Source organism: Squalius cephalus, assembly GCF_949319135.1.
Source record: "Squalius cephalus genome assembly, chromosome: 15".
Classification (NCBI taxonomy): Eukaryota; Metazoa; Chordata; class Actinopteri; order Cypriniformes; family Leuciscidae; genus Squalius; species Squalius cephalus.
In genome coordinates, this window is record NC_137136.1 from 3,106,764 (window position 1) to 3,178,852 (window position 72,089).

The 72,089-nt window shown below is 36.9% G+C and overlaps 4 protein-coding genes across 4 annotated transcripts; 3 read left to right on the forward strand and 1 right to left on the reverse strand.

The window, feature by feature from the left end:
• Positions 1–2,279: 2,279 nt before the first annotated feature.
• On the forward strand, positions 2,280–18,835 carry dhdds (dehydrodolichyl diphosphate synthase). The gene is made up of 9 exons (XM_079895323.1): positions 2,280–2,332; positions 3,007–3,080; positions 5,314–5,430; positions 8,356–8,498; positions 8,577–8,693; positions 11,152–11,253; positions 14,388–14,502; positions 16,160–16,267; positions 18,260–18,835. The coding sequence occupies exons 2-9, from the start codon at positions 3,018–3,020 to the stop codon at positions 18,500–18,502; spliced, it is 1,008 nt and encodes a 335-aa protein (XP_079751449.1). The 5' UTR covers positions 2,280–2,332; positions 3,007–3,017; the 3' UTR covers positions 18,503–18,835.
• A 406-nt stretch (positions 18,836–19,241) lies between these two features.
• Positions 19,242–22,405, forward strand: hmgn2 (high mobility group nucleosomal binding domain 2). Its single transcript, XM_079893678.1, has 6 exons — positions 19,242–19,574; positions 20,697–20,732; positions 21,028–21,057; positions 21,141–21,194; positions 21,340–21,402; positions 21,598–22,405. Exons 1-6 carry the CDS (start codon positions 19,560–19,562, stop codon positions 21,631–21,633), a joined length of 234 nt encoding a protein of 77 aa, XP_079749804.1. The 5' UTR covers positions 19,242–19,559; the 3' UTR covers positions 21,634–22,405.
• An 8,752-nt stretch (positions 22,406–31,157) lies between these two features.
• On the forward strand, positions 31,158–36,763 carry LOC307172370 (putative transmembrane protein ZNF593OS). The gene is made up of 3 exons (XM_079894687.1): positions 31,158–31,378; positions 32,009–32,130; positions 34,018–36,763. The coding sequence occupies exons 2-3, from the start codon at positions 32,080–32,082 to the stop codon at positions 34,162–34,164; spliced, it is 198 nt and encodes a 65-aa protein (XP_079750813.1). The 5' UTR covers positions 31,158–31,378; positions 32,009–32,079; the 3' UTR covers positions 34,165–36,763.
• Positions 36,764–55,301: 18,538 nt separating this feature from the next.
• LOC307172355 (leukocyte elastase inhibitor-like) lies at positions 55,302–71,377 on the reverse strand. The gene is made up of 8 exons (XM_079894668.1): positions 71,225–71,377; positions 70,800–70,976; positions 57,922–57,993; positions 57,602–57,742; positions 57,398–57,515; positions 57,034–57,176; positions 56,767–56,934; positions 55,302–56,654 (listed from the first exon to the last, which is right to left on the reverse strand). Exons 2-8 carry the CDS (start codon positions 70,965–70,967, stop codon positions 56,250–56,252), a joined length of 1,215 nt encoding a protein of 404 aa, XP_079750794.1. The 5' UTR covers positions 70,968–70,976; positions 71,225–71,377; the 3' UTR covers positions 55,302–56,249.
• Positions 71,378–72,089: the final 712 nt, after the last annotated feature.

Below are 72,089 nucleotides of genomic sequence, written 5' to 3' on the forward strand. Positions count from 1 at the left end.
TAGAATATGACAAATACGGATAAATTAAACTGTAATATAGGGTACGGAGACATTTTGGAGTAACAAGATGGCTAATCCTCCTTATTATACCAACTGACTTGTTAATTTTGCCACAAACATAGTCTATGTGTCCTCTCCAACTCAAACCTTCATCAATAATAACTCCTAAAAATGTTGTTGTTGTTAACTGAAGCATCTCAGTACCTTTTATTTAAAGTCCACATGAAATCAAAATGGAAGCTTTTAGTATAATTATATGTTACCCCCTACATTATGCTGAAGCTGTTTGTTCACACATTTACTATTTTCAACATGATAAATGGCACATAATGCACTATGGGGATAGGGAACGATTCAGACGATCAAACGATTAAATGCTTTCCATTGGGGCGAATGAAGTCTGGTTTCACGTTAACCGCCGCAGCTCCGGTCCAGAGACGCGATACACAGAGCGAATCAAATGATCAAGTCGATGCACACCAGAAAACACATTGGATCCATTTGAATTCTGCACAGAAAGCTTGTATTTTAAAGAGATATGGAGGAGATTAGGAGGAAATTGCGGCTTTAACGAGCTCAACGGTTCTGCTGTTCGACATGTCCCGCCCTGTCTTGTGTCCTCCTGTTTCAGTGGAAATTGTCAACACATTGAATAACGATGCGCGTTTCAAGGCACTTTCTAAGTGATGTTGGGTGACGTCACTTCTTGTTGACGTTCGAAGTATTGTCAAACAAAACGGAGGCTAGCTCGACCCTCCCTCCTCCTCATCCGCACACTAACCCCCCAAACCCCACCCCCAATTCCTTCTTGTCGGTTATTGGCTGGAACACTGTTTGTTATGTTTCGTGGTCCAGGCTGGGCCAGTTTGTTTTTGTTGCTGTTTGTGGAGCCTGGGCTGTCTACAGAGACCGTATTTTTTTACAGTGTGTTCAGGGGACAGGCAGCTAGCGGATAGTGAGGAGATGTTTGCTGGATGTGACAAAAAATGTTTTGGCCTAAAAAACGCGTGACATCGCTTAGAGCACCTTTAAGTCTAGCGGTGTACGAAAAAACTCACTAATCCTATTTAGTACACTATATGGGTTGCGTATGGAATACCATTTCCACCTCATAAAAAAAAAAAAAAAACTTTTGTAAATGATTATTATGACATAAAAAGTCTTAATTATGGCATACTAAGTCATGTTTATCAGATGAAAATTTGAATTGATGACACACTAAGCCAAAATTATGACATAAAGAGTCGAAATTATGGCATAAAGAGTCATAATCTTATAGTATTTATGGCTTACTTTACTTTATCTCACAATTTCAACTTTTTATTACATTATTATATAAGTCAAAACTTTTACTTAGTATGTCATGATTATGACTTAGTCTTTCATAGTTTCCGACTTATTAATATCATAATTTAAACTTTTTTTCATCTCATAACCATGACTTAGTATAATTATGATTTACCAAAGCATGTTTTTTTTTTTCTCTTATGTGGCAGAAATTCCGTAATTCCATAATTTCCAAAACTTTTCCAGGCAATTATTTGCAAATGCATGAAATGTAAATGACTTAAATAAGCGTATAAGGTTTATGCTTCAGATGAAAAGAACTAGACTGTTTATTCTATAAAATTTTAAAAGTTTTCATAATTAAGACTACAATACAGGTGTATGAGCAAAATAGACAATGGTCTAAATTTAGATAATTACTTTGTAAAATATTTTATTTCTGAAAACCAATAATTGTACATTATATCTAAAATTATTTATGATAATGTCATGATTATAGTGACTTTCTTTTGCCAAAACATATTTTAGATTTAATTTAATTTATTTTATTTTAATTGTCCCTACTAATAGTACGGAATTATTTTAAAATAAATAAATAAATAAATAAATAAATAAATGTAACGTATTTTCATACACAAATGTATAAAATGTATGTTCTCATTTCTTATTGCTAAGCCCCCCACTTATCTCTTACTCCACACTTATCTGGATACTCTTGCTTCCTCCAAAGCTATAACAACTATTTCATTGTGCAAAATATGACATAAATATTTATATAGTAGCCTTTGTGTTTTGTTTTCTATACTCCTGGCCCTTTTTTGCAATAAAAAAGTATTTGAAAATAATAAAACAACAAAGAAAGTCGAACGTATATTATTTGTATAAATTGCAACGTTTTAAGCGACGAAACAATAGTTTAATAATGTGCTGGGACGTTTTGCATTGGTCGAATAATAAGAATTTTATTTTGGCGATTGCTTTGCTGTCGCGTTTCTGTGGCGTCACTTCCTGTCAGGGGAAGAGGACGTCATCTCACAGACAGGCGGTGAGTTGGAGCTTTACGATTTCTTTAAAAACAGCGAATTAACGCTTTAAATCAAGATGATTTCGCATTCTGTGAATGAAAGCCTGCTTTTAATGAAAGTGATGACAGTGACATGCTAATTTTACTGTCGTAGTATTTACGATAGTTAGCGTTAGTTCCTTTTACGCAGGAACCAGTTATAATAAGTCATAATAATAATATTGATAAATTTCATTCTGTTGATTTGAATGAGTCGCTATTTACTGATATAGTTAAAGGTGTGAGTGTTTTCAGATTGGCAATGTTTACTTTGAGAAAACGTGTATTGTGTGCAATATATTGTCTTATTCTGACAAATATGACAGACGTTTATATTTTAATACATTATTAACCCTATGAGGACCATTTCAGAAATAGAGAGATTTGTTTATGTCTGTTTTTCAAAATCTATAAGTGTTTGCATTGGCTGTCTAGCACACTGCTTCTACAGACATCAACATCATTTACATTTAATCATATAAATGGTTGAAGATTAAGCTAGATTGGTACAATTGCAGTGCATAAATAAGTTTGATTATAATAAGTGCCTGTTTATGGCTCATGCACAAGATGTGTTTTTAACTGTTTCTTTTGGTCTTGTTCGGTCGTCCACTATTGTACATATTGTGACAGTAACTCTCCTCTTTTTTACACAGAAACAACTGCAATGTCGTGGATTCGAGAGCGGGAATTATCCTTTATAGAAAGGCTCACTGCCAACATCCTGAGGGTGTGTATCAGAGAAGGGGAGTTCGTGGAAAAGTCAAGAGAAAATCTGTAACAAATATATAAATAAGATAAAAATAAATAAATAAAAATGTGATTAAAAAAATTAGTTATTTATCTGTTAAATATATTACCTTAGATTAAAATAGATAAATAAAAATTAGGTTAAAATTAATTAAACAAATAATACATTAAATAGTACATTGTATGTATATATATATATATATATATATATATATGTATGTATGTATGTATGTATATATATATGTATATGATATATATATATATGTATATATACAGGTGCTGGTCATATAATTAGAATATCATCAAAAAGTTGATTTATTTCAGTTATTCCATTCAAAAAGTGAAACTTGTATATTATATAGACTCATTACATGCAAAGTGAGATATCTCAAGCCTTTATTTGTTATAATTTTGATGATTATGGCTTACAGCTTGTGAAACCCACGAAATCAAAATCTCAGAAAATTAGAATATTTCATGAAATCACACAGTAATTACACAGTGATACCATGGTCATTGAACCAGGTTTTGGTTATTTTGGCAGTGTGGGCCGGTGCAAATCCTGCTGGAAAATGAAGTCAGCATCTCCATAAAGCTTGTTTGCTGAAGGAAGCATGAAGTGCTCTGGAAATGTCCTGGTAGACGCCTGCATTGGACAGCACAGTGGACCAACACCAGCCGATGACATGGCTCCCCAAACCAACACAGACTGTGGAAACTTCACACTGGACTTCAAGCATCTTGGATTGTGTGCCTCTCCATTCTTCCTCCAGACTCTGGGACCTTGGTTTCCAAATGAGATGCAAAATTTGCCCTCATCAGAAAAGAGGACTTTGGTCCACTGTGCTTTATTAAATCCAGAGTCAACACAGCCGTCTACCAGGACATTTCCAGAGCACTTCATGCTTCCTTCAGCAGACAAGCTTTATGGAGATGCTTCCTTCATTTTCCAGCAGGATTTGCACCGGCCCACACTGCCAAAATAACCAAAACCTGGTTCAATGACCATGGTATCACTGTGTAATTACTGTCTGATTTCATGTAATATTCTAATTTTCTGAGATTTTGATTTCGTGGGTTTCATAAACTGTAAGCCATAATCATAAAAATTATAACAAATAAAGGCTTGAAATATCTCACTTTGCATGTAATGAGTCTATATAATATACAAGTTTCACTTTTTTAACGGAATTACTGAAATAAATCAACTTTTTGATGATATTCTAATTATATAACCAGCACCTGTATATGTATATATATATATGTATATGTATATGTATATGTATATGTATGTATGTGTGTATGTAGTGAGTAGAAAAATATATATTAATGTAACTTAAGAGAAACTATTTTAGATTTATAATATACATTTTTCAGTGTATATATTTGGTGTTTATTAAAGATAGATGTCTTTTAAATATCAAGGTGGGGGTCCCTCACATGAGGATGATCATATTTGCTGGTCAGTGGCATCTAAGGGTGTGTTCACACTTGGCATGTTTGGTTGGATTAAAACACACCCTGGTGCGATTGCTCTGTTAGTGCGGTTCATTTGAATAAGTGTGAGCGCTGCCGTCTGAACCCTGGTGCCACCAAACAAGCGGACCGAGACGCTGAAAAGATGAGTCTTGCTCCGTTTCCAAGCGACCCTGGTGCGGTTCGAATGAAATATGAACGCAACACGGACCAAAGACATGTAAAAGATCCAAAAACAGGACATGATGTCAGAAGATGCGGCCCTAAAAAGGACAGAATCCTCAATCAAGCCTGTTTTTTCTCGTCATAGTCGTGATGTTGCCCATCACAGTTCAGTACAGGCGTCAGATCCACGTCTCCTCTTCATTTGTGTGTGTGACGGAGGGATTCCTGACGATGTTTTGACTCCTTTACAGATTTTATAAGCTCTTCACGAGTTCTTAGTTGGCCAAAATACCATCATATGTAGCTATGCACAGTTCCATCGCAAAATATACATAATAAAAGCCAACCAATCACGTTGTGAACATATCCCTATCTTTAGGTTCGGTGTTAAAATGCCATTTTGAACGTAAACTGGACCAGGAATGAATGTTTTTATTTCTTGGTCCGAACCAATCGAACCGGACTACAAGTGTGAACACACCCTGAAATATCGAAATCCCCTGTTTCATCTGGTGGCCTGTACAGTGAATTGCACTGAAATAATCATCTAAAACCCTCTTTTTCTTTCTCAGGCAGGGCCCATGCCCAAACATGTGGCCTTTATCATGGACGGTAATAGGCGTTACGCCCAGAAGACGCATGTGGAGCGGCAGGAGGGCCACTCACAGGGCTTTGAGAAACTGGCGGAGGTAAGTGTGCAGATAGTCTCAGATACTGACTAACTCATATACAAACTAGATGGATTTATTAGGCAATATTTGGCCATTTTGACTCCCTGAGCGATTAACAGACATCTTACCTCCCCCTTCTGTCTGTTACACAATCTACGTTATTATTTTTTAATTCAGCAATTTTGCACTGGCCATGAAATTGTACTTTATACATCTGTATTACACTCTGTCAGTATCGGCCATTAAAAAATACACACAATACAAAAATAAACTTAAATTATCTTTAAAATATATTTAAAATGATATAACCTACATACGTGTTTCACATTCTTTTTGTGGCAAGAAAACATCCCTAAACTTCTGAAAGTGAACAGCAGTGTTAGCATAATAAGTGTTATTTTAACATCAGTGTAAACCACGGGGTTCAGGTCTACATTAGGGTTATTTAACAACAGAAACTAAATAATCAAATGTAAAAATAAACACTGCTTAGTTTTCACTGCATGAATTAAATATACACTGATTCTTATTAAAGCTATAAAAGTTATTCAGCCGAGAGCAGTGAGTGATATTATCTTTGTCTTCTGTTCATGACCCCAGTTATTGCAAGCCGTTGCGATATGCATATCACGATATTTCTATAATTTCGATATATTGTGCAGCCCTAACGTTAAGCGGTTTCTAATAAACACTTCAAATCAAACCCAAACAAACACACACCTCCCTTCATTGCTCCGCCCCCCAAATGCACAAACACACAATGCAAGCGTGGATGACTCTTCATCATAGCTGAAGAGAAGCAAACTAAGGCTTTGTGAAAAACAACATGATGATGACAAATGAACCACAAGTATAAAAAGAATAAGGAACATAGAACAAGAACAAAAAATGAACATGCAGCACAAGAGAGTATATACAAGCCAGAGTTGGTTGTTAGTCTCCAGCAGCTCCAGACAAACAATGACACTCAAGACTGTGTAAATCGGACGGTTCATTGCAATACGATATGATATTGATTCTCTCAGCCAGCGATACGATATTTGCCGATACCTCAAAAAATTATATTCTATTCAATTCAATTCAATTATATTCTATTCAGGGCTACATCGATTGATTGATATACCTTGTCACCTGACCTAAATACTGCGCTCTGATTCGCTAAAACTGACTTATCGGGTTGTGTTCACAAACAACAAGGGTGCTGCTTGTCGGTTTCTGCTGTAAAACATTAACTCACGATGTGTTGACAGAGGACAAATACTGGCTTTTGTGACAAAACGTGTTTGGGGTTCAGTCAATCTTGTCAGGCGTCTATTTCAGATGAGGAGATTAAAGGAGAACTCCGGTCAATTTTAACATTGAGCTCATTTTTTTGTACATTTGGAGTGCTGTCAATACAGAGAACAACGACAAAAATCGGTGTTGCCTACACCGAGTTATCCTCTTTTTAAAATTTGCACCCTGTTGACTTGAATGGGGCAAGTTTTAAACCTGCTTTTAGCCTCTTAACATCCTTGATGTGTCATTACAAGTGCACAGAAAATGTGAGTGATTCCTTCAGAGTGAACACGGGTGAATCTGACTGCAGTAGATGTGAAAGAAATGTATAAAAATGATGTTATTTAAGCCAGCGCAAATACCTGTGTTTACATCCTGTTTTCGGTTGAAGTCCAAAGTAGTCGATTGCCGAGTTCACGTACATAGGTTTAGTTACCTATTATCACGCGCAAATAATAGGTAACTGCTGTATGCAACACCGATTTTTGTCGTTGTTCTCTGTATTGACAGCACTCCAAATGTACAAAAAAATGAGAGAAAAAGGAGTTCTCCTTTAACGTTACAAAGACACACCGGCAGACAGTAAGTAAGGTGGGTAAATGAAAATGTGCGCTTTGGCGGAAATGCTTAGATGGACGTTACGCAAGGATGTAGAGAGTGTCAAAATAAAGGTACCGTATTATATCGATATTTTATGTGTGGCATCGATGCATCGTATCGTTAGACATTTGATCAACAGCAGATCTTGCTTCAATGCAAGGCAAGGCAAGTTTATTTATATAGCACATTTCATACACAATGGCAATTCAAAGTGCTTTACATAGAAGAAATAAAAATAATAAAAAGAAATAAGAATAATTAAAACAGTTTAGAAAAATAAAATAAAATACAGTACAGTACAAACAGTCGGACTTCAGCGAAAGGTTACTCATGTATGAAGCAGAAACAACGTCCTCGTCGCTCTCTCCAGTGCTGGAAAGCTTTTCTAATATTAACCCGGGTCCTGAAGCTCTTGCCTGATCATAACCCTTCTATTTCCAGATATTCCTCTGATCCTTTCTCTTTTGTAAAGTCTCTCAGCCATCTCTCTTTCTACTGTCTTTCTTCAGATTTCTCTCTCTCTCTCTCCTCCCCCATCATGAGTGGACACACCCCCTACCGCTGATCGGCTACTAGTGTGTTGTGCTGCTCGGTCCGATTCACTTTCAACAACATTTCTTAGAAATCGCTTGCTGCACCTTTACAATCAATCTATAGACCAGGGTTCACCAATCTCGGTCCTGGAGGGCCGCTGTCCTGCAGAGTTTAGCTCCAACCAGCTCCAACACACCTGTTTGAAAGTTTCTAGTATGCCTAATGAGACCTTGATTAGCTGGTTCAGGTGTGTTTAATTGGGGTTGGAGCTAAACTCTGCAGGACAGCGGCCCTCCAGGACCGAGATTGGTGAACCCTGCTATAGACCATCAATTCACTAACCATCATGCATATTGCACACACAACTGTCAACAAGCTCCCATCAGATGCACCATATCTGAATCTCATATACGTCATGTAAAAATAAAACGAACTGTGCTTGGATCCCTTTATATGACGCTCTCAGTTTGAAATTTCTTGTGTTGTTTTTTTTTTTTTTTCTCTTAATGTGCATTGTTTCCACTCTCATAGACGCTCCGCTGGTGCCTGAACCTGGGTATTCATGAGGTGACCGTATATGCATTCAGCATTGAGAACTTCAAGCGTGCCAAACAAGAGGTGGATGGCTTGATGGAGCTGGCCAGACAGAAGTTCAGCCGCTTGCTGAATGAGCAGTAAGTTACTCCCGCACAAGATCTATTCCTCTATCGGCTGGCTGAATAGAATCGGTACAGTGCGTATGTGATTTATAGGGAGAATCTTGAGAAGCATGGTGTGTGTATTCGTGTGCTGGGAGACCTGACTCTTCTACCTGAAGATCTGCAGCAGGTTATTGCCAAAGCCGTGGTGTCAACTAGAGCACACAACAAGTAAGCACTGCATACTATTTTCTTTTTATAACTTTTGACCTTGTATTTTACAGATCTCCCATCGCTCGTCTCCAATTAGTGCAAAATTCCACAAAGGGAAACGTAAATTTGATCACGTTACTCCAATTTTAAAATCTCTGCATTGCCTGCCTTTAAAATTCTTCCTTATGTTTTTAAATCCTTAAATAATCTGGCACCGAGCTATTTGTCTGAGCTACTCTATCTACACAATCCCACACGAAATCTGAGGTCTGGTGATAAGAGACTTCTCTCTGTCCCCAGATCGCGATTAAAGCATAGAGGAGATCGAGCCTTTGCTGTTGCCGGCCCTAGGCGGTGAAACAGCCTTTCGGCGTATATCAGATCGGCACAGTCTGCTTTTAAATTATCTCTTAAAACCCATTTCTTTTGCTTGGCTTCCAATTCACTGTGAGCTTCTGTCATAAATGTGTGTTTTGCCCTGTGTTTCTTCATTTTTTATGTTGTTCAGCACTTTGGTCAGCTGTGCTTGCTGTTTTTAAATGTGCTATATAAATAAAACAAACTTGAAACTTGAGATCTTCGTCAAAATAAATACAAATTTTAGCTGTCGCCCGGCTGTACTCAATAAACAAGTATTAGGGGTTGCACAGACTAGTCGACTTTAATGCTCTACCATGACGCTTTAAAGGGATAGTTCACTTTGAAATTAAATTTTGGTATGTTTTAGCTTACCTGAAGGGCATCCAAGATGTAGGTGTCTTTTTTTCCGCAGTAGTTTCAATTTTGATATTTTTAGGTCAAACCGTTCTTGTCTGACAGTCATATAATGCAGGTCTATGGTCACTATCTCAAAGAGCATGCACAGAGAAGTCCAAATTAAACAATTCCCCATCGTCCAAATTAAACAATTCCCCATCGTAAGTACACATTGATGGCCTAAGACACGAAACGAGCGGTTTGTGTGAGAAAACGAACAGTATTTATATCGTTTTTACCTCTTATAACACAACCACGTCCAAGTGATCTGAGGGCGCGGGCGCTTCCTGCTGTGTGACGTGTGCGCAGACTGGTGCATAGATATATATACACTAGATGTCGCATTAAAGACATTCGTTCCAATGAACTGCCGTAGCCAAGGCGACATCTAGTGTATATATCTATGCACCAGTCTGCGCACACGACACACAGAAGGAAGCGCCCGCGCCCTCAGATCACTTGGACGTGTGCTGTGTATAAGAGGTAAAAACGATATAAATACTGTTCGTTTTCTCACACAAACCGCTCGTTTCGTGTCTTAGGCCATCAATGTGTACTTACGATGGGGAATTGTTTAATTTGGACGATGGGGAATTGTTTAATTTGGACTTCTCTGTGCATGCTCTTTGAGACAGTGACCACAGACCTGCATTATATGACTGTCAGACAAGAACGGTTTGACCTAAAAATATCAAAATTGAAACTACTGTGGAAAAAAAGACACCTACATCTTGGATGCTCTTGAGGTAAGCTAAAACATACCAAAATTTAATTTCAAAGTGAACTATCCCTTTAAGTTTGACGTTGACTAGTTGCTGATCATGGTCTAGAGGGCAAAACGTGATAATAAATCTTTGAAATCCACTTTAACGCTCCATTTCCAACAGTTAAAATGTCAAATAAAAGCATAATCTCAGAGCGCTCCACAAGATATGTTTGGTTATACCATCTGGATGCTCAAAATTGATCAGGTGAATTCACGTTTTAAACAGCTTATTGTACACGTAAGTTAATCGCTGTTCTAAACTAATGCGCTGCTGCATTGTAACACACACACACACACACACACATACAGTAGCTCGCACATCACGTGCAGATCATGCATACAGAAACATTCAGTAGCGCAGAAATGTACTCAGCTGTTCTGTGATTTATTAATAAAGTAGCTTAGAAACTGAAAAGTTTTAGCATTTACTTCTTAGTAACTAAAACCCACAGCTTCACTATTAGTAGAGAGACGCTGGCAGGTAGAATTCATTCACACACAATCGCTCTCTCACTAATGCATTCATATAAATGTGATCTTTTACTGTGCTACTTTATCTGGATCTGATTTATAACGAGCAGAAATTTAACGACCCAAAGACTAAAGAACTGATAAAAATAAGCTGTTATGTATGAGCAATAGCCTTGAGTCATGTGTCAAGCTGTGCACAAGGCAAACCACGTTCGAGTCTCAGCTTGAGGTTCAGGCTTATTTAATCATGAATGACGTCATCAGCGACTAGTCGACGCCACCTCGACTTTAATCACATAAATATCACTTTAAACACTTAAAAGTCGTTCAACCCCTAACAAGTATAGATAAACTCTGTTGCATGGTAGTGTATGAGTTAACTAACTAAACATTCATTGTGTTTTTAGAGCATGATATGTATCTGATGCATTTGCTGAAGTTCATTCATCTCATATGTTGCTGACGGTGTATTTGATTATACAGGTGTTTTCTGAATGTCTGCTTTGCGTACACCTCAAGACATGAAATCGCAAATGCTGTGAAGGAAATGGCATGGGGAGTGGAACAGGGCCTGATCAAATCCAGGTTAACATTGCTTTTCACTTAGTTTTCCTGAAATAAATGTGAGGAAACAATAACATCTGTTTTATTACCTGTAAAGGTTACCTGTCACATTTCATTGTTATGCAGATGACTTGCAAATATATCTACCGTTACAAAATGGAAATAATGTGCAATCTCTATTGTCTTGCCTGTCTGATCTTAAATCATGGCTTGCTTGTAATTTTTTATACCTCAATGAAAAAAAGACTTTTGGTTGTAGTGTTTGGCCCTAGAGGAACCAAAGGCGCAGCAGAGTTAAATTTTGGATCACTGACATTATACAGTGCCAGTCAAAAGTTTGGAAACATTACTATTTTTAATGTTTTTGAAAGAAGTCTCTTATGCTCATCAAGCCTGCAGTTAAAAAAAAACAAAAAAACAGTAATATTATGAAATATTATTAAAATTTTAAATAATGGTTCTCTTTTTTAATATATTTTAAAATGTAATTTATTTTTGTGATGCAAAGCTGAATTTTCATCAGCAAGTACTCCAGTCTTTGGTGTCTTATGATCCTTCAGAAATCATTCTAATATGCTGATTTGATACTCAGTTATTATCAATGATGGAAACAGTTGTGCTGTTTAATATATTTTTTTGGAATACTTTTTTCAGGATTCATTGATGAGTAAAACGTTAACAGCATTTATTCATAAAAACAGCATTTATTCAAAATAAAAACATTTCTAACAATATAAATCGTAACCATCACCTTTTATCAATTTAACGCATCCTTGTTGAATTAAAGTACTAATTTCTTTAAAAAAAAAATAGTTATTGTTCCCAAACTTTTGAACGGTAGTGTATATTGTTACAAAAGATTTCTATTCTAAATAAATACAGTTCTTTTTAACTTTTTATTCATCAAATAATCCTGAAAAAAGTATCTCAGGTTAAAAAAAAATATTAAGCAGCACAACTGTTTCCAACATTGATCATAAATCAGCATATTAGAATGATTTCTGAAGGATCATAAGACACCAAAGACTGGAGTACTTGCTGATGAAAATTCAGCTTTGCATCACAAAAATAAATTACATTTTAAAATATATTAAAAAAGAGAACCATTATTTTAAATTTTAATAATATTTCATAATATTACTGTTTTTTTTGTTGTTTTTTTGTTTTTTTTAACTGCAGGCTTGATGAGCATAAGAGACTTCTTTCAAAAACATTAAAAATAGTAATGTTTCCAAACTTTTGACTGGTACTGTATGTGAAAGATCGTGTTAAAAACTTGGGTGTTTATATTGATAGCGCACTGAAATTGAATGCACAGGTAAATTATGTGGTCAAGTTTTTTTCACTTGAGAAATTTGGCTAAAATGAAATCATCTTTGACACATAAGAGTCTTGAAATTGCAATCCATGCTCTTATATCCTCAAGACTTGACTATTGCAATTCTTTATATAAGGGTATTAGTCAAGCATCTATTCAACGGCTGCAAAGGGTACAAAATGCTGCAGCGAGATTATTAACTAACACTAAAAAACGTGAACACATTACTCCGTCCTTGGTCCGTTTACATTGGCTCCCTGTACAATATAGAATTGATTTTAAACTCCTTCTATTAGTGTATAAATCTCTTCACGGCCTTGCACGACTTATTTATCAGATTTGTTAATAGGGTACAAGACAGGTAGAACCTTGAGATCATCAACTCAAAACTTGTTAAAAGTTGCGAGGACCAAGTTAAGCCAGAAAGGGGATTGTGCCTTTGGGGTGGTTGCTCCAAAACTTTGGAATAGCTTACCATCACATGTTAGGGACGCTGATTCTGTACATGTTTTTAAAGTACAACTTAAGACACACTTGTTTGAAATGGCCTATTCATCTATTTGATGATAATGATTATTACTATATATATATATATATACAGTACCAGTCAAAAGTTTGGAAACATTACTATTTTTAATGTTTTTGAAAGAAGTCTCTTATGCTCATCAAGCCTGCAGTTATAAAAAATCAAAAACAAAAAAAAAAACAGTAATATTATGAAATATTATTACAATTTAAAATAATGGTTCTCTTTTTTAATATACTTTAAAATGTAATTTATTTTTGTGATGCAAAGCTGAATTTTCATCAGCAAGTACTCCAGTCTTTGGTGTCTTATGATCCTTCAGAAATCATTCTAATATGATGATTTATGATCAATGTTGGAAACAGTTGTGCTGCTTAATATTTTTTTTATAACCTGAGATACTTTTTTCAGGATTATTTGATGAATAAAAAGTTAAAAAGAACTGTATTTATTTAGAATAGAAATCTTTTGTAACAATATACACTACCGTTCAAAAGTTTGGGAACAATAACTTTTTTTTTTTTAAAGAAATTAGTACTTTAATTCAACAAGGATGCGTTAAATTGATAAAAGGTGATGGTAACGATTTATATTGTTAGAAATGTTTTTATTTTGAATAAATGCTGTTTTTATGAATAAATGCTGTTAACGTTTTACTCATCAATGAATCCTGAAAAAAGTATTCCAAAAATATATATTAAACAGCACAACTGTTTCCATCATTGATAATAACTGAGCATCAAATCATCATATTAGAATGATTTCTGAAGGATCATAAGACACCAAAGACTGGAGTACTTGCTGATGAAAATTCAGCTTTGCATCACAAAAATAAATTACATTTTAAAATATATTAAAAAAGAGAACCATTATTTTAAATTGTAATAATATTTCATAATATTACTGTTTTTTTTTTTTTTTTTTTTTTTTTTTTTTTTACTGCAGGCTTGATGAGCATAAGAGACTTCTTTCAAAAACATTAAAAATAGTAGTGTTTCCAAACTTTTGACTGGTACTGTATATATATATATATATATATATATATATATATATATATATATATATATACCGGTATATATATATATATATATATATATATATATATATATACCGGTGTATATATATATATATATATATATATATATATATATAATCAGTTTGTTTGAATATTGTTGTATTGTTTTTTTGAGATGGTGTAAAGCACATTGGTCAACATGTGTTGTTTGAATGGTGCTATACAAATAAAAGTGACATTGACATTGACATTAAAGCACTGTTAGTAATTGTTTTCTTCTCTCTGTGATTTGTCAGTGATGTGTCCGAGGTGCTTCTCAGTGAGTGTCTGTATAGCAGTAATTCTCCAAACCCCGATCTGCTCATCCGTACGTCTGGAGAAGTGCGCCTCAGTGACTTCCTACTGTGGCAGGTAATGGAGATTCGCATTAGTCAATGCTTTGCCAACGCAATGCTCAAAACATACAAGATTTGAGTTCAGCTGCTATTCATAGTTTCATAGATTCACAGTGGAACAATCTTGATTCAGAGACAATCACAGTGGTTCTTTCCAGAGGTGTTTCTAGCCTTTCATCAGGACTGGGCACTGGTCCCCCATCGAAAAAGTCTGCCCATATTTTAATTCTTTTTAAAATACTGTTGTTTTGTCATAAATTGTCTTTACCTGTAGTATAGAGTCATTCACAACTACACACGCAATAAAGAGCTTCTTCGTCGATGACAAACGATAGACTTTACAATAAGGTTCATTAGTTAACATTAGTTAACGTATTTACTAACATGAACTAACCATGAGCAAAACATTTAGGTTACACTTTATGGTTACACTTTATTTTAAGGTGTCATTGTTACAATGTAATTATATATTTAAGTACTGAGTAATATTAATCAACTACATGTACTTACTAAAGGGTTAGGGTAGGATTTGGTTTAGGGTTAGTTGTATGTAATTATGCATAATTTATAGTTATTACTACAGTAATTACATGTAACATATGTAACAATGACACTGTAAAATAAAGTGTTACCCACTTTATTTTGGTGTCAGTATTACAATGTAATTATACATTTAAGTACTGAGTAATAATAATTAACTATATGTACTTACTATAGGGTTAGGATTAGGATGAGGGATTGGTTTAGGGTTAATTGCATGTAATTATGCATAATTTATAATTATTTCTACAGTAATTACATGTTATATGTCACAATGACACTGTAAAATAAAGTGTTACCTACATTTGTTACTGCATTTGTTCATCTTTGTTAATGTTAGTTAATAAAAATAAAGCTGTTCATTGTTTGTTCATGTTAGTTCACAGTGCATTAACTAGTATCAGTAAATGTTTAAATTAGCATTAACTAAGATTAATAAATGTTGTTTATGTGCAGTTCAATATTAGTTCATGTTAACTAATGTAGGTAACTAATGTTATCTAATGAACCTTATTGTAAAGTGTTACTGAAGACATTTGCAAGTTTTGTTTCCCACAATGGATTGTAAGTAAATGTCCAGCTCATCCAGCGCTCTCTCTTGTCTTTATTATAAAATATCCCGTACTATTTCAGTGTGAGAAACCGCTGCAAACGTTTCAGCGCATGCGTGAACTGTCCTAATGAATCAAACAGAACTGTGAACAATTTCAGACCTTTAAGCAAACCCATCTGACAGATTAGATGAGAATGTTTCCTTCGCGAATCTGGCATCGCTAATTCTGATTATAAACAGCTGATAGAAAACACATTACATGATTGCTGAAATATTATCAGAGGAAATGATACTCAGTATTATTTTACCGGTGACTGGCGATGCCCCTGGTTCTTTTTACCTATGAGTATGATTAAGTCGGGCTGTTAAGAGCTGAGTAATTCCCATCTCTGCTTTTGCAAATGATATTTCCCCATCAAAACACAGTAACGGCAGCTGAAGGTCTGGCACCAGTCTCATGGATATCAATCTGCCATGTCCATTGTGCATCAAGCTCATATTGTTTTTAATATTCACCTTCCCCTGCAACTTTGAAGTGATGAATGTTTTTCATATTTCTTTATTATCTTATTCTCCACAGACCTCATATTCGTGTCTAGTGTTCCAGTCTGTCCTGTGGCCAGAATATTCTTTCTGGAATCTGTGTGAAGCTGTTTTGCAGTACCAGCTGAGTCATCGATCTCTCCAGGTATGCTAGATCTCTTTTGTTGTCCTGTTTTTATGGTGATTTATAGATGTAATTGCTGTTTTATCACCTAGAAACATTGAGTCTCATTCACGAAGTGTGCATACACACACAAATTTGTGAGTGAAATCTGGGTACTAATGATTTCACGAACAAATCAAGATTCACCAATAACTGTCACACTAGAATTTATTAAAAATTTAAGGCATGGAACATAAATTGCGATAGTCTTTTCTTCTCTACTGTGACGTATATCTGAGTGAAACGACTTGTCGAACAAGAACAAATGTAGGGCGGGGCTTGATTTTGTCCATAGGGGTTTGATTGGATGGTTATAGACACATATCATGTAAACACATCATCAGTGAAGAGATGGGGAAGTTATTTTGATTAAAGGGATAGTTCACTTTGAAATTAAATTTTGGTATGTTTTAGCTTACCTCAAGGGCATCCAAGATGTAGGTGTCTTTGTTTCCGCAGTAGTTTCAATTTTGATATTTTTAGGTCAAACCGTTCTTGTCTGTCAGTCATATAATGCAGGTCTGTGGTCACTGTCTCAAAGAGCATGCACAGAGTCCAAATTAAACAATTCCCCATCGTAAGTACACATTGATGGCCTAAGACACGAAACACGGTTTGTGTGAGAAAACGAACAGTATTTATATAGTTTTTTTAACTCTTGTACACAGCCACGTCCAAGTGATCTGAGGGCGCGCGCGCATCCTGGTGTGTGACGTGTGTGCAGACTGGTGCATAGGCGACATCTAGTGTATATATCTATGCACCAGTCTGCGCACACGTCACACAGCAGGATGCGCCCGCGCCCTCAGATCACTTGGACGTGGCTGTGTATAAGAGCTAAAAACGATATAAATACTGTTCGTTTTCTCACACAAACCGCTCGTTTCGTGTCTTAGGCCATCAATGTGTACTTACGATGGGGAATTGTTTAATTTGGACGATGGGGAATTGTTTAATTTGGACTCTGTGCATGCTCTTTGAGACAGTGACCACAGACCTACATTATATGACTGACAGACAAAAACGGTTTGACCTAAAAATATCAAAATTGAAACTACTGCGGAAAAAGACACCTACATCTTGGATGCCCTTGAGGTAAGCTAAAACATACCAAAATTTAATTTCAAAGTGAACTCTCCCTTTAAAAATAGTGAGGCACATGAATAAAAAAAATAATGTGCACTAATAAATCATTTATAATAAATACTGCTGTCAGTTTTAATTTTCATGGTGACCACACATATGCAAAAATCATAAAAATCAAAAGTGGCCTTATAATCATGTTAAGATAACAATAATTACAGAAATTACAGAAATTACAATAATTTTCTACATGGATATTTTATCACTCATTTGGCATTGCTCAGATCTTGCTGCGTGTCTATAGAGAGCTTTACATGTTTGCTGAGAGTGATGAAGGGCTGCAAAGGAAACGTTCTGCAGAAAGCTTTTATGTGGGCATGGCTTGGGCGTGCGGTCGCTCATTTAAAATACTCAATGTATTAACATTTGAACTCGGTTAATAACAAATTCATATGCATGAGTTGTGAATTATGCAGACTTTATTTTGTGAGAAGTTCTCCTGTGCATACAAATAAGAAATAATCTACGCAATTATTACTGAATGACACCCGTTGTTTTGAAAGGACCATTCATGTATTTAGCTCACTTATATTCTTAGATTAGTAATGGGACCTTATTGTAAAAAAAAACCCCACAACTTTCTATGATTAATAACATTTTGACCAGCATGAAGACACAGGATATTGTATTACAGCATGTGCTTAATGCTTATGTTTTTTTATTTTTTTAAATGTCAACTATGAATGTTTCCCTAAATGGTTTCCTAAATAACATGATTCTAGGAAGTACAGAAAAGTTGAGTACGGATGCAAAAGCATAAATTTGATGAATGTTACACTTGTGCAGTTACATTCATATTCACATTTGCTGCACATATTTGGTGTGTTGTAGAAAGCTCAGGCGCTGCACAGAGAAAGCCAAGCGCTCCAGCAGATGGAAGCAGATCGCACCTGTGTGACTGAGATCCTGCAGCATCGTGGGAATGGAAAGCCCATGGATGGCCAGAGTCGACAGACCGCACTGCTGAACTACACCGCCAGCCGAGAGGAGCGGGTGCGCTGCTTTCTGAACGCCCTTCAGCACAAGAGAGACACTTTCTTCACCGATTTAAGCAGCCAGGCTGTCGTGGCTTAGCTCTGAACTTTTTTTATTTACTGATCTGTAAATACTTTACATCTGGAAGGATGTTTCACCCCGTTTTATGGGGCAGTGGCTATGTATGTTTGTCAATAGAACAGATCTTAAATCTTCAAAATAAATTGATTGACCACAGGGGCTTCTTTTATGGACTAGAAATATGTTGTTCAAAAGTTTGGGATCAGTAAGGCTTTTAAAAGAAGTTACAAAATATTTTTATTTCAGAAAAATGCTGTATTTTTAACTTTTTATTCATCTAAGAATCCTGAAAAAAACGTGTACACAACTGTTTTCAACATTGATAATAATAATAAATGTTTCTTGAGCAGTAAATCAGCATATTAAAATGATTTCTGAAGGATCATGTGACACTGAAGACTGGAGTAATGATGCTGAAAATTCAGATTTGATCACAGGAATAAATTACATTTTACAATATACTCAAATAGTTATTTAAAACTGTCATAATATTTCACAATATTAGTTTTTGTTTTGTTTTTAATCGAATAATTGGTGAGACTTCTTTTAAAAACATTAAAAAACGATCCCAAACTTTTATATATCTTTTATATAAGTATATATAAATGTAATGTATAGAAATCTATAAAAAAAAATTAATTAAATGAGATGAGTATGTGTGTATAAAATTACGACTAGCAGTTTTTCCCTCTGAATTCGGTTTTTAAATTTCCGGTGTAATTTCCACTCTGTCCAGCAGAGGCGCCGTTCTTACCAAGACGAGCATCATCATCAAGTCTGAGCTCTGAGTCTGAAACCTGAGCGGGGAATTCTGTCATTGTTGCTTTAAGAGATAAGCGACGCCCAACGATACGTGATAGTTCTAGCAGCCAATCGCTGAACGGAATATGCTAAATCTGGTTTAAACCGGTTTCTATCTTAAATTTCAATATAAAAACTTAATAAAACATATACAGCCGTTATTGTATTTTACGCGAGACGCTGTGAGGCGTGTACGGTCCCGTTGCTCACGAGCATATTATTTTGACAAATATTCTGATTTTTGACATTTTTTCGGGGTTTTTCTGCAGTCAAGATGCCCAAAAGAAAGGTAAGGATGCACTGCAATATTTTTTATTTCTGAAAAAAAAACGAATTTTGTTATTTTGTACATATATGCCTATATTTTTACATTTTTCTGTTGCTGTTACGGGCTGTGATCGTGTAGTTGTTTTATAATGGCGGACAGTCGATTTTACATATTCACTGTCAGACTGTCAGTCTTGCCGCGCAGTGACGAAAACATGACCAAATAAACTCGACGTTTAACTTAAAATAAACCAGACGGGCATTTTAAAAACGACAAATACTGTAGCCTGTATATGTGCATTATTATTTCTATAATTATCCGAGCAAAACAAATCCTTTAACATCCTGTAAGATCCGCCTGATCACTTGATGATATAAATGGAGGGAACTTGCATGTCTTAAGATGCTGCTCGAGCTCCCACTGGCAACTATTACTAGTATTTCTGAACATAAGCCTTCACATTAACTAAGATATTAGCATTTTCACACTGCAGATAAGTGTTTGTGTTGGAATTTTACAGGGAAAAAATAGCTCTCATTTAATATTTTGCGTTGATATCAGATTGCGCACGTGTATTTTAGGTCCTCAAGTCAATTTTATTAAACATAATATGTGTTTGTACTGTTCTTTCGTGTCATTTAAGCTGCTCCTGTCATTGTTGATGTGCACAACGCCTACCCGAAACGTCAAGCTGCCATCTTTACAGCACCTGTGTCTTTAGAAGACGGTGCCTTACTAGTTATACGCGTTTTGACTGTAAATGTAATTTTTTTCTTTTTACTTAAGTGTTCAATGTGCTTTTGTGCGAGTTACAGTGTTTTCGTGCCGAAAACAAAGGAACTATACGCCGAGAATCGCCCCTCAATCGTTTAAAAGGCGCGTAGTGATGCGGCCAAACAAAAGGAAGCCGTCTTGCCCGCGCGCACTGACAGCCCGGATTTGAATTTGAATATGCGCGGGAAGACAGAGCAGAAATAAAGTCATCCGTTATGGAAAATAACTGCGGCTCATCGCCTGTGACGTAACGCGTTGTAACTGTCACATAGAGCGGTCTATTTTGTGTATTTCGACGAATGCGTTTATGTACAAAATATATATATATTTGATATCTTTAACGTTTTTGTGTTTTTTTTTATTTTACAGATTGATGGTGATAAGGCCGCCAAAGGCAAGGAGGAGGTTTGTCTATTTAAATATATATATATATAGTGTTTGTATATATTTTTTTTAATTATTTTTAATAAATTATTACATTAAAAAGTTTTTTTTGCATAAATTTGTCCTGCTTTTTGCTTGATGAATAACGCCCTTATTTTTAGTTTATGCCTATATTAGTTACATCAACCATCAGATAAATTTACTATAATGGCCGATTAATTTTCAGTGAATATAATAATTAGCATTTTATATTGGCTCCCCCACTCTTTAATATTTGGTTACATGATTGATTTTGTATTTTTTTATTTTTTTGCAGCCAACAAGACGCTCCGCGAGGTTGTCTGCTGTAAGTATCATCTTTAGGATCTATTCAATAAATAGATCTTTGTCTAATTTCTCTGTCTAATTAAATTCTGAATTGATTTACAGAAACCAGCTCCTCCTAAAGCAGAACCAAAGCCCAAAAAAGCCGCCGCCCCTAAGGTAAGGATGTAGTGTGTGTGTGTGTGTGTATAATGCCTTGCCTACTTGTTAACCCTCAAACCGCCGAGCGTGAATGCATCCTAATCCAGCGGTTCGGTGTGTGTTATTATTTCTACAATCATATTTTGTGTCATTGCTCGCACAGAAGCCAGCCAAGGGGAAGAAGGGCAGCAACCCTGCTGAGAACGGAGACGCCAAGGCAGACCAGGTCCGTCTGAAAACGTCTTTGCTTAAATCTTTACTCTAAGCCATCAGGTGACACTTAGAAGAGAGCTTAATAAACGAGACCCTCGAGTGCTTCTGCTTTTCGTTCAGTAGCATAGATAACACACCAACTAATTACTGGAGCATATTGGAGCTGTTTAACTGACTTGTTTTTAACGTTTTGATCCTTTTCCTCTAGGCACAGAAGGTTGACACTGCTGGTGATGCCAAATGAGAAGCTAATGAGTGTCTAATCCTTCTATGTACTTGGTGACTGTACAGTTTGAAATAACTATTTTTTACCAAGTTTTATATTAAGAATAACATTTATAGTTGACTTGTTGACTTGCTTTTGATGTATTGATTGATTTGACAGGAGTTACTATATTTCATTCATATCCATTTGTATCCCATTTTTTTAATCAAGCGTCTATATCTTGCCAGAACGGTTTGCCCTCGCTAAATCCGTCAGCGAAACGCAAGAATATTGTCCTAAAGTTTGTTTATTGCTTTCTCTATCTCTTTCTTTCTTGGTTTATCTTTGGATTTTAAACACCAAACATTCTCAAAAGGCAGCTTAAGAGTGTTTCTAAAATGTTTTCAGGAGGGTTTTCACCATGTTGTTAGCATTTAAATGTAGAAATACTGTGTTTATTTTTCTTTTTTTTTAGGGAAATTACAATGAAATTGTCACAAGAAAAAAAAAATGATTAAGGCAACAATGTTTAAATAAATTTACAATGTGAACCTTCAATTTCTTTAGATCTGTGTGTTCTGAATTTGTCTTTTTTTTTTTCTTTTTTTTTTTATTAAGTTATGTTCTGAAACAGTGGAAGGATATTCAGTGACTCTTAAAATGCTTTGTTTTAAATGGTTTTGAATAAAAAAATTAAAAAACTGTCCAGAAATTGTATATCATATTTGTCATCTTTTGCATGTGATGGTGGGCTAAATATAAATATAATTGATGACCTCATAAAAAAATAAATATATATACAGTGGTGGCCAAAATTATATTTTTTAATTACAAAAAGAACTTTTCTATTTAAATATATATTATATATATATACATATCAAAGCTGAATTTTCAGCATCATTACTCCAGTCTTCAGTGTCACATGATCCTTCAGAAATCACTCTGATTTATTGCTCAGGAAACATTTATGATTATTATCAATGTTGAAAACAGTTGTGTACAATTTTTTTCAGGATTCTTTGATGAATAGAAAGTTTGAAAGAACAGCATTTATCTGAAATAGAAAGCTTTTGCAACATAATAAACACTTTTGATCAATTTAATCCATCCTTGCTGAATAAAATTGTTAATTTCTTTCCACAAAAAAAAACTTACTGACCCCAAACTTTTGAACGGTAGTGATAATGTTACAAAAGCTAAAGACTGTTCTTTTAAACTTTCTATTCATCAAATAATCCTGAAAATAAATTGTACACAACATTGATAATAAATAAATAAATTCTGAAGGATCATGTGACACTGAAGACTGGAGTAATGACGCTGAAAATTTTAAAACACAGAAATAAATTGCGTTTTAAAATATATTCAAATAGAAAAGTTATTTTAAATTGTACAAATATTTCACAATATTACTGTTTTTGCGGTATTTTGGATCAAATGAATAAAGCCTTGGTGCGCAGAAGAGACTTATTTTAAAACATAATAATTTTGGCCACCACTGTATATAAACAGATACATAAACAATTAAGTAGTATTAAATCATTTGCATTATTATCAAATGATCATCTCACTAGCAAATTATTGTGTTTGGAGAATTTTGCTTTCTAACAGGCAAATGGCAATCACGTGCAGTTAAATGGCAATTTCTAGAATAGGTAACTGAGAATGCATATTTCTTATCAGAATAATCTAACAAATAGTGCATGCAGAGTGAATATGAGTTCAGATTCCAATCAACCAATCAGATTTGGGTTGCACTTTATTTTACAGTAGCACTTACAGTGTACTTACCTAATAAAGTACTAAGTGATATACGGTAGCCTAACTGGTTTAGGGGTTGGTTCAGGGTTACCTATTGTACAGTATGAATTGGAAAAGTTTTTTTTTACAGTCCTGTCAAGTTTAGGTGCCTCTACGTCGGTGTTATTCGCCTCTTATTTTGGGGATAACTTATTGTTAGGGATCGGACTGTTATCGTATAGGAATGTCGTTCTAGGATCAACAAAATATGATGATCCAGGAACATGAAGGTTTGTTGTAGTTACATTTGTTTCTCGCTAGATGTCGCTGCCGTTTAATAAACGAGAGAAAATGATTCAAACGGTAATTCATTCACTGTCCAGCAGGGGGCTCTGTTTATATCGCTCAGCAGGATGGGATCAAATAAGCATTTCAATCTCAGCAATATATGATTTTGTGACACGGTTGGGGGTAAAAACAGTTTTACTTTCTATTTTGAGAATATTTTCTGTGGGAGTTGGAATGTGTTCCCTGGAAAACTCCTCTAGCTCAGCACATGCGGCCTACACACTCCCAGAAGAAATGTTGACCAAATTTAAAACCATTTAAAGACTTGTAGGCTACTTCTTGTTGAGACTGGAGAGCACAGAGATCTTGTAGTGCTAAATATCAGACCGATTCTACTACATTGTCCTTGTAAAAGGCAAAATATTTTGTGATCGTTTATGAATGAAAAAAATAAATGCTGGAAAGTTTATCTTAAATTGTGTTTAACATAGTCGCAGTTTTTTAGATGATCATATAACTGGTTGACCTGCTAATTTGTTGGTCTTTAGATGGTTAACTTGATAATTTGTTGGTCTCTATCATGGATGACCTGCTAATTTGTTAGAAAGCGGATATGACCAATGGATAGTCAACATTTTGGACGGATTTCTAGTGCTATACATGAGTTGATAAATGGCGATCGTTTATGGTCTAAATTATATATTAGATCTAAGAGACAGAATTTTACTCCATTAACACTGAAGCAAGATCTTTTCTCGGGGTTCGCTGAGCGGAATTCGTTAATAACAACAGACAGAACAAATAAATGAAAGCTAAAGCCATGTGAATGCCAAGTGAGAAGATAACACGATGAGTAAATCTCGGTTTGTTGACCAAACAACTCTAGTCCAACACGTAGCTGTGTATTATTGGTAAGAAATCAATAAGAAGATGTCACTGATGTTCCAAACCGGTCTGAAACTCAAACACACGACTTTTGTGACAACGAGGGAAACGTGCAAGATGTGTTCTTCTGAACACAAGCATTAATCAACACTGAGGGTCTGCACGTCTATGTGTTGTGTCGTGTTCAGCCACACCTCCCACTGAATCTATAGGCGGACCGGGCTTCATATATAATGTGGAGGAACATCGTGTGCCTTGCTTCAGTGTTCTGCCACTCTCAACTCACGGCGGTCCATATCATCAGGTAAGCAAAAGATAAACACAAGATCAATGAGTTTCATGACAGTCATGGTTGCGCAAAAAGCGCAAAAATGTGTCAACGCAAGGTGGGATTTATACTACCCCGTTTGTAAAATTACTTTTCTAATTGCCAATTGGCAAATTCTGATACTGGTGGTAAATAACAGTATATTCCTGTGGTAAATAACAGTATTCCTGCACCAAATGCAACACAATATTCCCTAAATGGAATAAGTGAATTTATGGGTGTTTCGGTTAATTTTTTTGTTGTTTGTTTGTTAAAACTTTGCCGTATTTTGAAAACGCATTGACAATGTGTGGTTGATTGGGACACTTTTTCCAAGTTATCGCAATGGCAAAAAGTATCCCAATCACCCATAAGTCTTTTTTTTTATTTATAGTTTCATATGAGCAAGTTTCTTAATAACTGTATATGGAAAGATGATCAAAACTACTGTGTTGTAAACCTCATACGCTGCTCATTATGAATCTACTGAATGCAATATTGTTTGGTCCCAGGTTTTGCATTAATAAGACGTCTTAACCACAACTGGCAATTTGGTTGTTCATAATGATAAGGGAGAATGTATTAATTCGAAGACATTGTATTGAATGACTGTAAAATCCAGGTTATTTCTGTAATATTTCATGATAGTTTACTATTGTAAAGTGGCTCAACAACATTGTTGGAAATTAAGTTTTGATGGCATGTTCCACTTGACCTAAACATAGCTCGGCATTTTTGATTTGATCTTTGTTTATAGACCAGATAAGATGTTAAAATATGTTTCAGATCAGTGTCGTCATTGTGATTTATTTGAAATTTACTCCTACAACAATTATTACTTTTTAAATTCACCCAAACCTGTGGTTGGCACATTTGGAAGGGACTTTTTGGGGTCATTTCAGCTGATTGAGTGTCAGTTTGGAGATCAAATGTCTCCTGCAAATGTAATAGTATTTTTCTGTCATTAATGTAGAAGTGTGAATGGTAGCCGCTTGGTTTAGACTACTGATATTCACGTCTCTAAGGGCTGAATATTCAGATGCCGCTCACAGCTGTTTACAGTTGCTATCTGTTTCAAGTGATCCAATCACAAATGCTTTGCTGAAACTGCTTGACCTTTACACCTGGTATTTAAAGGGTGGTTGATTATGATTTTACCTTTTTAACTTTAGTGTGTAATGTTGCTGTTTGAGCATAAACAACATCTGCAAAGTTACAATGCTCAAAGTTCAAAGCAAAGGGAGATATTTGCTTTTAAAGAAATCGCTTTTTAAGGACTACAACAAACGGCTGGTAGAGACTACACGAGCTTCCTCGTGGGTTAGTGACATCACCAACCCTAGAATTTACATAAACCCCGCCCCCTGAACACGATTTATAGATTATCATGACAGAATATGCTAATCAATGACTAGAAGATAACTACACATAAGCTACATAAATTCATCAACTAACCATTCAGAAATGTCCTGTTGCTTCTACATGTTGTCACTTCTTTTCGAGTCTCTCCATCATTGTCTGACTCCGGTTTGAACATAAAAAGCTAAAAGTTTAAGAAATTTTCAGTGCATGTGTGTGTGAAGTAAAAGGACACAAGCTGTTGAAGCTCCGCCCCCTGTGCTGGGAGCATCAGCTCATTTGCATTTAAAGGGACAGACACAAAACTTGATTTTGATCGCCCTCAAAAAGTGAAACTTTAACATGCTATATAAAAATATCTGTGGGGTATTTTGAGCTAAAACTTCACACACACACTCTGGGGACATCAGAGACTTATTTTACATCTTGTGTAAAGGGCATTATACCACCCCTTTAAACGTCTCAAATCAAATGCATCTCTCTTGTCAACTTAGGTCCAGTATGGACTTTCTGGTTTCATAATTGCATTGACAACTTACTAAATTGGCATGTTGCTGCATGTTGGTAAAGTGCAAAAAAGTCAATTTTGTGTGATAAATGTGAAGTAATTTGTGATGTCATGTTACATTTAACTAAAATGAGGATGTGCTTCACATGATCTTGTGTGTTCATATCAGGCAGATGTTCTTATGTTTTGTGCATCTATATGTTTGTGCGCTCTGTAACTGGTCATGGTAACTCTTGAACAGTGGATGATTGATGCTTTGCTCCCTGTTTGAACCTTGATCCCTCATCATAAACCTAGATGATGCTTAATGTTTTGATGTCACTGCCTAGAGCTCTTGCTACAGAGCCATGTGCTCAAACCGTCGAAACTGCACATGCCACTAACATGAGAGGTTAGGATGAGGGCGGAGCTTAAGCTTTAGTAGGAATGGGAATGCTCTGTATGGCTGGGACTCACTCCGATTGGGCAATGATGTAAAGCTGAGCAGCATCACGGACACTCAAGCGAATGCGAAGCGAGGGATGCTGTGTCTGCTTTGTTCTCAGTGTATGAGAATGGAGGGAAGCCCCCAGACTCGTTTCAGACGTGAGGGCGAGTTAGACATGGGGGCGGGGCTTGTGGGGATGGTGGGATGAGGAGGAGGAGGAGGAGGGTTTGTTAAAGAGTGAAAGGAGGGGTTGCACTACGATTGCTTGATGCACAACAAAGCTTGAGGATTTCTCATTCAAACCCTAAACCCTCCAAACCAAAATAATAAAAAGGGTTTTTATTTTGTACAAGGATAATGAGTCCTGTTTTAGGGTTAATGAAAGACTCTTTTTGCATATATTTTTTTTCAAATTAAGAAACATTTCCGCTAAATACTGATTACTAGCCAAAAGTATTAGTTTTATGGTTATATATATATATATATATATATAATTTATATTTATTTATATACATGATACATTGTTCTCTTAAAGGGATAGTTCACCCAAAAATTCTGTCATTTACTCATCCCTCAAGTTGTTCCAAACCTGTATGAATTTCTTTCTTCTGCTGAACACAAAAGATGATATCAGTAACTAAACCGTTGCGGGGCCCCATTGACTGTAGTGTTTTCTTCTTTTTTTTTCCATACTGTGGAAGTCAGTGGGGCCCCACAACGGTTTAGTTACTGAATTTATCTTTTGTGTTCAGCAGAAGAAAGAAATTCATACAAGTTTGGAATAACTTGACAGAATTTAAATTTTTGGATGAACTAACTGTTTAATACTCTCATAGTGCACAAAATTCTTGACAATGTCACAAATTAATATCTACAAATATAGCTTTCTCTTTTCTCTTTGGTTCTCATTTCTCTTTGGTTCTGGGGATGAAATGTTCTTGACAGGTTTTATGAGATTTGCCCTTGTACTTTTATTAACTAAACAATAACTGATCAAAAGTTAAAAGATCTTGTTGTAGAAAATGACTACTACCATGGTTAATAGGTTTTATAGTTGGATTTTATTGTAGGTATGGCTGGATTTTTATGGCTATAAATTATTATCTATGTGTCAACAAGACCAGCCTCAGGGATTCACATCATTTTAAATGTGCACTTATGACTTGCAATACAACAAAAATGTTGAAGGGTGACTCTAATGCCCTGTTTACACCTGGTATTAAGATCTGTTTCAGTCGATTGGATCACAAGTGGACGATGCTAAATACAGGTTTAAACGGGGTGTAAAATGTTTTGAGCTTGTCCACTTTCGACCACTTCTAATGGTAGTTGAAAACTGAATTGCTTTCGTAGTGTAAACACTGATCGAATGTGTTCAAACAGCCACAAAAGACCGTCTACTCTCCAAATACTGACCTAATGCGTAAACATTATGGGAAGCGCTCTAGCCAGATGGGATTTAAACTTTGTCGGCTGAAGATCCAAGTTTGTTTTGAAGACGAAAAATGTACCAAGCACAATGTTCTCTCACCGTTCCTGATTTCTAACACACACTCATAGTGTTCGGCTGGTCTTGCGACTGTCAGAGCAGAAGCAAAAGCTCCTGCTCTCCGTATTTTTTTCCGTCATCTCCGGGCGCGTTCATATGTAAATTGCGTGAGCTTACTTTGTGCATTAGATTGAAAGATCTGAAAAAAACATACATTTACCCTCCTCTAGAAGATATCAGGACAGAAGTGGTTAACCCTTGTGTTATGTTGCGGGTCAATTTGACCCGTTTAGATTTTCTAGTTGTTGGAAATACTGGTTAACCTATGTTTTTTTTCTTGATATTTTGTGACTTTTTCTCATTTATCATCATGAACATGCATGCAAAGTTTCAACATGCTGGTGTTTTTTGTCATATATACAAACAAAATTACTGTTCCTTTCGTGATGTTCGCGGGTCAATTTGACCCGCATATTTTAACGCTCTAAGGCAACTGTACGGACCCAAAATAATAACATTTCTTGGTTATATTTTGTTATTTTATTTTTTTACTACCTTATGAAGCTAAAAAAATAGATTTTCCACATTTATTTTAATAGAGAAAAATATTTTGTCAGCCACAGATGGTAAAAATTACCTATCATTTATTTTTTCAAGCTACCTGAAATAATATTAAACCTTTCTTTTTTTTTCTTGATATTTTGTGACTTTTTCACATTTATCATCATGAACATGCATGCAAAGTTTCAACATGCTGGTGTTTTTTTTTTTTTTTGACATATACAAACAAAATTACTATTACGTTTGTGATGTTCGCAGGTCAATTTGACCATCATAGGCAGCTATTCAAAAGCAACTGTACAGACACAAAATAAAAACATTTACTTTCTGTATGTCAGGGCATCAACTCCAGTTCTAAAGTGTAAGTGTATCTAAAAGTGCTCTAACCCAAACCAAACACACTTGAAAAAGCTAAATCATGGTGTTCAGAATTAATTGCAAATTACAAATGAAAATCTTTGACAGACACAGATAGTAAAATAAGCTCTCTTTTATATATTCAAGATATCTGAAATATCTTGAGACTTCGACATAGACAGCAGGAAAAATGAGCGCAGATTGATTAATTGTTCAGTTATGATGTTCTAAGCAAAAAAAAAAAAAAAAAGTAAAAAAAAATTGTATATGCAAATATATATAAATATAATGTATATTCAATTTTTTTCAAAACAAAACAGTTTTAAAAAATGGTTAAAAAACATTTTCATTAAATCATATTTTCAGATATATATTTTTTGGAATATTTGACAAATGTTGATATTAAAAGTTTACAGTTTGTACCTGAATCTTTGTTGTTTTTCATAGTGTGATTTTTTGACGAATTGTATTGAATCCAATTAGGGTCAATTTGACCCGAACCATAAGGGGAGTGCACAGAATTCCAACATAACACAAGGGTTAAAAGTGGACAAAAGAGACAGATTAAAACACCAGGTGTAAACGGGAATGTGTCTCTCGTCTACTTGTGATCCGATCGACCAAAGTGCATCTTAATACCAGGTGTAAACAGGGCCTCACTCTGGAAGTTGAAAAGGACAGTCTAAAGTGAAGTGTGTGGTCATTTGATGTTTAAATGGTCTACAGTTTGATATCTGTCAGGTTCTTTGTCTTTATAAATAACTCATGCGTGAATAAATGAGACTTTCATTGTCTCACAATCTTGTTATGGAGCTTAATTAAATCCCATCATGATAGAAATTTACAGTGGAAACTATTTTTCTCACTGAAGAGAAGAAAATGTTTCCCCTTACCACACCATGCTCCAAAAGACCGGAGTAGTGCTTCCCAGTCTTTGTAACTGCAAGGTCCTCCATTGTCAATATTTGAAGGCCCACATGCACAGGCTGTGGAATTTCCTCTTCTGCTGAAAGCAAGTGTTTTTTTGTTGTTTTTTTTTTTTCCAAGCTTATTTTTAATTGAGAGAAACTAGGGTTCACATGACTGTCAAGTCACATTGTCTATTTAATCTTTCCTTAAAGCGGTTTTCTTGGCCTTAAATGTTAGATTTTTTTCAAAATAACGGATGTTATAAAGCCCTCTACCGAATCAGGTCATTGAGATGATCTTTTGTTACATCACTCTTTGTAAAATCTGCAGTGATGCATTCTGTAATTCAGACCGGTGAAGTGGAATAGAGTTGCATAACAAAAACACTTTGCCATGTGGTCTGTGGCGTAGAAGCATAATGTTGTGTGAATGCGGTCACTCCGTCCTCACTTAGAGGCAGGATAATCGAGGCTGATCTTGACAACACGTTGAGTATTTGTCACGATTTCATAAATGCAAAGTGTGTTCTTTTTGTTCACATGGCTATTGAAGTCATTCTTCCAAAGGCAAAGTGGGTGTGTACATGTGCAAGCTAGAAAGCCCTATGATGCATTCTGACAGCTGTGCATGGTGAAGAGAGAGAGAAAGAGAGAGAGCAACACACAATCCGCCAATCTGACGGCAAGAGATCAGGTTGTATAAAAGGGCGGAGCTCCTGAGAAAACTTCCTCTTGGAGCAGCTTCTTCATTTGCTGACCGCTCATGCTGTTTGCAGTCTGACTGGCAGAGGTCTCTGCATTTAAAGTCCAACTTCGGCTGCTAGAAATGAGGTTTCATGGCTAACCTTTAAAGATCTCATTGGTTTTTCCATTCCAGCTGTTTTTGGAGTTTGCCTTGGAGCAACAACGACGGAGTCATTTTCCTTTCCCTGAACAAGCGTGCATTTGCAGCAAGGTTGGTAGATGCATCCCAGACATGTATCTACCATTGCCTTCTCACTTCTTGCCACTTTACAAGTGGTTAATGTAGTTCTAGTTCCTGCACTTGTATATCATATTTTGAGTACCAGATTTGCAGTTGTTAGTCTAAAACGTCTAGCTGGTCTAAACTCCGATGAGTCTGAATCGTTGTTTTGTGATCTGTTCTGAATAATGGTGCCTTGCAGGCTTTGGATGAGTTTTTCTTCTGTTTCTTATTTGAGTCAGAGTAGGTCTGGTTCAAACCAGCACAGTATGTATTTTCAGACAACAGATTACTGTCACCCAGACGTGATTCTCTGCATTAGTTCGGGATTGTTGCCTACGGCGTGAAGTGTTCCCTTGCTTTTGCATCAGCCATATTTGGTTTATGGCAAAACAAACTCTTTAAAAAATTTTTTTTTTTTTTTTGGTGTTTCTTTTAACCCTAATTTTGAACTTTCCAAGGACCATTTCAAGGTTTTAATAGCATTCTTCTAATGATTTTCAGTCAGAATGGCTGAATAAGTGGTCCTTTTTGGCGCACTAATTATTTAAATGTTCACAATAGATTGCATTCTGTTCTGTTTTTTTTTTTTTTAATTGACTCGTCCTGTCCGGTCTACAGGTTCACGCCTCGGCATTGCACAACCCTTCGGGAAGTTTGTTTCAGTCGTGTGGCGCACAAAAACAGCAGTGATGATCATCAGACTCGGCAGACTGACTCCTGGATACTTCCGTCTTCTGCAGGTTGGTATTTGTTAAAATCTTTTAACTTGGTTAAATATGTGAAAAGTGAACCTTTTTGGATTGCATGTATAAATGGGTCATCTCATGAGGAACCAGGATTTCCTCAAATCTATTGTTAATTGTACTGTGAAAACATACGGGAGCTTTCAGAACTCTTCTTTCCAGTGAAAAAAATTCATTTATTTAAACTAAGCTGCTTAAATCTCTTGATCTGACATCTTAGACCCATCATTAATATGATTGCTCACATTTAAACATCAACCTATTCGGTGTTCACCAAAAAAATTAAAAGCGCATCAGAGAATAAATGAAATGATATAGTATGATATGACCCCTTTAAAATGCATGCATGTGTGACGCTTACATAATGGCTTTTGTGAGGAGCAAGTAATGTTGGTTAGTTTGGGACGTGTAAATGTCCATTGGAAAGATCAGACTGGTGCCGGTCTGGCTTTTACACTGCATTCCTCATGGCTAAAAGCGACTGAACTAATTATATGAACAATGACCGTGAAGGGCTGAATGAAGGCTATGTACACATGGGAAATACCAGTTTAAATTCATCTCTCATGAGCTTGATGTAATTCTCACGACTTGGAATATAAAAATAGCGTGAAAGCCGCAGGGGGGAATGGTAGTAAACAAGCAACTATCTTGATTAATTTGTTTTGACAGACATTCATTTTAAAGTTTTAACATTCAAAACATTGTCAATCCTTCATCTTGAATAGCAAATTTAATTATTGGACTAATATTGGGGTATAACAACACCTACCTTTTCCATAGTGTCACAATAGTTCAGATTTTTACAGTATTGAGCTGCTTTTTCCAACAATCAAACTAATCAAACACTACTAGAACTACTTTGAAATGTCAAGCTTATTACTTCAAATACTGACATTAAAACCCAAGAACATTTAAAAATTGTTCTTGAAGTTTGAACAAATCCTCCTGTTAGTCAGTTTAATAACCTGTCCTTTAATTCGACAATAATTTTCCATACATCACAAAACTCTGAATCATTAAGTTTGCAATGCATAAAAATCTGGCCTAAAATAATACCATTAGGCAATCTTATTGTCAAGCCCTGCCCTAATGATTAAATGCTTAATCTTTTTAATCTTAAAAAGATTATCATCTTACTTTTCTTAGACCCCTCTAAACCTACTTGCTTTAATGGAGATTGCAGAGACTTGTTAAACCGTCTTAATGTCGTCACCTTGAGGTTTGCGGTGGTTAAACCCGAGTGTGGCGTCATTCAATGAGCTTTTATAGACTCCACTTATCACAACAAATACTGTCATAATCCTTCATATCTGGTTGTAAAATCATATTTAATTAAAGCTACCCTTTGTAACTGCATGAGTCTTGTGGAATAACGGTGTTTTGGTTGTGCTTTGCACCTCTGCATGGATGAATGTGGATACTTTTTGCTCTCTCTCATTAAAGACAACCTATTTTACCCTTTTTTAAAGTCTCAATTTTGTTTTTGGGCTCTGCTAGAAGAGGTTTTCATGCTTGAATTTTCAAAATCCATTGTTGCAGCTTGTTTCTTCCCAGTCTGTCAGTAACGTTTTGTTTAGTTCCTGTCTCTATGAAGCCCCTCCTTCTGAAAAGCACACTGAGCTCTGATTGGTCGGCTGGAGCAGTGTGTTGTGATTGGTCAGTCGCTTTGATCGTGTTTGAGAAATGTCCCACCCTTCACCATAACCACAAGTTTCAACCCACTACTAACGCAACTCAACTTTTTGCGTATGCCTTGGGTGGGAATTACTTAAATAAGGAATATTGTGGTCTTTATGAGGAAGTCCGATGATTGTACAAAATTTTAAAGCATTTAGAAGATTATGGCCTTGTTAACAATCCTTTTTCCCATTCTTTTCGCAGAGGCAGGTAGCGGGAGAGGTTCAGGCCCCGGCTCACGACCGCTCCGTCAACCAGATCGCCATGATGCTGGCCATCATGGGCCTTGGCATGTCCTACTACAGTGCCAAACAGATGACCGAGAAGGTTCACCATGAGCCCGCCCCGTGAAGATGCGCTCCTGTCCTTCGGAGTGACGGCATCCGGAGAAGACGAAGCCAAACGGAAGATGCAGTTGGATGTTGAAGATGTTCAGACTCTGTCACACTACACCTTTCTATAACTGTTGGATTTCCAGCGATCGCACACCATGGTGCCTCTGCTTAGGGGTTCTCTTGCTTTAGTTTCGCTCTCAATGGGGTCTGGAAGGGGTTGAATGTTGTGGCCTGAGTTTCGATAGCTGCCGTGGTACATGCATATCAGAGAGTCAATCAATTCTGCTGTAGGTTTACTGGGAAAAAACTCGAGCTCCATCATATGGAGCTCAACTCTGAGCCATAATGTCTTTTAAAGGGAAGGACCTCTGCATTTGAGATGTACCAAGCAACTATTGAAAGCAGGGCCACTGCACAAGAGTGAAATGCTGGATTTATTTAAGATTTCCCCCGTAAAGATGCTATTGAAGAACGTCAGAGACTTGAGGACTTATAGCGGAGGTACTGCTCTACAATACTACACTTGTTTTAGACACTTTAGGAAATTTATTGCAGTACTACAGAGAACGTTCGAGGACCTTATGTTAAAGTTACTTATCTTTCTTTCATCATAACAAACAATAACTTCATATCATCTTGTTTGTTCTGGGAAATGGCTTAAAAGCCGACTTTCTATGTGCAATTGCATGAGCTTAAAGCTTTTTTTTTTTTTTGTTAGTGAAACCAATCCATATGTTGTTTCTAATACTTTTTGTGATAATGTGATTAATGATGATGACGAATGTACTGTATGTTATATTTTTAAGACACAATGATCAAATAAAGCTGTGAATAATTTGAACACGATCAAGTAATGGGAAGCAAGTCATGACTCAAGAAGGTTTAGAAGAACGTTATAAAATAAGTTCTCAGAAATTGTCCGCTGTTGACAATGTCATTCCTGCTGAGTCGAGTTCCACACCGAAACCATATGAAGGGTTTTCGTGTCGACTGAAGCGTGCCGTTGAACAGGAAGTGGGCAAAGCCTCAGGCAACAACTTCCTCTATCTGCACGCAATATTTGTCTACCATCCTGCCTGTTGCATCTGGCTTGAAATCTGGCCCACTTTCCCTATTCAATAGATGTCGGTTAAACACAACATTTGTACACCTTGTAACATAAGGTGCATCTGCTCCATCACTCTCCTGAAATACTAAGCAATTTAGCCCTGAACCGTATTTATACACGTACAAGAACACAGATGCATCTACCAAGACGCATTATTTTCCTCATATTCTCCATTGTTGCGGCTCCTCTCTTCCCAGTCTGTCAGTAATGCTCTGTTTAGTTCCTGTCTCTATGAAGCCCCTCCTTCTGAAAAGCACACTGTGCTCTGATTGGTCGGCTGGAGCAGTGTGATGTGATTGGTCAATCGGTTCGAGTGTGTATGGGAAATGTCCCGCCCCTTACCATAACCGCCAGTTTCAACATACTAACGCAACTCAACCAGGCCCCGCCCCTTTATTCTGCGTATTAATTATTTAAATGAGGAATATTGCCTGCGTCTGACATGACGAGCTCTCTTGAGTAGCTACATATTTTGAATAAGTAATTACTTCACGACCACTAAAAAAGTATGTATGAATGTAATCTGGACGTCCGCCGGAAGTAGTTGGTCATCCGGGCACTTTTTGCCCTCTCTTTTATGAGTGCTGTTAATTCGGACATACTTTGGTCACATGCTGTTTTTCGAAAACTCAAGACTGCAATGGAGGCGTTTCAGGGAGTTCAGAAACACTGACACTGACATAGAGAATAACTCTCACTGGAAGGAAATTTGCAGAGCTTTCTCATGCTCAAACAGCAACATCACACACTAAAAGAAAAAAAAGAAGCATAATCAAACCCCTTCCTGATTTTGGTTAAAACCCAATGGTGAATTGCGTCCAATCCACCCAACTACCACCAAATGTTTCTTTTGACGCCATGATTTTCCCATTATTACCAAGCAGTTAACACACCATTGCTGTGTGGATGGGGGAGCGAGTGTGTTTTTAAGCGTTCGCTCGGATGCTCGCGGCAGATGTGATGTCCTGTGACAAGCCGAGGCCACGTTGCATGACATGTTTTATTCCGCCAATCGCCTTTAGCTCCTCCTCTTTCCGCTCTACTCTCTGATCACTGGGCAAACTTGCCCAAAAAATACTGCTGGGGCAGTTCTGACATGCTAGCTCAGATCATGAACCTCAACACGCTCGTCCCATTGGCTGTCTGGTGATGCATCATCATGGTGTCTTTACAGTGAAACAAAAGGATGGGGATCACGTTGGCGGCAGCGTAATGCACATGGCTGCTAAAAGGGATGGATAAAGAAATACCTTAATATGAGGTAGCAGAGGCCTTTTCTGTTTGTTGTTTTGATGGTGATTTGTACATGTAAGAAGCACTTTGAGTTTGAAATATGGTGAGAATCATATTTTCTATATGATTGATTGCTTTTGTATTAACGAATGACACTGAAATGTGAATTAAAACACAGATGTGATGCTGTCTGTATGTCCATATAGATCATTAAGTGACTTGTTTTGTTGCTCATGCCATGTTGCTATGTTTCATTAAATTCATTTCAATCATGTCTAATTTCAGTTGTTGTTTTCATCGCCTCACACATTTTTCCTAATTTAGTGGTTTCAACTGGTGCGAAGCAGGTCTTTTTTGTAAACAGCAGGGGAAAAAAACAATGCAAAATACAAATGCAACTTAGTAAAACAAAATAAATGGACAATGCTTCTCATATACACTGCCATTCAAAAGTTGGGGGTCAGTAAGATTTTTTTTCCGGAAAGAAATTAATACTTTTATTCAGCAAGGACGCATTAAATTGATCTTAAAAATGTTTTATTCATCAAAGAATACTGAAAAACTGTATTGCAGTCCCTGTTTTCATCATTGATCAAAATGATTTCTGAAGGATCATGACACTGAAGACTGGAGTAATGATGCTGAAAATTCAGCTTTGAACACAGGAATACATTAGTTTAAAATATATTCACATATAGAAAACAGCTATTTTAAATTGTGATAATATTTCACAATATCTCTGTTTTTGCTGCATTTCTGATCAAATAAATGCAGCCTTGGTGAGTATAAGAGACTTCTTTCAAAAAAAGCTTAACGACCACAAACTTTTGAACAGCAGTGCATTTTGTTATCAAAGGTCATGAAGGTCACGTAAGTGCCAGTAAGTCTGGGCTACCCCGCGAGAAAGCAAAAGGCTCTCCTGAGAATTAACATTTGAACTCTCTCTTGCATGTAACAGCAACATCCGAGACACAGCACACACCTCAGTTTTACTTATCATCCCCCTCTTCTCCTCCTCACCTAAAACTCACTAAAAACCTATGCAATGTTAAATGTGTACAATAAGTAATTATACATGTTTGGTATAATTTGAAATGTCTCAGTGCGACTGGTACAAAGGTCTCATTCCCAAAGAAGTAAAACAAAAGGTTTTTAAGAGTTTAGAGACAACTTGCACACAGAGGAGGGTGCGTCTTCCAGGCAAATGGCATCCAGCTCTCAAAAGATGTAAACTCTGAATGCAAATTCTCATTGTATTAAAGGTGTGTACACACACGAAGGACACATATATCGCTCGGCCTACAGGCCTTGATCACTATCAGCCCCTCTGTGCCTTTAGGGACTCCAAATGGTCCTAGTGGTAGAAAGAGGGGGTGGAAAACAGTAGCAAATGTCTTTGTTCATTTCAAGTATCTTGGATTATTTTCAATCCTACAGTCATCTAATCATAATCTACAGTATCTCTACAGATCCAGACAACATTGTGAATTTAAAATCTGGGTCTATGAAAACCAGTTGTGACTGAACATGGACTTAAATCATGTCATTAAATATCTCCAGACACTCATATCTCTGTTCTTATCCCACAACAAGCACACACAGGCGTTTGACATGATGTCTTGGTTCACGTGCCGGTCCGTGCCTGATGTTCTGTCTGGACCGTGACAAAGATCACTGTGTGTCGCAGCATCTGCTCTGTCAGCCGCTCAGTGGAAATACGCCATCATGTTCTCATCCGCGTGTTTGTCCTTCTCTCTCTTTCATCAGGGTTTGTAGGAGAGAGTTTATCACTGCAGCAATGTTGGATAATCCTGCCTATAAACCTGACTTGTGGTCATTTCCCATCGTTTTGATTTGATATACAGTAGTGGCCAAAAGTGATGTCCAGCCTAGGAAAATTGACATCTTCACCCTTTATTTCAACATTATTAAATATCTAAGCATATTGCATTGTGCTTGGAGCCAACAGTTTTATTTGTGATAATAACAAAATGAAACATGACAAATTGTTTGGACATAATTTTTGGCATACAAAGAAAATCTTCATACAAAGAAAATATGATGCAAAAACAAGAGAACCAACAAAATATTTATAACTGATTATGTTGTATGCTTTTATTTCTGTGAGCTTTTAGGTTTTCTATGCATTTTATTTTGCATAGTAAAATAAAATCTGTAGCTGTTTTTTTGCCAAATAATTTTGTAAGACAAATATCTTAACCAAGTTTAGTGTTTTTTCTTCCTTAACATTTAAAATATAATATACCCCTATACTGTATCTGACCAAAAGACAAAGCCAATATGACATTAAAATGTATACTATTGACTACTTGAATATTCACTTACATGTTATTTAAAATAAAAAAAAAAATAATATATATTTTTTAATACATTTATCTTCAATATGTTTTTTTTTATTATTATTAAAGGATATTACACAAAATATATCTTAAAATCTATGTTTGTTTGTTTTTTTCAGCTAAAATCACAAATACCTTTTCCCTTTTCTACATCTGACTCCATTATGGCATGTAAACCCCATTTTCACAATCTAATTTATCCTGTTTCACTCAAAATACTTCAGATTTTAGGATGTAAAATGGTTGCATAGAGTGTTTCTCATTGACTTTGTCAGATTTTGTTTTAGCTGTTAGCGAATTAAAAGATCCCTATATACGAATAAACACGAATATATATTTAACAGTTTTATTTTTCATATTTTAATGTTTTGCAGAGGTCTCTTGCTGCTCTACAGATTTGATCAGATTTGTCACAGATCTCACATTTCTCATCAAATTCTTCCCAGATCAAATGATGCTGCTCATCTGCATTCATATTCCAACTCTAGTATATCTTAATTGTTTTGATTCTGAGATGTAAACATGTTCATTCTTAATCAGTTATAACTGTGCATCATGTGTGTATTTATCAGTGTTGGTGTGTTTGATGCAAAATCACATAGTAAAACCATCCCTCTGCATGTGATTGCAGTGGTTGCTATAATAAAACCGCATGTATTTTAGTCAAAAACCCTTGAAAGGCAAATCTGTGCGGTCTGATGATCAGCCAGACTTGGCGATGGACGTGGCCATTTTGGGGAATGAAGCTTTGGAAAGATTATATTTGAGCCCTGTTGCAAAATAGAGAAGTTAAAATGATGACTCAAGGTAATGAGGACACTAACATAATCGTATCATTTTTTTCATCAGCTTATTTAAATCTGAAGATATGCAAGTTACACTCTGCCATCTGTTAGCACGTTCTTTTGTGCTCTGAAAACATGCAGTCAGTCAACCATTGAATATTTAAGGTATATATGACTTTAATAAAACTGCATTAAGTTCTTTCAAAATAACACCTTAAGTACACACTGTATATGTGTGAAGTATAAAGTACACTACCATTCAAATGTTTGGGGTCGGTAAGATTATTTAAGGTTGTTCTTACCAAGGCTGCTGTTATTTTACCAAAAAGTGGTAAAAAACAGTTAAATAGTGTTTTCTATTGTAAGGAATTTAAAGTGTAATTTATTCCTGTGATCAAAGCTGGATTTTCAGCATCATTACTCCAGTCTTCAGTGTCACATGATCCTTCAGAAATCATTCTAATATGATGATTTGATGATTATTATCATATTTTTGTGGATTCTCAGATTTCAATGAACAGCATTAATTTGAAATAGAAATCTTTTGCAACATTATAAATATATTTAATGTAACTTTTGATCAATTTAATGCATCCATGCTGAATAAAAGTTTTAATTTCGTTCAAAAAACGAAACTATTGAATACAAGTTTATATCTTGAAAAAGTGCACTTTTTTCCACAAGTGGTTATTTGTGAAGAGCTTGACTTCATTTGTAAGCGAGAACATCTTTTCCCTGGAGCAGCTTGAGATCAGCATGTATTTTAATCACACAAAGCATGTTTTAGTAAAAGACCGAAAGCTTAAATTACGCTGCAAATCAATTTTGCACAGAAGCATTTTTATAGAACCTGAGTGTTATAAATGCAAGTAAAATGGTCATTGAGTGTGAGAATTCAATATTTTTCATATCATGATCTATATATCTTTCTTCTCACATGATAAAATAATTTCAGCACAGAGCTCAAACTCAAGCACCTTCATTGAACCTTGAGTGCAGTTGTGTTTTGCTCATAGTTATTGTGACACTCACACTGCGCTATTGACAGACGTGTGCAGATCAACTCATCTAAACACTGACGTAAGGGCTGGATCATTTCAGGGAACAGGTGCTGGGAGACATCGGAGTGGTTCAGGTGGAAACATAGGCCTGGCATGTGGAGAGACAGCCAAAGTGTGTTTGACACGGGACACTATTGGTCAACAGATGCGCCCGTCACAAATGCTGCCCTGAATAGGATGAGAAGAGGATTTTGTGTGAGATTCATCATAGAGACAACAGCTGAATGTGGCATGTGCTCTGTGATTGGCTGGCTCACGTCACATGACTGAGTTACATAAAAAGTACATGAATCTGCCCTACATTCTGATGTCAACAAACTTAAATTGATGCCTTTGGCAGATTAATTTTATCCAAAACTACTTATAAAGCATTTAAATTGTATACATTTGGTAAAAATGTATGTAAAATCCAAGACAAATTTATAAAGCTGTATCAGATCATTTTAACGCGCATATTTCTCTGGCCTCTGAATGATCAACATGATCAAAACTTTGCTGAAAAACCTGTTGCACACGTGATAATACATGCCTTCTGTCATCTGGCTGAAAGTTTTTAGCTTCAGTGTCTTTTTGCTGTGAAATCTTTTTTATAAGGTAAACATAAGAACTTATGTTCAAGATGAACATTTACTGAACTGAAGCAATGGTTTACTTTATTATCCATACATCATTTATTTTTATTTTTATTTAGAAAAATCATGTTCAAATATGATCCATCAGGCTTTTGAGGAACGTTTATTTTTTTCATCTCTCGATCATCATTGTATGTTTTGAAACTACAGAGCTTTGATCATAAAAGTAAGCATTTAAATATCTTAATAAGAAATATTATTGGCAGATTTAGAGTGACGACTGATATTTATATGCGTTTTATGTGAGTAGTCTGTTCTACTGTTGAAAAGATCTCATTGCTTTACATTAATGCTTCAGAGATTTTCATATTTTTGTCCATATAAATATCAGCATCTGCACCAAATTGCATATGGGGCTTCTGAATTTTTTTTTGCGTTTTTTCCCTCCCGCATATTGTCACTATTTCATACGATATGAGCCATAAAAGCCTGATGTCAAATATCAAACGATCAAATATGATGCTAAAACATATGCAAACTTTTGCTTAGATTTTGTTTTATATATTTATTATTTTATATTAGGTTATATATATATATATATATATATATATATATATATATATATATATATATATATATATATATAATATGTATATATATTAAACCTAATATAAAATATTAAATATATAAAACAAAATCTATAAGCAAAAGTTTGTCAGTAATTTTTGTCAGGCTTTACACACACACACACACACACACACACACACACACACACACACACACACACACACACACACACACACACAAAACTGGTCAAGAAACGGTTTTTACTCCGAAATTGCTATTAATAATTACAAAGAAACTGCAAGTAACACTTTGACTTAAACATAAAATTTTGAAGTAGAAAGACTGAAATACTTTCTTGTAAAACATACAATAATCTTTTGAAACTTTAAAAAAATATTTTTTTCTTTACAGTGCAGGGTTAAGAAGCACTTTTGCCTTATTTTGTTTTGTTTCATTGCCAGATTTGTATTCACTTGTTTTAATCACTAAATGCCATTGTTGCTGAGTAGGAAAGGAAAGTGTTGAGCATGTTGGGTTGTGTAATGTTGTCACATTCTTCCTATGAAACTCTAGGGGCCATTTTTGTTGCACTTCAGTGCCATGTGATATTTTAGTCACTTATTCTGTGCACATGAGGCCCGGGGTCCCATTTCAACAGGTTACAGCTATAATTGTGGCAGATATGTAAGAATGAATATGTGTGTACATCCAGGACATCACTGGAGGCCTTTGAATAAAAGTGAGTTCAAACATGCAGGAAAACCTGCTGAATAACTGCAGTGCAACCAGTTTGAACCAGTTACCAGAGACGGGTGGGGGCAATACAAACAGAACCAGATCTCAGTACGGAGAAACACAACACTGGAGTTTCAGAAATGTGTCTTTGGGAAGGTTTAGCCTGTTGCATTTTAGCAGCAGTTCTGGGAAGAGTGTCAATATGTGCCGAGATCCTCTGGCTTAACTGCAGGGTCACGGTTTGATTGGCAGATAATAAATATACAGATCAAAGGGATATCTGAATATAGTGTGAATCACTTTGGATAAACACATATGCCAATAATGTAAATGTAAAATGTAATGTTATATTAAGCACAAGTTCACTGCCTCTCAAACTAAAAAAAAAAAAATAATAATAAATTAACACTTATATTCAACAAGGATGCATTAAATTGATGAAAAGTGACATTTATAAAGTTACAAAAGATTTCTGTTTCAGATAAATGCTGTTTCTTTTGATCGTTCTATTCATCAAACAAAAATTCGAACACAAAATGTATTATGTTTTCAGCAGCACACCTGTTTTCAACATTGATAATAATCATAAATGTTTCTTGAGCATCAAATCATCATATTAGAATGATTTCTGAAGGATCATGTGACACTGAAGACTGGAGTAATGATGCTGAACATTCAGCTTTGATCACAGGAATAAATTACTTGTTGCAATATATTCACACAGAAAAAGTATTATTTTGAATTGTGATAATTTTTCACAGTATTACTGTTATTTTTATTCAAACAAATGCAGCCTTGGTGAGCAAAAATGTTTTATTTGTTTATTTTTGCAGTAACATGCATGTTAAAAGCATCCTAAAATAATCCAAAACAGTGCATTCAGGATTCAAATAAAAATGCACGTTAAATGTAACATTTTATATTATTAGTTGCATTTTTAAGTTAGTTGCAAAGATTCTCCTAAAGTCCTGTGAAATTCCTCGAGGACATAGAGACGATTGCTGGGGCTGATCACTGCATTCCTCACAGGCACGGGGGGGGGGGGGGGGGGGGGGGGGTATTCTAATGACCACCGAGCCTCATACTGAGCCACATAACCATACCTTACATGAGGGGCAGAGGTCAAATGGTGCTTGCGTAACAGAGGAGCTCTGATTTATGAAATCGTTGTCAAGTAAACAGCAGGTTTGCTAATGTGGAAGTCACCCCATATTAGTATCTATGGTCTTTCAACACATTTTTAAAAATTTGAGTTCTGTTCCATCACATTCTGCAGTTGTTTTTGAATACATGTACAAAAGCATAAGCCCCAATATTCCCATAAACCCATACTTCAAGCGAAGTGGAAAAACAAACTGGTGTGATGTAATTTCTAACTAAATCAAGCCAAAATTAAGTTGCTTTTGGGAGTTTGAAACAGCTTGCCAAAGCAAACTTTCCAGAAAAGTTATTTCCGGCTGTTAAAGGGGTGGTTGATTATGATTTCACTTTTCTGACTTTAGTTAGTGTGTAATGTTGCTGTTTGGGCATAAACAACATCTGCAAAGTTACAACGCTCAAAGTTCAAAGCAAAGGGAGATATTTGCTTTTAAAGAAATCGCTTTTTAAGGACTACAACAAACGGCTGGTAGAGACTACACCACATTCCTCCCGGGTTAGTGATATCACCAACCCTAGAATTTACATAAACCCCGCCCCCTGAACATGATTTATAGATTATCATGACAGAATATGCTAATCAATGACTAGAAGATAACTACACATCAGCTTCATAAATTCATCAACTAACCATTCAGAAATGCTTCTACATGTTGTCACTTCTTCTTGAGTCTCTCCATCATTGTCTGACTCTGGTTTGAACATAAACATTGAAATTTTCTGTGCATGTGTGTGTGAGGTAAAAGGACAGGAGCTCTTGAAGCTCCGCCCCCTGTGCTGAGAGCAGCAGATAATTTACATTTAAAGGGACACACACAAAAACGGTGCGTTTTTGCTCACCCTCAAAAAGTGACAATTTTAACATGCTATATAAGAATATCTGTAGGGAATTTTGAGCTAAAACTTCACATACACACTCTGGGGACATCAGAGACTTATTTTACATCTTGTGAAAAGGGCATTATACCACCCCTTTAAACACCTTCGAACTACCATTGGTCCATGGCTATGAGGTGGGTGTGGCTGAGAGGCTCAGAGGCTCCGCCTTCTTTGATGTGGAAATTTGATTTCTTCTGTTCAGTCTGTCGCGTTCAGACGTCTACGAGTGTAAACACGAACACACTGGATTACCGCTTTATAGTAGAAAACAAAGGTGTAATTCTAAAAGAAAGAGACACTGACACTGTTTTTCATTTTTTATACTGTAAAGCTGCTGCTTTAAAGCAATGCATTGTATAAAGTGGTATGAAAATTAATGTGATGTGACTTGACTGTGTTGAATTGTAGATCTGGTGCAAACATATTCACATCATTATGATCAGATGCTTTCTTAACTGCTGTTTTCTCACCACTGTCATTTTGTGGTGTGTTTGTTTTGGTATTAAAGGTGCAGTAAGCGATTTCTGAGAAACACAGTTGATATTTGAAATCAATCAAACAAACATCTCCCTTCATTGCTCCGCACCCAAAATACACAACCACTCTATGCAGGAGTGGATGTCTCTTTATCATAGCTGAAGCGAAGTGAAAAATAAAGCAAACATGACAAACAAACGACAAGGAAGAACAAAAAATGAACGTAGTACACAAGATATACAAGCAAGAGTTTGATGTTAATCTCTAGCAGCACGCACACAAATCAATGTTACTCACTTATGGAGCAGAAACATCGCTTCTGCGCTGAAACACTTTTCTAATATTAACACGATCTTGAAGCTCTTGCCTCATTTTTACATATTCATCTCCAAACGTCTTCTCGGCAGTGTGGGAGGCGTGAGGATGTTCGCTACACTGATAAAAATGATTTTGTGGTGAAGTAAATACTACAGAAAAAAACTATGTAATTTACATGAAAAAGTTAGTTCAGGCAAGAATAAAAAAAAAAAAACTAAGTCAATTCTCAATTCAAGCATGTAGAAATGAAAGCGTAAATATCAACGTTATAAAATTAAAGGCAGGGTAGGTAGGATTTTTCTAAAAAAAAAAACATTCCAAATTTGTTTAAACTGTCTTTATATACCAATACATAATTAAAATGTAAGTACTCTGAAAAAGAGAGTATAAAAATCGAGTGTCTGTAGACCTCTCACGACTGTTGTAAACACAGCTAATTATTTCCATTCACTCCACCCCCTCCCTTCTGGGCTCCTTCCAAAGCCACGCCCCCAAAACACATGAACTCGCGACGCCAAACGCTCAGGCTCAGCTGGAAGACGCATTTATTATTTACCTGAGACGAGTGGAGAGGAAGGAGCGCAGTGCATGCAGTGACATCATGTCAGAATCACATGTAATAAAATACCTAACTTTATCACTATAAATATAAACAAATAAGATTTCTTTTAGTACTCACTATCAAGCTAGCATATTGATACTGGTAAAGTTTAAAATATACTTTGTTTGATTCGGTAACGAGCTATATTTATAGGTAACGAGCTATATTTATAAGGCAAAGCTAAAAACAGGTTGCATTGATACACGTTTTTCCATTACTATCAGTTACACTGTGATGAAGGTGAATTTCGTGTAAGATTCATAACATATACAGTGTTTTGCGAGTTTCCATGATGAAAACATTGTTGACTCTAATGAGGACTACACTCTGGAGACAAGTACCGCATCGTCAGCTCGAGGACAGGCCCGGGGGCGAGGGCGAAGCAGAGGAGGTCGTTCAAGAGTGCGGGAAACCAGGGTCCGAGGAAGTAGTTTTCCTAAAAGTAGTTTTTGCCTTGTTTGCCTTCGCTGACTGAATATGCAGGTGCTTTGAATTTTGAATGCTCTTTCTCTGCCATAATTTTACTCTTCGTAGGTTCCTCGCCTCTCTTGCACTCCTCAAATCAAACGGGTGCGCGCGCATATGGGCAGATCTAGCAACAGGGGTGGTAGCCATGGTTGCGAGAGTGAGTGACAGTCGCCCAAACCAATCAATTGTTTCGTCCCGGATGGAAATAATGAGCTGTGTTTATTGCAGATTAAAAGGTCTACAGTCACTCGATTTTTGTACTCTCTTTTTCAGAGCACTTACATTTTAATTATGTATTGGTATATAAAGACAGTTTAAACAAATTTGAAAAAATGTTTTTTATAAAAATCCTACCTACCCTACCTTTAAGTAAAATGACTCAACTTTTCTGATACTGGTGTTCCCATCATGCACTGGGCCTTGAATAATTAATGAGGCTGATTTTTCACTGTTTTCCAGCTGTATTTACACTGTTTTATCATTGCTTTTGTTCTTAGGATGAGTAACGTGCCATTTTGTGACATTTAGAGTTCATTTTCTACTCAAAATGACACATTCAAACACAAAAACGATCCATCAAATGTTAACGTCATTGTATTGTCAACCAAGTTTTGAGGTCTCTGCGTTCATAACATTTGACATGTAGATATGCTGTCTTACATGATATTTATTGTTTTAATCTCTTAGGTTTTTTTAAGTGAAATATATGCTTTAAAAATGTGGTTTAATTCAATATTATAATGTTAGAGTGAACTGTATTTGCAAAGGAAACTTGAACTAAAAAATTATTACTCAACCTTTTACTAGCCAAGTTAATATTACTTATTTTCTTTATTACTTTCACTTAACTTAGTTAAATAGAGTTTACTGAATTCCATATGTGAAATTTACTTAAAAATATGCGTGTGAAATTTACTTGTAAAATATTCATGCAAAAACTTGCCAAAGAAAAATGATGTAAATTTTACTTATTGTTTTATTCAGTGTAACAGTAAACCACTGGTAATGTATTTTGAACTTATTTTTACTCCTAGGATGTAACTTGGCCGTGAGTATATCGGGGCCTATGCTCTGGTTCAGGCTAGAGATAGTTTGCCCCTGCTGGTAGATTATGTAACTACACCCTTTCAGGGGCAAAAAACATGTATCACCATTACAGTTACAATTTAAAAAAAAAAATAAGTATAGGGTTTACTTTGAAACAGTTTTTGCTCAGACACTGCTAGTTAATTTCACAAACAATTACAAATAATTGGCCAGTAACACATTGAATTAAACATGAAATTAGTAGAAAGACTGAAATATTATTTCCTTGTAAATATACTCTAGTAATCTTTGTTTTATTTACAACTTTGAAAATCAGTTTTTACAGAGATAACAGGCAGAATAAACGCATAACAGCAGCAGAAATGTGATTTATCAGTCATTACATACACAGCTTTTGACATTAACAACAAAAGATGTGTTTTCTCCTCCTCTTTTTGTTTTAGAAAAACTGACACACCTAATTTTTTTCTGTCCTATCAATGCATGATTATATGGTTTGTTGCATTTAATTATTTGTGTTAAGCAATGCTGTCACGTCAGATACATACACAGTTTGATCAGTTAAGCACCAAAAACCTAAATGAATATGGTCAAATTTAGTCCTAATTTGTAAGTCGCTTTGGACAAAATGACTGCTAAATGACTAAATGTAAAATGTAAACGTATATAAGATCACAGTCACAGTACATGAATGTTGGTGTATGTCATACAGCAGTCCTTGTGTGAGTCTTCTCATGTCTACACACACGCACATGCACACACACGCACACACACGCACACACGCACACACACACACACACACACACACACACACACACACACACACATTTTATATTCTTTATTTGATTCCACATTACAAGTCAAATTTCATTAGAATTTTTTTTTTAATAATTTTTTGTAAACTATATTTTTTTGTTAATTTTTTTGAACATTTTTTGAATAATCCAACAGATTAAAACAAATCAGCTCATTGTTATGGATTATGCAGGTCTAAGGGTACAGGAAACATTTACTTCCAAATAAACATGCTTCCTATAGTTGCTGAGATTGAACAGTAATTTGCCAACAGTTTGGCCCCTGTTTTAGAAATCCCCCCAATGCAAAGTCCACAGATCGCCAGCCTGTGTACATGACCTAGACTACCAAACACTAGCACAATAAACTGGCATTTATACCCAAGGCTCTCAATGGTCAATATCAATGCCTGATATTTTACAATCTTAAAGCAGTAAGAGTCCTCCATAAACAAGTCAAATGCACATGACACCTCAAATAGTGTAACTGTTCTGCCATTCTGAGAGATGTTAACAATATCTGGTTGTATTAGCAATTCCTAAAAAAGTGTTTGCAGGTGAGTTAAAGGGGTGGTATAATGCCCTTCTTTTTCAAGCAATCAGCAAGTCTCTGATGTCCCCAGAGTGTGTGTGTGAAGTTTAAGCTCAAAATACCCCACAAATATTTTTATATAGCATGTTAAAATTGTCAATTTTTGAGGGTGAGCAAAAACGCACCGTTTTTGTGTCTGTCCCTTTAAATGCAAATGAGCTGCTGCTTCCGTTGCGACGGAAGTAAATCAATCAAAACTAACTTTAGCTGAAAAATAACTTTATTAAAAGAGCCGCTATAAAGCCAAAAAATCTCTGTTACCATAAATTATACGTTTATCTCTGTAAAGCTGCTTTGAAACAATCTACATTGTTAAAAGCGCTATATAAATGAAGATGACTTGACTTGACTTGACTCCCGGCACAGGGGGCGGAGCTTGTAGCTTGTGTATTTTAACCTCACACACACATGCACTGAAAATTTCCAAAACTTTTAGCCTTTTATGTTCAATCCGGAGTCAGACAAAGATGAAGAGACTCAAGAAGAAGTGACAACATGTAGAAGCAACAGGACATTTCTGAATGGTTAGTTGACGAATTTATGTAGCTTATGTCTAGTTATCTTCTAGTCATTGATTAGCATATTCTGTCATGATAATCTATAAATCGTGTTCAGGGGGCGGGGTTTATGTAAATTCTAGGGTTGGTGATGTCACTAACCCGGGAGGAATGTGGTGTAGTCTCTACCAGCCGTTTGTTGTAGTCCTTAAAAAGCGATTTGTTTAAAAGCAAATATCTCCCTTTGCTTTGAACTTTGAGCGTCGTAACTTTGCAGATGTTGTTTATGCTCAAACAGCAACATTACACACTAACTAAAGTCAGAAAAGTGAAATCATAATCAACCACCCCTTTAAACCATTCAGACTGTACAGTAGTGTGTTTAAAGATCTGCTCATGAGCCACGCAGGGAATCTGAGCAGCAATGAGGTACATACACACACACACACACACACACACACACACACACACACACACAGAAATCTTTACTTTCCAGCTGCTGAGTAACAATGTTAATGCACAGACAACCTGGAGTGAGTTTAATCCGACCTGACGGTGCATTGATTTCATGATGGGTGGAACTGCATTACTCACATAATTACAACATAAAACTATAACTGAGAAAACATCACATTCTAATGTGATGGACTGGAAGTAAAATGAAATGACAAGAAAGTTGCCATTCTGGTTAAAGGTGTGATTTTATCCTTGATATCTTTGCATATTCATCCAGAGTAAAACCTCAAAAGTCGTTTTGAATCTTAAAGGGATGGTTCAGAGTAAAACCAACCTAGAGTCCTTCGCACCATGACCTCGAGCCAAACACCCCCCCCCCCCCCCCCCAGAAGCCTTTTCCCCCTCGGTCGAACATTATTAAAGTTAGAGCTTATTTAGAGACATCAGCCGAATGGTTTAGTGCAGGCGCTAATGGATCCAAGGCTGTATCTGGTAAATTACCCCACTAATAATGCCCAGAATGGTACCGAACTTCTACAGTAGTACAAATAGGTTCTGTACTCATAAAACGAGGCATTGGAAAGTTTATAAGTACATCAGGAGTTTATTTAAATAACACTTGCCTGATGGCTAATGCTACCGCTAACCCGGATGCCGAGGTCACTTCCGTGATTAGGGAAAAGCCCGTAAAAGTCCTGGCAGAAAGTGATGCATAAGGATTGACTTTACTCCGAACCATCCCTTTAAGTAACATGACGGATGTCACTTTGAAATGCACTCAGGTCTTTCTTCAAATGCTTTTTTAATGTAACATTACATTTTATGCATGATCTAATTAATACTTATAATTATTTTAATTTTGAAAGAGCATTAAAATCTCTGTAATGCAACTACAATTTACCAATTTAAATTGTCACTCATGATGTCAAAGGGACTTTTATGACAAACCCTTGAGAAATTCTTCCTCAGGTCAAAGGTCACGGATGGAGTGAGTTGCCACTGACAAACAGTGAGTTTATTTACATATATGCATTTACAGATACTTTTATACGAAACGACTTTATTACATTCAAAGTAGTTTGAGTTTGACTTGAGCTATATTTTATCTATGAACTGTTTCTGTGAAAAATATCAGAATTTTTGATGGATTGTTTGTCTTATAACCATATATACTACAACATGCAGTGAAGATTTTAAAGGAGAACTCCGGTCAATTTTAACATTGAGCTCATTTTTTTGTACATTTGGAGTGCTGTCAATACAGAGAACAACGACAAAAATCGGTGTTGCCTACACCGTGTTATCCTCTTTTTAAAATTTGCACCCTGTTGACTTCAATGGGGCAAGTTTTAAACCTGCTTTTAGCCTCTTAACATCCTTGATGTGTCATTACAAGTGCACAGGTCATGTGAGTGATTCCTTCAGAGTGAACGCGGGTGAATCTGACTGCAGTAGATGTGAAAGATATGAATAAAAATGATGTTATTTCAGCCAGCGCACATACCTGTATTTACATCCTGTTTTCGGTTGAAGTCCACAGTAATCGATTGCCGAGTTCACGCGCATAGGTTTAGTACGTACAATCATGAGCGCGAACTCGACAATCGACTACTTTGGACTTCAGCCGAAAACAGGATGTAAATACAGGTATGAGCGCTGGCTGAAATAACATCATTTTTATTCATATCTTTCACATCTACTGCAGTCAGATTCACCCGCGTTCACTCTGAAGGAATCACTCACATGACCTGTGCACTTGTAATGACACATCAAGGATGTTAAGAGGCTAAAAGCAGGTTTAGTACTTGCCCCATTGAAGTCAACAGGGTGCAAATTTTAAAAAGAGGATAACACGGTGTAGGCAACACCGATTTCTGTCGTTGTTCTCTGTATTGACAGCACTCCAAATGTACAAAAAAATTAGCTCAATGTTAAAATTGACCGGAGTTCTCCTTTAACTCTTTGCACATAAAATAAAACTTAACATTAGAATAACTTGGAGATAAAATAAAAAAAGTTTGAATAATTCTGAAATCAAGTAATATTTAGTGATATTAAGATCAACGGAAGCATCCAACCTTCCTTTATCCTGAACCATGCAGTTCATCAGCAGTGTTATTAGCTCCCATTTATTTTTATTAAAAGTAAATAAAAGAGCAGAATAGAGATGTTTTGAATGCAATATTGGATATGAATTTGATGGCTGGATCAATGTAGGTGCATGTATGGAAGTTAATTTAATCTCAGGGAGGGTCAGAGTGTTTGAATTCTCTAAGGCTCATAATATTGTTTTTGCAAGGTGCTATTTTGAGCGGGAACATGCTGTACCGCACATGTGTATATATACATACATATACTGTATATAACCTGCATGAACAGCTCAGGGCTGCGGGATGCATGTGGTGTCAGTGTCATGAAGAGAGAGAGAGGACAGGTCCGTTAAATAGGTCAGTATATGACATGGCACTCAACACTTACAGTATAGGTGATGAGAAACGATACTGAGAGAATCTGTCGCATCTTAACGCTGCAGGTTCTGCCAGATGCATGCTGGGTGAGCATCTGTGTTGCCGATCAAGATGCTCAAAACTCTGACACGTGTTGATGACCACGTGTAACCTTGAGAGATCACATAGAAACACTTGGCAAAACAGTATGGTATTAAATTTGCTTCTGGAAATGGTATCATGGTAATACAGAAGATCTGGTTTCCTTGCCTCCATTAAGTTGGATATTGCTGGATATAATCTGTATTCCCAGAAGAGAAAGATCATACATTTATGTCTGGTTAAACTTTGTCAATATTTAGGATATAGATGGATGGGTGCAACCAGGGCTAGTTGTCACGCAGGGATATTTGAGTAACTAAGCCCAAAGAGAAAAGGTTTGTTTTAGTGGTTTTGTTGGTTTCAAACAACCATATTGGAGGCAGGTTGTCACTGTTTTTTGTTTTGATTGTTTTTTTTTTTTTTCATGCAATTTCATGAGTTTATTATTTATATATATAAAAAAAAAAAAATTAGTCAAAACAATGGTGGATATTTCTCTGTTACCTTCCCAGCTAACAGGGAACGTTCTCAGAGCTTCCGCTAACATTCGGGCAAGGTTCTCTTAAAGAATGTTCAAAGTTATCTGGTCTTTAATATAGGGCTGTCAAATGATTAATAGTATAATTATTTTCTATATATAAATAAACACACATGCATATATATAAATATAAATATATATATATATGTGTTAAAAAATATATATAAAATGTGTTATTTATATATAAAATATTTATATATAATATAAATTATATATAATATAAATATATATACACAGTATATACATGCAAATATTTCTTAAATATATACATGCATGTGTGTGTATTTATATATAGAAAATAATTATACACCACACACATGTATTATGTAAAAACAAACTTTTATTTTGGATGCGATTAATCGCGATTAATCGTTTGACAGCCCTACTTTAATAATGTCCTCACAATGTCTACAAAAATATCATATCTTTCTCATGTAATGTTTTTTCATCAATTTTTTTAAATTTTTTTATCAGAAGTAACATTCCTAACCTTTGCAAAATGATAAAAAAAGGAATGTTCCCTTAACATTTGCATAACCAAGAAAAACTTTTATAAAACTTTTTTTTTTTTTTTAAATGGACATTTTGAACGTTCAGAAAACATTCAAAAATTATGTTTTCATAATTTAATGAGAACATCAACAAAACGTTCTTAGAATAGGCCTATATTTTTGTTAGTTGGGTTGTTTTACTATTTAAAATTTTCCTATTTTAAAATGAGTTTTTTTATCTTTAAATTTGCAACAAAGAACACATAATTTACAAGAGCTCAAGAATACAAATATAAATCAACATCTTTCATGAAAATAAAAAATAAGGTAGGCTATATTGTTTGAGAATTTGCATTTCTGAATGGTAAATGCATAAGGAATGGTAATAAAACAAGGTTTGCGTATATACAGAAATGGACTCTTCCCTGGCTCTATAGTGTTTACACAAGACAAACGTAGGCTAGTTGTTGTACACTGCATATAGGGTCTGTATACATTAACACAAGTGAATTAGCCTTGCTTTAATAATTAATAAGCCTCCATCAGTGCTCTCTTGACCTACAGTCAAGCATCACTGCTGGATATTAAAGGCCAGCTGGGAAACACTGGATCTGGGTAATACTGAGAGATACTGAGAGACACATACATGAAGACAAAGACTCATTATGTGACACGTGGGTCTTTCACAGGAACACTGTGTTCTGTACATTCTGTTCTACATGTCAAGCACAGAGAAACACGGACCGCGAACACACGTGATCAAAAAGAGCTCTGACGCCATCTGCCGGTGATGACGTGTGATCGAACGCCGCACGAGACGCTCAAATGCCATTGCATTCGATGACAACAAATTCACACTAATTTCAAAAGAAAGATAAAGCGAGCGTTTATACTTTTCAGTTAAACAATGAAACAATAAATGCAGAGCTCAAAATAAAGACATATTTGTGGATCTCAGACATTAGTGTTTTTTTTTTTTTTTTATGTAATGCAGTGACTTTTAAAGTAAGACATTTTAAATGACCTTTTGAAACCACTGTTTAGGGGACTCCGGGGATAGTTGTCACACTTTTTTTTACTCCTCCAGTCAATATTTCTGTTTTTTTTTTTTATTATTATTTTTTTTTATAGACAAACTCTAAAAACTCTTGACAAGTTTTGTTATTCTTTACTAAAACTAAAAATGAAATTACTTTGGGTGGTTAAAATAAAAATGAAATAAAATATAAATATTAGATGAAAAACATAAAATTAAGAAATGTTTATTTATACATTTAACTTAATACGTTTCTAAATTACTGAAAAATTGAAATAAAAATAAAGGCTAAATTGAAATATTTGGGAAACTCCCCCAAATAAAATCAACAAAGCTCATAACAAAATTACTAAACTTAAAATAAAATTGAAATAAGCTTAATTTTAATTATTAAATAGGCTATAATATTAAATATATTAATTATTATTATTATTATAAAACAACACTGGTCTTGACTACATAAACATGATTGAACATTATTGTCACATTATATGGACTATATATAGGCTTTTGTTACAAGGTCATCTGATTCTAGATCAGTCTGAGTGGTATAAGTCTTCAAATAGATTATTTTTAGTTTTGAGTTCATCTTTGAGTTTGGTTTATATTTAATTGCCATATTTACTCATCTTTTTGTTACAATCATAAAAATTAACTTATTTTAGTAATTTAAATGGTAGATTAATTTCCTCTCTTTCCATGTTGTCCTCCTCAACACCTTTTCAGAAACCAGTTTTCTTTGACTTTCGTTGGCACCAGTTTGACCACAGTTAATTTGTAACAGCGGTTTATAATAAAAAAATTACAATAAAAACTCAAACAAAGCAGGTTTTATTGAAGAATTGGAAAGATTTATTAATTTATGTTGAATATACTGTTACAGTGAATGCATACACGTAATATGTAGTCTCATAAATGATTCTACATGTAAACTGATAGATTTGATTACATGTACAGTAGCATGAAGAGACCCGTCCAAAACCTCAACCTGAATGAGACTCAGGACAACTGCAATGATTTTCATTTCTTCAATCATAAACACATAAACGTTTCCCAGAACTCTCTGCCTGGACTCATCCCCCATGATTGCTGTCAGCTGTGTATTATTAACCTTGTAAACTCCGTCTATATAAGTCCGGTTAATTCATTTCTAAGTCTTGTATGTGTCACAACTGCATTTCTGAGCGCTTCTGAAAAGACCCTGCCCTGGTTTCTATTTGGATTGTTTGCCTGTGTTTTGACCTTTTGCCGGTTTTGGATTATGTCTTTTGATTAGTGAGGGGAGAAATGCAATTAACTAATCATCTAATACCGTTTAATATTCAGTCTGTGTATAATATGTGTTCTTTTATCAATTTTCAGGGCTTGTTTTGTTTGTTCAATGGGGTTCAGCTAAACGGAGACTATTAACTACTATTATTCCTTTTAATTATACAAATACCTCATTAAAACTTTTGCAAATGTATAAAGCTCATTAGAGATCAGAAAAACGATAATAACCCTGATATAAAATGATTATGAATTAATGTATTTCAAATAATTATAATGCAGTTCCCAGTAGGATTAATTTGTGTTTGAAGCAAAATAATTTTTGTACAATTTTATACTATTATACTAAGTCTTTCTCCTGTAAATTGCAATAGGTATTGATCTGTTGGCACATATAAATGTTTCTTAAACCAAAATATGATTTGTAGTAGTTGTCCCGAGTCTCCTCTACTCATTTTAACCAGATCATCACCTAAACTAGCTGGAAGCGTCTCATGCAGCAGGACTCACTCATGGAGAGCAGAAGCGTCCATAAAACAAAATGCTCTTGGTTGGATTGTGTCGAATAAAGAAAAGGAAAGGATGGTCTGCGTTGAAGAACTGCGGTTTGATATAACACAAAACCCTCGAAACGACGCCAGTGGCTGCAGCCGCTTCGGTTCCTTCCTCGTTGACTTCAACAAAGGCTTTATGGATCACCTTTGACACCACCAGGTCGTTGTTGGAGGACATGCCTGAAAGATTCACCTTTTTCTCATCAAAAACATCCTCCATTCCCATGCTGATCAGAAGACTCTTCATGTCGTAGGTTTCCTCCATCTTGAATCTGGGCAGAGACACTTCAACCTCTTTTTTACGCATGTCTTCTGGTTTGGTCCATTCCATGAGCTTCTCGTAGGTCAGTGCCTTTTCAAGCTGGATAATAAGAGAGACATGTCAGATGAATAGTTGAAATAGTCAAAATGAAAACTGCTCCACAAGTAAACATCTGGCTGGTCACGGCTGGCTAATTAAGCATTTAAATCACCTTCTGAAGGCCAGTGGTGTCGTCTTCCATCTCGTTAGGAAGGATGATCAACATACTGAGATTATTCCCGTCATACGGCAGCTCCAGAACCTGACTGTTGATCTCTGAGATGAAGGCCAGAGGAAACTGCGCCTTTTGATGCATCATCTTCACTGGTTTAGTTTGATTCTGCCAAACATTAATGGAAACACATTATAACCCCTCATATTTCATCATGACTGTTACAAATATTAGTAAAATAATATAAAAAAGAGCATGAAATCTCACCTTGTTCAGCTTAAACTGCCCATCTCTGGTGGATTCCTTTGGGAATTTCTTCTCCCAGTTTCCCATGAAGTAGATGGCGTTCACCAAAACCAGTTTCGTCATCCCATCGATGGCTCCCTGTGGCACCAAGTCCTTGATCTTCTCTAAAATACAAATGGACATTGTTCACTTTGAGCAGTGATTTGAACGGGTTGGTTTGATATTGTTACTATAAAGCTCAACTCAAGAACCCATGAAGCCAAACATGGCCCTTGATAAGACATTTTTGCTGAATCTAAAGTGCTGCAAAAAACATGAAATAACTTTTACTTGTAAGAGTGTAAAGTAAGTTTGAAATTGAGAATAAGTTTATGCTGAATTTCACCTTGTGTTTTTGTCTCCACCCATTTGTTGATGTTGACACGAGCAGCCTCTGATTGGTTCTTGAAGTCCACCTTCTCCAGTCCGGCTTCATAGTAGCTTTTTGCGTCATCGAGGAATTTCTGTAATACAGCAAACCGATTGAGGTGGAAGTGATATTAGAGTTGAGAACATTTCCAGAACCTCCAGTGAATAAACCAAGTCTTACCTCAACAAACTGGTAGGATTGCTCTCCGTAGAGGCGGTTGGCGAGACTCAACACATACGGGACTCCTGGTTTGTTCAGATCACTCATGAACTTGCTGAAGCTGGAATGAATTTGGTCCTCAGGTTTTTCCTCTGGACATTTCTGTTTGCATCAACAATATCAGATTTAATCAGTTGAATCAGACGAACCCAAAGGATACATGCATCTCTACAGTAAATACAGCTGTTCATGCAACAGAACCTTGACAGAATGTTGGCTAAAGTTCTGAGAACGTTCCCTGTTAACTGGGTTAGTGTTTGATGTAAATATTCATACGAAACCTTGAGTTCAGCAGGAGTCTGAGGATTCTGGGTTTGCTGCATCATTGGTGGTTCATTGTTAAAGCCCAGGACCTACACAGCATTGATATGGTAGAGTTAATAAAGATAACTTAAACATATATTGTGAATGCACTTCTCAAATGCTCATTAGAATAGTTTAAAATGTACTAGAAAAGACAATGAAGAACTGATGATGTCAAACACATTCTTTGTTGATTTTGGCCCTCAGGCCTTTGATAATTAAATGAGTGGAAAGAGTGATTAATTGCTGGCACTTTACTGTTTATGCCATGCCTGGAACTCAGTTTACATGTGGTGCGTCCAGAATCGAATACTTCCCTACGCCAAAAGAGTAAAGCAAGGCAAGTTTATTTATATAGCACATTTCATACACAATGGTAATTCAAAGTGCTTTACATAGAAGAAAATAAAATAATCAAAAGAAATAAGAATAATTAAAACAGTTTTGAATAAAAAATAAAATAAAATACAGTACAAATAGTCAGACGAACAGTGGCACAGTGCTCATTCAGTAAATGCACAGCTAAACAGAAGTGTTTTGAGTCTGGATTAGTATGCACTGTATTTGAAACACAGTTGGTGAAAAGTCCCCGGATGACCTACTACTACTTCCAAGGTTCTGAAGTGCGCATTCGATGGACACTTTACTATCCCATGAGGCCACGGGAGAGGATTTATGAATGGCAGTGAAGCGACGCAACTGATGCTGGTTGGTCACGTGACAGTAACAACATGGTGGATGTAGAACGTCCGAATTACACTCATAATACACATTCATACTTCATATAACACGCTTTTTAATGCCCGCAAAGTAAATTCAAATTCAAATGTATACATACTCAGACAGTTTGTGATTCAGATGCAGCTACAGATTAGATCTCGTTCAGGAAACAATTTCCCATTAGTGAAAGCATTTTTACATAATATAAAATGTAAACGCTATATACAGAAATGGGAAATAACGAAGTACAAATACTGTGTTACTTTACTTAAGTAGATTTTTCTGGTATCAGTTTACTTCACTATTTAAGTTTTTACTTGCACTCACATTTTTTACACAAATGTCTGTACTTTCTACTTATATTTTCAAACCTGGCTCATTACTTTAATTCTAATCTGTATTTGCTGACATGATCAATACTATTTCTTGTCATTGCGCGCCTTTTTCAACAGAAAACATGACTCCTCCATTGGTGTATAATTTTCTTGACTATCACGCACCACAGACGTAGGCTATAAGCTCCCACGGAGCAAGGCAGAAGACAACAAGAAGAATGATTAACGTTATGGATGAGACAGAGGGAGTTAGCGATGTCGACATGACTGAGACATTCCTGATCACGCACGGCCATATATGAGGGAGATTATGTAATTGTCTGTGTTAAAAAGGATTCCTGGCGAATGCATTGCTAATTGTGCGAACCTAAAAAGCACAAAATGCTGGCTTTCAAGAATTCGCTGTTGAATTTAAGAAAGCACTTAAAGGTTGTGTATGACAGATAATGCCCAGTTTTTGAAGCGATTCGCAGGGGTTCAGATTTAGGAGCGGCTAAGGATTTTTCCCTAAAGTTTTATTTCTCAGTGTTTGTATAAGGGATGTTGCCACATGTTGCTGGTGCTGATGAAACACATATTAATATTCAGTCTTTAGGACAAATTGTTTTGGCCAGTGAATAGGCCTGTGTCTGTTTCCCAGTAATGTCGCCAATTTGAGCATGTACTGATTTAAAGAAATACTTTTTCTTTTTTTATTATGGAAATGTGTAATCTGTTGTTAATTTCTCCAGTATTAAGTGGTCATCTGAAACCTGACAGGTTTAGTCAGATAGTTTCCATATGCTGCAAAACCGGTAAACCAGGTGAAGTGTAAATTATGCTTGCATTATAATTTTCTTTCTGTTTGTACTTAAATAGAATTTACAGTATAACTCGCCTCAATTTTGTCATTTTTAAAGCATCCAAAGAGAAGAGGCAGAATCACCCTACAATCTATGATGTGGCCTAGGGGACGGCACATAGTTTTTTTTTCATCAGCTTAGTCTTTTCTCTGCTTGTGTATTACATGGTGGTTGTTCAGCCTGGATACATTAATTTGCTAACAAAATTTTAAATGTAAGTTCTTTTGTATTAAAGCATCAATAGGATGTGAGGTCCAGTTACCACCAGCACAACACTAAAACAGATAGTAGTAGCCATTACTACCCATGCGTTTTTACTTTACCTTGAGTGAAAGGTTTGAGTCCTTAAATCTTTTTAAACATGAGTATCTGTACTTCTGCTTTAGTGAAGGATGTGTGCACTTTTGCCATCTCTGGCATTACAAATAGGATTACAAATTTAAGAATATGTTTAAGATCTGCCGATCCTGCTTCCTTACATAACATCACATGAAAAACTAAGGTGAACTACACTGTATTGGGCATTCAAGGTGAACATGATGGCATCGATTTACTGATTAGATTCAAAATAGTTTCCATTGAAGGGGTTTTGTTAGTCTTTGTTCTTCCTACTGAGAGTCAAACTATGTGTGAATGTAGTCTTAGATCTTGTGACCATGTGATGTTTATACAATTTTGGGGGTATCATTATCTTCAGTCGGGGGTAATTGCCTCAAATGTCTTTAGATGATTAGATTTAGTGGTCATCTCTAAGGCTGTGTGTAAGGTCAACACTTTCAAAGAATGTCAGCACCTTTAAGGACAGCCCACTGAATGCCTATAAGATACCAAGTAAAGTTCCCGACTTGATGACTGCAGCTACCGACAGCTCGTGTTCTCAATAAAGAATCCTGCTGAAGAAAGTCTCCTGGGGCCTCATTTATAAACGTTGCGTACGCACAAAAGAAGGCGTACGCCGCTCTCTACGCAATAATTGGTATTTATAAAAAGCAAACTTGACGGGAAAATGTGCGGTCCTTCACGCAAACTCTGACCCAGGCGTACGCACAAAAACGGGTGAAATGAGAAATGGCGAATCTGTCAGCAGATGGAAGAAACACGTGAAAGTGTGTGAAACTGTAGACCGTTGTGTAAAAGAAATCGCAATACTGCCTCTCATAAATAACATGAAGACTTCACAAAGCAAGTCTGACAATTAACAGCCTACAACACCCGTTTGATCGATCTGCAGTGTAAAACAAACAAAATCAAACGAAGATAAGGCCTACAACAGAAATGCAAATTAACACATTTGCAAAAAGAAGTGAAATATGTTCTGCAATAATATTGGCATGTTATGCAATTAATCCTCTGGCGATGGAGCGCTAGACGCATTTTTGCATCGACTTTGATGTCCGACCATTTCTTTTTTATTTCGGCCACGGTCCGAGGTTGTGAGGCTGCAGCATTAACGGCGTCTGCAACCTTTTGCCACTCAAGTGACTTTTTGGCATTAGTAATACTGTGCCCTCCAAACAACATTTTACTCCTCTTTTCCACCTCGCTAACGATCATTTCTACTTCACATCATTGAGTGAAGTTACGTTTCTTGATTTTCCTCTCTGTGTTTGCCATGATTTCGCAATCGATGAATATTAACTTTGTGGGCGTTTCACAGACTATTTATGGGCAACTATGGGTGTGACATGAAGCCACAAAAGCTGCGCTACATTTAGAATTAGGATGTGCGTGCGCACGGTTTTATAAATCCGAATATTTTTGTTACGCACGTCCTATGTTTCATCCGTACGCCACTTCTGACGCAAATCCTACGCAAAGTTTTATAAATGAGGCGCTGCTAAGTTTCCAACACTATAGGCTATCTAAATATAATATCAACAAACAACACGATTAATTAACCTTGAGAGCTGTAATAGTAGCCTAAAAACGTGCTAAACGTTTACGATAGAGTCATTAAAGGGATACTTCAGGATTTAGCATTAAGCTTTGTATCAGTAGAAAACCTGTAGTATTTTCGAATTACCATGCTTTCCACCCTCATATCCCCCTGAGACAAGAGATTTATGTATTTTTTGTCTGGAAAAAATCCTCCGATGACGCAAAAATCGTCATTTTGCGTCATCGGAGGAGTTTCTGGCCAGAGGCTAAAGACTACAGCCAGTAGAAGGCGTTGTTCCGCATGTTTTCAGCCCGCCCATAGAGGGTTGGATCTCACTCACATAATGTACACAGTGTCAGCCGTCTTTCTTTGGAAGCTAAGCTTGCAGGCTCTTGTTCTGTGGAGAAAGCTGAATAGTAGGAGAAAGCTGAGTAAGTAGGGGTTACCATCCTCCTTTTCCCGGACTTGTCCGGCGGGCGAGATTGTTCAAAATGTCCGGGATTCGGCTTTTGCGTTCTGCTGTCGCCATTCATTGTTTACATGCACACCTCTTGTTTCAATCTAACTGAATTCATTCCGATTGGTGAATCTGAATGTAGTGTTTACATGAATGCTAAACAAGTGATCGGTTGATGTGCGTTTTACCATTGCTAAGAAAATTCCCGCTCCTCCGTGAGAGATGTGAGACCCGGCGCGTCTCAGTAATGACGCCACCGGCCTCGCGCCGTTCTCCCGCGGCCTCAGCCCAAGCGTGCCGCACAAGCCCTGAAAAGTGAAGCCAAAACGTCTCGATCGCCCCCCGGTGACTGGTCCTAGTATAGGTCATAAGCCCCGCCTCCCCGTGTTATTCAACGGGACGCGAGACCAACTAAACAATTAAATTACACTTCAAATATCTTTTTCCAAAGGTGGTTTCTTTCATTTGCTGTCGTTTTTATCACGCTGATGTAAGTTCAAGTGTCTGTTTAAAAAATAAGTTGGTTTTTAGTTAGTTACGTGATGCGGTGGTGTAACGTCATGATTGACAGCTGTGATTGATTCTCCGAGAGAAGTAGTCACTGAAGCACCAACGGACATTTTTTTCGGGATCTTCGGAGGACTGAGGTGATTGTATTTACTTTATTTTAATAAGCCTCTTGTCGTACTGCAATAAATTTTTAAAAAAGTGTGCAGAATGCACTTTCCCTGAGGCGAGTGAGGGCGGAGCGTTGATTTCGCGGTGTTACGTGTGGGTATAATATTGAACCGTTAGTGTGTGTGATTTATTTCCTTTGAGTTCGTAGGTGGAGTTTTGAGAAGGGATTTTCTCTGCACCGCGGAAGTGAAGTGACGTCATGAAAGTTCCTGCTATTTAAGCCGTGATGGTGTTGATGGGTCTCTCTCTCTCGCTCTCTCCGCCTCTCTCGCCAGCTGGGGGTTTCTCGGCTTGCGGCGAGCTCACTCTCGCTTCGCCTCGCCATGCTGGAGCGATCCTTATGATTGTGTTTTTGATTCTATTTTATTCTTTAAAACCAGGTAGTGGTGTTATTTTCTCAGTACACTTTTTGTTATTTATTTAGTACAGAGAAGGTAAGCAGTTGCCCGGAAGATTCACCCGTTACAGTTATTTTCGGGAGCTAGGTAAGATCTCTCCTGGAACAATAGGTGTAGCTAAGGGTTCCAGTTTTCTTGTAGCTGCCCTACCTGTGTTGTTGATTTGATTATTGTTGGTCCATCTCTTGAGGTGCTTATTATCCTCTCATTAAAACTTATGGCGTTGTTGACGTCAGAAATGTTACCCAATCGTCTGTGATTTTTGTTCGGTCCTTTTCTTTTGTGTGTTTTTAAAAGAGCCAAAATTAGATTAAGGGCCGTAACATATTTGGGGGCTCGTCCGGGATTGAATTTTGTGTGGCTTTGTTTGATCTTTTTGATCTGCTCACACTTTGTATTTGTTACTTGAGTAACTTTGAGTAACTTTGTTTAAATCACAGTCGATTGGTGTGAATTTTCTCGTGTAGTGCTCGTTAATTTTTTTCCTTATAATAACCGGACGTTTAATTCTGATCATGTTTGAATTAGCGAACTTTGTGGCAAAACCGACGTAAGTTGAGCTGCTTCAAATAAACAGAGTAGATCTGATGAAAGTTGCTGCTCATTTTAAAGTCAGTTTTCGTAAGACTTCAACTAAATGCGAACTTCAGATGTTGCTTATTGATTCATTGCATGAACAGGGCGTTTTTGGTGATGAGGAAAAGATGACGGATTATCCTGAATCAGTTGAGGGTAGTTCCGAGGAGCTTGCGATGCGGATTAAGAAATTGGAGCTGCAAGCTAAAGAGCACGATATAGTTTTGTTGAGGGAGAGAGAAGAATGGGAGCGTGAGAAAGAGAGAACGAGAGATCGTGAGAGACATGAACTTGAACTGAAAAGGCTTGAAGTAGAACAAGTGTGCCGTTTCAAAGAGATGGAGTTGAGATCTCGCAAAAGGGGTGTGTCAGATACTTCTGATTTCGACGTGAGTCGTAATATTCGTATGGTTCCTCCTTTTCGAGAACAAGAGGTAGATACGTTTTTTTGCTCTTTTTGAACGCGTCGCTGTTAACATTAAATGGCCGAAAACATTTTGGCCCATGTTGTTGCAGTGTGTTTTTGTGGGTAAAGCACAGGAAGTTTTCTCCTCTTTGTCAGTTGCAGATTCTCTTGATTATGATCAAGTGAAGACATCCGTTCTCAGAGTGTATGAACTAGTCCCCGAGGTTTATCGTCAGAAATTTCGTAATCTACGGAAAACTGACGAGGCTTACGTTGAGTTCGATCGGGAGAAAGAGTCACTGTTTGATCGTTGGTGTGCTTCCATGAAAGTGAAAACTTTTGAAGAGCTCCGTGAACTGATTATTTTAGAGGAATTTAAAAACTGCTTACCAGAGCGCGTTGTAATCTATCTAAATGAGCAAAAAACTTCTAAATGTTCTGCTGCTGCTACTTTGGCTGACGAATATGTGCTTACACATAAGAATGTGTTTAGCGTTGCACCGAAGTTACCATCAGCTAGTAACAGTCCTCGGTCTTCTCAGCGTAATTTTGAACGTTCTCTACCTGTTGATAAAGTGACGGTGAGTCCTGATAAGTCCGTGTTCTCACCTGTTTGTTTCTATTGTAAGAAACGTGGACACATTATTTCTGAGTGCAATGTGCTCAAAAAGAAAAAAAGTGTTCCTAAACCTGTAGGTTTATTGATGACGTCCACGCCACAAGTGGAAGGACTTGGGTTGTTGGCTACGGAAGCTGACATGTGTGAAGATGAGGGGTATGTGCCGTTCATGATGGACGGATTTGTATCTCTGACAGGTAATGCTTTACGCAAACCAGTCAGGATACTTCGTGACACAGGGGCTGCTCAGAGTTTTATTCTGGAAGGAATACTGCCGTTGTCTGATGAGAGCTCTATTGGTTCAAGTGTCTTAGTACAGGGTTTTGAGATGGGCTTCGTGAAGGTACCTTTGCACGAGATTGAAATTGAATCTTCACTTTTTGTTGGCCGCATTGTTGTTGGAGTGCGACCGTGTCTTCCCGTTCGAGATGTCACATTTATTTTAGGGAATGACTTGGCGGGAGGAAAAGTTTTTGCCAGCCCTGAGGTAACTGATGTTCCTCTTCTCTGTCCTACTGCTGATGCATTAGCTCAGAAATATCCTGAGATTTTTCCCTCATGTGCTGTTACTTGCGCTATGACTCAGAGACTGAAAGATAAAAGCCTTAGTGAATCAGAAAGTGAGTGTAAGTTTGACCTGAGTGATACGTTCCTTTCTAATTCTGATCCTTGTGAAGTCAAGTGTTCAGATCTTGTCAGGGCCGGAGTGGGGCCACTTTTCAGCCCGGGAGTTTCAGGCCCAAAACCGGCCCACTTTTTCCATGGTGGAATTCCAAATTAGCACTTTTTCTAAATTGGATAAATGAAGCAACAGTTCAGCTCTTACTATTGTGTAGTTTGTATTAATAACAAATAATGTAAAGGTTAAATAATAATTCACTTACACTTTATAAGCAATTGCGACTTTATTTCACACAATTCTGACTCTATATCTTGCAGTTCTGACTTTATAAGCAACTGCAACTTTATTTCACGCAGTTCTGACTTTATATATTGCAATTCTGACTTTATAAGAAGCAATTGCGACTTTATTTCACACAATTCTGACATTATATCTCGCAATTCTGACTTTATAACACACAATTGCGACTTTATATCACAATTCTGACTCAATATCTTGCAGTTCTGACTTTTTATGCAATTGCGACTTTATTTCACGCAGTTCTGACTTTATATCTTGCAATTCTGACTGTATAAGAAGCAATTGTGACTTTATTTCACACAATTCTGAATTTGTATCTCGCAATTCTGACTTTATAACACACAATTGCGACTTTATATCACGCAATTCTGACTTTATATCTCTCATTCTGACTTTATAACATGCAATTGCGACTTTATTTCACGCAATTTTGACTTTATATCTCGCAATTCTGACTTTATAACACGCAATTGCGACTTTATTTCACGAAATTCTGACTTTATATCTCGCAATTCTGACTTTATAACACGCAATTGCGACTTTATTTCACGCAATTTTGACTTTATATCTCGCAATTCTGAGAAATAAAGTCAGAATTGCGAGATGTAAACTCGCAATTGTGAGATTAAAAAGTCGCAATTATCTTTTAAAATGTTTTATTCTGTGGCGGAAACAAAGCTTCCATACCTCCTGGCCTCTTCCTCCCATCCATCCTCTCTGACGTGTACCGTTACGGTAGGGCCGGCCCAGCTATCGGTAGGCGCTGTCGGTGCCGCGGTAGCCTACCTGAGAAAACGTTTTGGAAAAGACGGACTATGGACCCAACCAACTCTATAGGAGGGGAGGGGAGAACTCCCTCACATGGTACAACCCATGCAGAGGCTGCGCGCTGCGGTGTCAGAATGCGAAACGTGTGTAGCCTATGTAACTAACGTGACATTGAAATGTGAAAAAAAAAAAAAAAAAAAAAAAAAAAAAAAACATTTCCTCGACCGGCCCAAAAGTGAAGCGGCCCACCGGGAATTCTCCCGATTCTCCCGATTACCCACTCCGGGCCTGGATCTTGTTGACGGTTCAGATCTTGCCGTTAATAAATTAGATGAACATTTTATGGGGCCTAATAAATTGTCTCTGTCCCGCGAGCAGCTTATTGTTGAACAGAGGAAAGATGAGAAATTGTCGTCCCTCTTTGAAGCTGTTGTTCCTGTTGAGCAACTCGAGCATGTATCGCAAGGATACTTTGTGGAAGATGGGGTGTTGCTGAGGAAGTGGAGACCACCTACTGCATCTGCTGATGATGAGTGGCAAGTAGTTAGGCAGATAATAGTTCCCTCCTCGTATCGCTCCGAAATTTTGAGTCTTGCGCATGATGGTACATTTGCTGGTCACTTAGGAGTGAACAAAATGTATGATCGCATACTTCGAAATTTTTTTTGGCCAGGCTTGAAAACTGATGTAGCAAGTTATTGCCGAAGTTGTCACGTGTGCCAAATGACGGGAAAACCGAACCAGAATATTTCACCTGCTCCGTTACATCCAATTCCAGCTATCGGTGAGCCATTTGAGCGTGTGATGATTGATTGTGTCGGTCCCTTGCCTCGCATGAAGTCGGGAAATCAATACTTGCTTACCATCATGTGCACGTCAACGCGTTTTTCCAGAGGCAATTCCTCTGCGTAAAATTACTGCACCAGTGATTGTAAGATCACTTATAAAATTTTTCTCACTGTTTGGTCTTCCGCGTACTATTCAGTCTGACCAAGGTACGAATTTTATGTCCCGTGTGTTTAAGCAAGCTCTGAGTCAATTGCATATCCAACACTGCACGTCAAGTTGTTACCATCCAGAAAGTCAGGGAGCACTCGAAAGGTTCCACCAGACTTTAAAATCAATGTTGCGTGCGTTCTGTCTTGAATTTCAAAAAGATTGGGACGAAGGAGTACCTATGGTTATGTTCGCAGTGAGGGAGGTAGTGCAGGAGTCGTTGGGCTTTAGTCCGGCTGAGTTAGTGTTCGGGCATACTGTCCGTGGCCCACTGAAGTTGATTAAAGATCATTGGACTAGTGATACAACTCCAAACAACATTCTTGACTATGTCTCAGAATTTCGTTTCAAGTTGCGCCGCGCATGTGAGTTGGCCAAAGCGAACTTGGAGATGTCACAGCACGAATGAAAAAGCGTTTTGATCGTCATGCTAGACTTCGTAGCTTCGCTCCTGGTGACAAGGTGTTAGTGTTGATGCCAGTGCCTGGGTCTGCATTGCAGGCTCGTTATTATGGTCCCTATCAAGTGAAAGAGAAGGTGAGTGAGCTTGACTATGTTATTTCGACGACAGACAGAAGAAAAAAAACTCGTCTATGTCACATTAACATGCTTAAGCCGTACTTTGAGAGTCCGCCAGATTTGTCTGGACGGAATTCGGCTGTGTTAACTGTTTCACTCACAGACTTTCCGGTGACCGGAGAACAGGCGCTGTCCAGTGCTGATGTACCTGAAGTTGAAGCGCTGTCCAGACCTGAAGCCCTGATCCGCCCATTGTGTTCTGCTGTATCGGACAGCGGTGATGATTCCACTTTTGAGGAGGATGTAGAGTTTCCTTCCACAGAACTGGTTGCGGGAAGACTGAAAAATTCTGAGATGATCCAAACCTTAGACTCGCATCTTTCGCATTTGACCGTTGCTGAACGAGCTGACGTAACTAATATTATTCGGACGTACAGTAATTTGTTCTCTGATGTTCCATCTCGTACTTCGTTAATAGAGCATGATATCGATATTGGTGACTCGTTGCCTATCAAACAGCACGCATATCGGGTAAGTCCTGAAAAGAGAATTCTGTTGCAAAATGAGGTGACCTTCATGCTTGAAAATGACATCGCAGAGCAAAGCTTTAGTCCTTAGAGCTCACCTTGTTTGCCGGTTAAAAAACCTGACCGTACGTTTCGTTTTTGTACTGATTTTAGACGCGTTAATGCTGTGACCAAACCAGATAGTTATCCATTGCCTCGTATGGAAGATTGCGTGGATCATGTCGGAAATGCTGTGTTCGTTACGAAAATCGATCTGCTTAAAGGATACTGGCAGGTGCCCTCGTCAGATCGCACAAAAGAAATCAGTGCGTTCGTGACACCAGATCATTTCCTCCATTATAACGTAATGGCCTTCGGTTTACGAAACGCCCCGGCAACCTTTCAGAGATTGGTTAATCGTGTCTTCGAAGGCATGCATAACGTTGAAGCATATTTGGATGATTTGGTCATTTACAGCGCGTCTTGGTCAGAACATGTGGAACAACTCAATGTGCTGTTCAGTCGTTTGTCTCGAGCTAACCTTACGGTTAATTTAGCGAAGTGCGAATTCGGTCGAGCTACGGTCATTTATTTGGGAAAGATTGTTGGTGGTGGTCAGGTTAGACCTGTTGAGTCTAAGGTCGAGTCTATCACTCATTTTCCCGTGCCCAACACACGTCGCGAGCTCCGTCGATTTTTGGGTATGGTAGGGTACTACAGAAATTTTTGTACGAATTTTTCTGTTGTTGCTTCGCCCTTAACCGACCTTCTTAGTCCTAAGGTTCCATTTAAATGGTCTGAGATTTGCCAATCGAGTTTTGAGAAAATCAAAGCACTTCTAGTCAATTCTCCTATTTTGTCCGCTCCTGATTTTTCTATTCCGTTTCGTCTTGCTGTTGATGCAAGTGACACCGGTGCAGGAGCTGTTCTCCTTCAATTAGACCCGGCTGGTGTTGAGCATCCCGTTTGCTACTTTTCATGCAAATTTAATAAACATCAGCGAGGTTATTCCACTATTGAGAAGGAGGCGCTCGCCCTTGTCCTTGCTATTCAACATTTCGATGTTTATGTCGGTTCTGTTTCGCACCCACTAATTGTTTACACGGATCACAATCCCCTGATTTTCATTAATCGAATGAAAAATAATAATCAACGTCTGATGCGTTGGAGTTTGTTTTTACAGACTTTTGAGCTGGACATTCGTCACATTCGGGGTAAGGATAACGTGATTGCTGACGCTTTATCTCGTATTTGAATTAATTGTAGTTCACTCTGAGGTAAGATCCTTTCATTCCTACAATTAATCATTTAAGGGTGAGGGTGTTACGTGTGGGTATAATATTGAACCGTTAGTGTGTGTGATTTATTTCCTTTGAGTTCGTAGGTGGAGTTTTGAGAAGGGATTTTCTCTGCACCGCGGAAGTGAAGTGACGTCATGAGAGTTCCTGCTATTTAAGCCGTGATGGTGTTGATGGGTCTCTCTCTCTCCGCCTCTCTCGCCTGATTGCCAGCTGGGGGTTTCTCGGCTTGCGGCGAGCTCACTCTCGCTTTGTGTCAGCGCCATATCGGGACTCTGGCGGCTTCAGTTCTCATCAATGGAAGAGAGCGAAGGGGCGTCGTCCATCTTTTTTTACAGTCTATGCCTCAGCCTCGTCCTGCTCGCCACAGTAAACATAATGAATGAATGGCGACTGTAGAACGCAAAAGCCGATCTCTAAATCCCTGGCAAACTCATCACGTAGGCTAGCCTTGTTGTTTGTTTTCAACTGCGCTCCCTTACCGGTAGGCGTGGCCTCCTAAGGCAGCGAAGCAAGTGCATTCTGGGAGTTGTTGTCTTTCATCCACATAAGCCAAAAATACATTTTCTGGCTTTTCTCAGTCTAGAAAGCTCCAAATTCAAAAATTTCTTCACATGTCTTCTACTTAAATGACCTATTTTAAATACACATTCATCTTCCCAGAGGTGAAGTATCCCTTTAACAAGAGGAAGAATAAGAAAAAGAAGGGTAGAAAAAAGGCCTTTTATATATAAATGATGACCATTTTTTTATGTTAAAATCCTATTAACATCATAAGTGCACCCCAGCAAACATTATAAAACGATGAAACAAAACAGTTCATGACCCCTTTAAAATCTGGAATGCATGCAAAGGCTTGAGTCACTTCCTGGTCCCTCTGTCTCAGTCTTCTCTCTCATCACCTTCTTTAAAGTATATTGTGTGACTGTGAGATCACCTTAATCATCTGATCTGCTGTGTTTCCTCTTGCACCGAGCGACACCATGGCCAGAGCCGAGGAGATGCTGACAGGAGAGAAGAACACATTTCCTGATGCGTTTCCTCCGCTGATCTCCTTGAACAGGTTGATGGAGAACTGTGTGTTTGCTGCAGTCAAAGACTCCATTTTCACAAGCTAGAAAGTAAGAGAGAGATGACCAGCATAACAATGTGAAAATCCCAAACAGAGCATTGCTCAGTTCAGTTGTCCTTTCCTATGTAAACCACATCACATGCTTGTCTAAGAAAAAATAAATCCATGCATTATCTTTCATATGACAGTACAGCACTAGAACAGCAGTTTTTGCATCATTTTCATCATTACATGAATTATTTACACATACAGAACTGTAATGTAAAAAATCTGTTCTATTCAAGCACTACCTAGAGTTTTTTTAGCAGGAACGATGATGTTTCCAGATGTGTCAGAGGAGAAAGAATGATCTGCTGAGTCACTAAGTTTCATTCTTAGAAACGTTGCCTCGCCCTGAAGAGCCCATCCTCTAAACCAATCCATCCCATGGTCTCGGGTTACTCAACCATGAGGGAATGAGAGGAGATGTGTGTGACGTCACTGTCGGCCGGAGTGACTACGGTTACGCCCACTGAGTGGCAAAAGACTAAGTAGTAGCATTGGTTTTCAGCGTGAATGCCGCGAAAAACACACACAACATATCTAAAATGGGAAAGAGCTTTGAGATTGACTGTACAAATAGATTTGACAAAGAAATCTGAGATGTATTTATACAGACTATCGAAAGCTACAGCAAAGAGAAGCAAATGAATTGCTGCAATTCACAGAAATAATGACTCAAGGCAGCGAAACGTGGATTTGCAGTTGTCATTTTGTGTCAATATGTTGACTTTTGGGGTAAAATCATAGGCTACCCTATATATTGTATTGTTATTTGTATTGACAAATCATCAATTAAATATTTACCAAACTTATGTTTTGCATAATTTTATGTTTTTAAATAAACACTGCAAACTATAAAAGTTTTAGGGCTGGACGATATGACGATATATAATATTGATATAAGTGATCACCTGGATTTAGACCTTCCTATATTGTCTTTATATAAAGCGTTCACAGGCAAATTTACTTTTTGTATTTTCCTGGCGTCGAAATCTCCAGTAGCAGTTTTAACACTAACATGACGCACAGAATCCAATGTCACTATGCGTATTGGCACATTCGATCTTCATTGCATGTGCCAGTGGTAGTGGCATGTGTTGGCATGCGCGTTTC

Bases quoted from the DNA above. Each gene is read 5' to 3' on its own strand.
- LOC307172370 (XM_079894687.1), top strand. From the start codon at position 32,080: ATGATCATCAGACTCGGCAGACTGACTCCTGGATACTTCCGTCTTCTG. The intron at 32,131-34,017 runs GTTGGTATTTGT...TTCTTTTCGCAG, and splicing joins GATACTTCCGTCTTCTGCAG to AGGCAGGTAGCGGGAGAGGT.
- dhdds (XM_079895323.1), top strand. From the start codon at position 3,018: ATGTCGTGGATTCGAGAGCGGGAATTATCCTTTATAGAAAGGCTCACT. The intron at 8,694-11,151 runs GTAAGCACTGCA...TTGATTATACAG, and splicing joins TCAACTAGAGCACACAACAA to GTGTTTTCTGAATGTCTGCT. The intron at 14,503-16,159 runs GTAATGGAGATT...TATTCTCCACAG, and splicing joins GTGACTTCCTACTGTGGCAG to ACCTCATATTCGTGTCTAGT.
- LOC307172355 (XM_079894668.1), bottom strand. From the start codon at position 70,967: ATGGAGTCTTTGACTGCAGCAAACACACAGTTCTCCATCAACCTGTTC. The intron at 57,516-57,601 runs GTAAGACTTGGT...GCTGTATTACAG, and splicing joins AATCCTACCAGTTTGTTGAG to AAATTCCTCGATGACGCAAA. The intron at 57,177-57,397 runs GTGAAATTCAGC...TTTGTATTTTAG, and splicing joins GGTGGAGACAAAAACACAAG to AGAAGATCAAGGACTTGGTG.
- hmgn2 (XM_079893678.1), top strand. The intron at 20,733-21,027 runs GTTTGTCTATTT...ATTTTTTTGCAG, and splicing joins CCGCCAAAGGCAAGGAGGAG to CCAACAAGACGCTCCGCGAG. The intron at 21,403-21,597 runs GTCCGTCTGAAA...CTTTTCCTCTAG, and splicing joins GAGACGCCAAGGCAGACCAG to GCACAGAAGGTTGACACTGC.